Source organism: Haliotis asinina, chromosome 11, assembly GCF_037392515.1.
Source record: "Haliotis asinina isolate JCU_RB_2024 chromosome 11, JCU_Hal_asi_v2, whole genome shotgun sequence".
In the NCBI taxonomy this organism is placed as follows: Eukaryota; Metazoa; Mollusca; class Gastropoda; order Lepetellida; family Haliotidae; genus Haliotis; species Haliotis asinina.
In genome coordinates this window covers 9,195,873-9,267,961 of record NC_090290.1, presented here as the reverse complement: position 1 = coordinate 9,267,961, position 72,089 = coordinate 9,195,873, and the positions used below count along the sequence as shown (strand labels likewise).

The following is a 72,089-nucleotide window of genomic DNA, read 5'->3' as shown; positions in this document are numbered from 1 at the left end:
ACAGACCCACGGTGCAAAAATTGATATTGTTAAAACGTTATAAAACCTCATAATTAGTACATATATTAGACATGTGATCGTAGTAAAAGAATCAGTGGCCTGTATCTTGGTCGGTCAGATTTTAACCAAACCGCTAATTGTAAGTTTGCATGTGTAGCTAGTGAGACACCACCAGGTTAATAAGTAGAGACAAGGCTATCCTGTATGCCAAAATGACTACTCCATCAATGACGCTGAAATCCTTCAACTCAAGCAGTTTCATTAAGTCAAAAAACATTCTAACGCGTTCTGACACGTGGAAAAAAGAACATGAGGATTATACCTAAGAGTAATACATCTCTGTCGCCTTAGTAAAGTGCGGCTCTTACAAAATATTTACAAAACAATTTTCACCTTTAGCCGAGAAATCATTGACTTCATCTCCATGCTGGTGCAGCTTTTTCATGGCTGGCACCATCCAAGAACTAATGACCCGCTCTCATTACAAGACTGAAGCGCTATTCTCCGGCACTGATAACAACTCTATAACTCAATTACATGAATCCAACACGGAGTCTGGAACTCACTTTCAGAATTATGTAAGCTTTGATATTTGATTCCTACAAAATACGCTCGCAGAGAAGATGGAAGATTGAAGGTATTTTCAGTCTACATTGATAAACAAATAGGTTCTATCAGAGTCTGTGCGCCGCTGCCGAGGTATCTCCCTCAATCACGTCGCCAGTCTCAACAACGTCTAGCCTGAATAAGACTGGACATAGAACGTCGCCTTGCATTACGCGGGGAGCGTGCTAACGTATTGCCGGCTTTATTCCCCTATGTTCTTTATTAACATCTCTGCTTTATTCAGTATTTTAGGAGATAAAACTAATGTCTTCTGAAATGCGACGCAGTTCCACTGCAGAGAGGAGACTTTATTTATTTATTTTTATTATGTGGAACCGATCACGTTTTAGTGGCATTTCTGATACGTAGGTAGAAGGTATTTACATGTACGTTGAAGCTTTTAATATCTTGCTCTTCTTGAACACTTGGGATGGTAGGTCGCTGTCATAGAACGTTCAGGAAGAGGTCACAGGTTGCAGTGCCACAAATGTTACAAAGGTTTAATATTTTGAAAAAAATCCTGAATCTAAATGTCTCAAAATCCATAGTTTCAAAAGCAAAACAATAAAGCCGACTTTTCATGGCATCTCACAACTGCGTATTCTCACAGTTGGCACTCACAGAGTCTCCTTGTGGAAATGAGAACGCCATGTCACATTTTGGATATCAACTAGCACCCCCCCCCCCACCCCCACCCCCCCACCCCACCCCCCCCACCCCCCACCCTCAATGTAGAGGTTGTAGAAACAGTGGGTAAATGTTGTACGAAATCAATTCTAACACAAACGGTATTCATCAAACCTTTATTTCTGGAGACGGGACCATTGCATCTTCCGCAGTGTGGTGGAAACGGGCTATGAGATTCGTCATGTTTTTGATCTGTTCCATGGCATTCGACATCGGCTTGTGAATGTTATGTGACATTTGTGCCCTTGACTGTGGTATGTGTGTGACTTGCTCGACTATGCGTGTTGTGAAATTGATTTCACACACACGCACACGCGTACTCACATGCACACGCATGCGCACAGCGTTTGTGAGAAACACTGTTTTCTAAAGGAATTTCAGAACTGTTGATCAAATTGGTTTTGTTATGGGTACTTGTATTATCGCTTGTTTCATTGAATAAATTGTTAAAATCTCAATATTATCAACGTTATCATTTGTGGTTTGCAATATACACGCATGCGGTCATTTTACACAAAACAGTCGACAAAACCTATTTACTTTACATGAACAAAATGCGATATGGCTTATAGTATGTTGTGCCCCGCCCCACCTTGCTCTACTACGCTCCGCTCAACGCCTCTCCACTACGCTCTGCTCAACCCCGCCCCACCTTGCTCTACTACGCTCCGCTCAACGCCTCTCCACTACGCTCTGCTCAACCCCGCCCTACCTTTCTCTACTCCGCTCCGTTCAAGGCCTCTCCACTGCGGTCCGCTTAATCCCGCTTAACCTCGCTCTTCTCCACCACATATCGCAATACCCTGGATGAAACATTGTAATGTAATTCACGCGTAGGACAGGACATGTTTCCAAACACCCGGTGTCAGACCTGAGTGCTACATAGACGATTGGACAGGTTTCAAACCATCAGACAAGACAAAACTTGTGGAATGTCTCAAAGTTTTACAATCCGCTTTGAGCAAGGGTTGGTTTTCACAAGAGGTAATATATTTTCGGTGCAAAAGTACTAGCACGTATCGTTCCAAACTGGCCTAAAGGTGGACAAGATTAATTGGTAGACAAGATAGAATCGTAGACAAGATAGAATCGTAGACAAGATACAATGATACACAGGATGTAGCAGTAGATAATTAAGATATGATGGTAGGTGAAATATAATGTTTGACACGACATAATGATAGATATGATTTAATGTTTGACATGGCATAAAGGTAGACAAGATAATAATGGTAGTCAAAATATATACATACATATATAAGGTCTAACACCAGTTGTTAGGTAACATAACCTGTCCTACGTGGGGTTAAATTCAGATGTTTCATCGTGGATTTGGTAATCTGTTCTCGCTTACATAATTACAGCACTCAGGTCTGACACCGGGTGTTTGGACACTCGGCTTAACACCTGGTGTCCTGTCTTAGGTGATGAAGAAATGATCGACCATGCCGCAGCTCTGCTGAAAGCCAGAAATTCAGCTTCAATTCCAGCAACCATTCTTCGAGTCAATCCAAAAATGTATTTTCGTTTACACTTTGCTGATTTTCAGATTCAAAACGTTACACATCTAACATAACATGCCATTATGTAATGATTCACATTTTCAAGTGCAGCAGTATTTAGTAAAGCGGGGATTCGAACCGAGTTTGCGACATGACAAGTGAACGCTCAACCAGTGAGTAAAACCAGTCAAAAATGGTGCATCATGGTCTGTGTCCTTTGTGAGAAAACTGAACGTCTGTTTAATGGAACGAGTCTGAAAAGTTGTCATTCTGTGCATGTGGTTCTACAGTCTTCAACGTACATTAACGCAATCAGAGAATACAAACGCTCATAAATATCGATGCCAAATAGCTATGGAACCAAGGGGGGTAACTCTAGTAAGAGAGAATGCAAGCCTCCTTTGCCTGAAAAGCTCCAGAAAGTTAAGCACTTGAGATAAAACGAGAAAATATCTTTGATAAGCACTTTTCTATACTTATATGCGTATTTATAGAAGAACAATGGCTCCATTTACCATTTCAACAGTCAGTCTCAATGGAACCCTTGTTCTTTCGTTTTCTTTGAATCTAACCCTCACACATCATGACTCAGGTTTCAAGGGGTCGAGGCGCGTCAATACTACCCAGTCAGCTCGGGCTAAGGGTTCGTTAGATAGGCGCCTCGTTTCCATTCCGGAAGTGGTAACATACAAAGAGACGTTTGTAAAAGAAAATACGAAATCGGAGCGAACAGTTGTTTTTGTTAAAATATTAGTAAACTGAACTGTTGATAAGGTGTGTTTTGAAATTCGGTTAATTTAAGACGTAAATACAACGAAAGAGTAAAAAATAAAAAGGTTCGAAATCATGAAATTTTTGTCAAAAAATTGTGAAGGAGAAGAATATATGTTTTTGTTCATGAATTGAGTTAAAGGGTTTGTCCTCCCCGTCTAATTATTTCCCAACATCCGTCGTCGATCTGATTACGTTATTACGTCATATCTGTGTGACATATTAGATTTGTGTCGACTTACAAAGAAGCCTGCGAAATGTCAACAGTTACACCATTGTTGGCTAACATCAAGACTTCATTGCCTCTAATAATATGTGGACATAAGGCGGTCAGAACTTGTAGGTTTTATTGATATAAATCATGCGTGTTGTGACCATCGTCCATATCAACATTGCCAACTGCTACCAACTATGGACTGCCTGCGTCAAACGAGAGTATTTACTATTTCGTTGTCATTTGCCTGAAATATTTTGAAGGTGACATTATACAACACTGATTCACTCACGAGGTGTTATTGTCAAACTACACGAGAATAGAGTCTTACGCCAAATACCATGCAGACGAATGGAATACATATACTATGGTCTCATAATCGCCCTCTGATGTTTCAGATAAGTGAATTATCTTGCTCTAATCAAGATGGGTGTACCTTTTCTGTCTGTAACTATGAATTCGATGGCTGCTGTTTAGTATGGGTTCGATTCCCAGATTCAGCATTGGTTATGCCCATTGGTTTGTGACCGTAGTCTTCACAAAGCTGTAAACGTCTGAAGTGTGCATCAGTATGGGTTTGTTTACGTGAAATAACCCAACAAACCTGATCCACCCACTCACTCACTCATTGACTGGTCCATCCACACTGCCACCTACGTGCTCATTCCCTGATCCACCTATCCACGCTGTCAATCACCCACTCACTCCCTGGCCCACCACGCTTCCACCTATCCACTCATGCACTGGCCCACCCACCCATGTTGTCACCCACTCACTCACTCACACGAGGAGCCAGCGTGCCTCTCCCTCTAGCCAAGATGATAATACGACCCCAAAACAAGGTTTTTTTCTTACGATTCCCTCTACCATTTCCCTGCTTCTGTTATGTCCTCATCTGTCCTAGAAGTTCCTCCGCTTTCACTCTTGCTGATTATGCACTCTGCCCCATACACAAATGCATCCCGTAATACGAGGGGATCCTCAGTGAAATCCTCATAGGATCCACTCGGTAAACACAGCGACTCTTTATCTCAGGAAGTTCCCATCAAAAAGCAGTTAGAAGGATAGCGGTATCTGAGATGATAAGCGCAAACTTAGTCTAGGTAAACTAGTTACGCTCGGAGATACGTGAAATTGTAAGCACACTTAAAATTCCATTAGCTGAGCTGTACGTAAATGCGAAGGCTTATGACTCGGTCTACACGCGGTGGGAATGAACTTGCACTTGGTCTCGGAGGCAGAATATGTTTGCCGCTAGATCGATATGGTCATGGTCCGACTATGTGTGAATGTTGTTTTAAACCGCAGTAAGCAGTGAGTGAGTGAGTGCCGAAGAAGATCTGCAAATCCTACCACGACAAACGGAAGCAACTATGCACTGTGTGTGGATTTTGTTTTGCACCGTAGCAAGCACAGAGTAAGTGAGTGCCGAAGATCTGCAAATCCTACCACGACAAAGGGAGACAACTATGCACTATGTGTGGATTTTGTTTTGCACCGTAGCAAGCACAGAGTGAGTAAGTGAGTGCCGAAGAAGATCTGCAAATCCTACCACGACAAAGGGGGACAACTATGCACTATGCATAAATGTTATTATGCACCGCAGTAAGCAGTGAGTGAGTGAGTTAAATCAGAAGGTATGCTGAGGTTTCAGCACCTGGTGCTGCCACTATGTAAAGTCGATGTAAAGGCCATCGTATTGCGTACACATCGTTCGGGAAAGGGCGCAACGTCGTTGGTGATTTCAACATGGTCTGTCCTACAGCCTCTGTAATGAGACCCGTGAAGGTCCCGGGGTAGAATAGACCTTCAGCAACCCAAGCTTGCCACAAAAGGCGACTATGCTTGTCGTATCGTAAAAGGCGACTAACGGGATCGGGTGGTCAGGCTCGCTGACTTGGTTGACACATGTGATCGGTTCCCAATTGCGCAGATCGATGCTCATGTTGTTGATCTAAACTAAACTAACTCGCTCACTAACCCTGTAATGAAGATAACAATGAAGCCCATACATGCGTGGCAAGTTTAGGTTTCCACTGTTTCAGGAAATGAAGAAAGTCTTTGGGTTCCTTTTTGTTGTATTTCATTTTAATCATTTTAATGTAAAACCTTTGTTTCTGTAAGTTGTGTTCATTTCAGAGGCTAGCTGTTAAGGTAAGTTTTCCGTTACGGACAATGATGCCTCAGGTTATTTGACACTGCCCATGCTCAGTGAAGGGTCATGGGTCAACGAAGAATCCATGACCACCTGCTGCGTTTCCTATTGTGGTAACAGACACGTGACACGCTGATCTGAGGGGACGCACATAAAGTCTTTGAAATGCATGTGCAATAAACGATGCATTCAGTCGTCTGTTTGACCACCAAAGGGCGCGAGTGTGTGACGTAACGCCACGACAAGGTTCAAAGGTGTTGTTCTCACTCAGATTGCCTCGGCTGGGCTCGGCAGGGTCATACGACTTTGAAGTGCCAACAGCGACTTTAATGTCAACAGGATATGTCCGCGTTTAAGTATTCCAGTTTGCTTGGAGATCACAACAAGGTGTGAGGGAGGCTTTGAGGTTTCCTAACACCAATTATTTAATTAACAGTTTTGATTGTTAGCTGCATTGTAAATCGGACAGATGTGGGTTTATTTGTCGATATTTGATACCCATGAGAGTCCTTCAGGTGACGGACGGGAATATACTGAACAACAGAGTCTATAGCTGGACACTAGCGGCAGCCGATTGTATACAGACTACATACTGTTTGTCACCGGAAACCAACAGATAATCAACGGTAAAACAATATGCTGTATATTCGACATCCAACTACGTGATATCAATGTATTACCAGACAACTGTGTGATCATATTAATGATATATTAATACATGTAAATAAATAATATCATATGGGAATATAACTAATCCCTTTTGATTTGAGCATGATAAAAATGAATCACAAACTGATCGATGTTCGGACTATATACAACGACTGGACAACAGCTTCATTCTGTCACAAATTTAGATCCTAGTTTCGATTTTGAAAAGTTAATAGTCTCCCAACAAATAATGCCATGCATGTGCTTGAAAAAATCAAAAGATTTAGGTCCCTAAGGAATATATTGCAAGGTTAAACCACAGTGCTCAAAGACAAAGGGGATAAAAGGCGCATATTGAGAAATACAGTATTCCATATTGCAAGGTTAAACCACAGTGCTCAAAGACAAAGGGGATAAAAGGCGCATATTGAGAAATACAGTATTCCATATTGCAAGGTTAAACCACAGTGCTCAAAGACAAAGGGGATAAAAGGCGCATATTGAGAAATACAGTATTCCATATTGCAAGGTTAAACCACAGTGCTCAAAGACAAAGGGGATAAAAGGCGCATATTGAGAAATACAGTATTTCATAGAAGCACAACTGCAGTCCTATTCACAATTCTGATTAAGTACACTGGACAAAAATAGTTAGGGACATATGTAAATTTTACAGTTGTTAAGAATAAGCTATGTATTCTTTGACACACTGATAAAATATCAATCCCAAGAATACCAATATCCCTATCTTATTTTGTTCAGTATATATATACAGGGAAAGAAGAGAACTAAAGAAGGCGGTATCCTATCCTAATATCCTTGATGAAGTAAAAATATAAAAAAACAGGATATAATTGATATGCTTCATGATAGCTACATTACCTTGAGATATCTATCATTATCTCTGTTCAAGATATCTTACATTCATATCACGACATTGTCCATCAATTTAGCATATTTCTTTTTTTTTATTCAGAAAATTCCAGACATCTTTAAAACAATCCCTTATTAAATGTTAAAACAGCTTGCTGTACGATTGTTGTGAGGGTCAGTCTGGGATTAACCTTATCTAGACTTGCCTGTTTAAAGGAGAGAATTCTACACATCCATGTAGCCTCAGCATTCAGTACATGCCAATCAACTTATCTCACTGGCCCCTGCCATGAAACGCGATAAGCATAGCCCACTGGGATCTTCGAGATTAAAGGTAGCAATACCATATAACAAGAGTCATCAGAAGATGACATATCCCCCCGGCCCCCACATATTTGAAAGGACAAATCATCTGACAGTTACTTGATGTTTTCTTAGATTAAGTTTGAATCGTTTCCATAGAAGTCAAGGAAATATATAAATGCCATATATCTGTAAACAGCAAAAGGCACCACTTGAAGATCCGTCTCATATATCTGCCAAGATCTGTTGAAAGATATCAAATGGTTTTCGAGTTGTGCTCTGGAAACGAAGCCTATTCCTCCACTTTGAGACTAAGTCAGAATCGTTTCCATGGAAACCAGGAAAAATAAAAATGCCAAAACATTGTAAATAGCAAATGGCACCACTTTGTGGTCTGCTTCAAATATCTGCCACGTTTTGCTGTAAGATATTAAATAGTTTTCGAGTTGTGCTCCGGAAACAAAGCCCATCTCTCCATTTTGAGACTAAGTTAGGTGCGTTTCCATTGAAATTGTTAAAATGATAAATCACAAAATTCTGAAAATAGCAAAAGGCACCACATTACGGCCTCCCCTACATATCTGCTAAGTTTTGCAGAAAGATATTGTCCAAGAGCGGTCGTCGTGGTCACTCTCGGGTGGTAGTTTAGGATGGTGGACAAGAGACAGGGAGGACATGAGTCGGTGTTGGAGATGAAGACAGCAGCAACCATGTTTTATTACTGTTTGGTCGAAGGATGGTCAAAATGGTAAAATACAGTGGTAAACATGTGACAGAACGCACATCGGGACTGAATGGCCAATGATCCCGATGTGGAGACCCGCTCTGTCACTTACACACATATTAGAAGTCCGACGGCGATTCTTCATCGTCGACGTAGTAGTAGGTGGGGCGACGGCCTTGGCCGACACCCCGACTAGACGCACAATCCGTCCACTTCTGTCGATGATCTAGTCTCCATGGTTGGTCTTGCTGGTTGGTCTCGCTGGATGGTCCCGCCGGTTGGTCTGTTGGATGGTCTCCCACGGGTTTATGATAAGAGGGGATACACCGAATGTTTGCTGAATACATTACATAGACAAAGGGGATAGAATTTCGGTGCACCCTGGACTTACGTTGAAATAAATAGATCGTTTGAATAAATGAAGTCTTAAGGAAACTTGTAGAAATGATTTAGTCTATGACAATATTTAGAAGTTTTTGAGTTGTGCTCCGGACACGAAGTCCATCCCTCTATTGTGGGGCAAAGTCCGAATCGTTTCCATGGAAACCGAGAAACTAAGAAATCACAAAAACCTGTAAATAGTAAAATGCACCATTTTAACTTCTGGCTGGTATATCTACCAGGTTTTGCAGAAAATTATAGAAAGGATTTTTAGTTCTGCTCCCGAAACGAAGCCCATCACTGCATTTTGAGAAATAGTCCGAAAGGTTTCCATTGAAACCGTGAAAATGATAAATCACAAAAACCTGTAAATAGCAAAAGGCACCACTTTGGGGTCTGCCACACATATCTACCATGCTTTGCAGGAAAATATTGAACAGTCTTTAAGTTGTGCTCCGGAAACGAATCCCATCCCTCCATCCTGAGACAAAGCCCGAAACATTTCCATGAAAACGGCGAAAATAATAAATCCCAAAAACCTGTAAAAGCAAAAGGTACCACTTTGGGATCTGCCACACATATCTAACAACTTTTGCTGACAGACATTACAAAGGTTTTGAGATGTGCTCCAGAAACGAAACACACCCCTCACTTTTGAGACAAAGTCCGAAACGCTTCCATGGAAACCGAGAAAATAATAAATCCCCAAAACCTTTAAATAGCAAAAGGCACCACTTCAAACATGTCTTTGATATATCTACCAAGTTTTGCAGAAAAATATAGAACAGTTTTTGTGGTCTGCTCCGGAAACGAAACACACCTCTCACTTTTGAGACTAAGTCCGAAACGTTTCCATTGAAACCGTAAAAATAATAAATCCAAAAAAAAACTGTAAATAGCAAAAGGCACCACTTCGAATATATCTTTGATATATCTACCAAGTTTTGCAGAAAAAATATAGAACAGGCTTGATTTCCCGTCCGGAAACGAAACACACCTCTCACTTTTGAGACTATGTCCGGAACGTTTCCATGGAAACCGAGAACATACTAAATCACCAAAAACTTGCTCTGGTAACAAAATGATTACGGACGGGCGGACGGACGGACGGACAGACAGACGGACAGACGAGGCGTGGACTTCGACTATATCCTCCCCCAGAATCCATTGAATAAGGGCTACCTCCCTTACCGTTGTTTCTCTGATCTGTCAAGAGCTAACCCCTTGCACTAAGATGCAAGTATTACTCCCACCCTCAGTGCGATGTATTTCGGGGATTGTAATCTCCACCTACGTGAGACACTTCGCGTTGCACAACGTGTCTAATGTATCTTCCCACACCAAAGATCATTCTGCTGCAGTGACTGACTTACTGCGACCCATGAAGAGCCGGGTTAGAATTAGTCCTCAGCTTGTCGTAAGAAGCGGTTGATCACTGAATTATCTAAACCAGAGTTGATTGTGTACACAGTGCCGCCATATATATGGCACATAATTGAGTGCGGCGTTAAGCAACAACCAATCCAAAACAACCAACCTACTTGCGAGAGTGAGTGAATGTGACAGAGAGAGTGTAAGTGGGTGAGTGAGTGAGTGAGATTTCTTGTAGGTGAGTGGGTTAGTGGTTACGCGATACACTGACAGACTTACTGACGTAGTGACTGGTCGACTTACGTACTGACTGAATGACATATTGACGGAATGACGTACTGTCTGAGTGACGGGTTGTCTGAACGACTTACAGACGTACACTCCGAGGAGCTGAGCGACGTACTGATGTACCGTCTGAGTGACGGACTGACAGAGGGACGCACTGGCGTACTGTCTGAATGTCACTACGCCATTCAGACGGTACGTCAACACGTCACTCAGCCATTCAGACAGTACGTCAGTAAGTCACTTAGCCATTCAGACAGTACGTCAGTAAGTCACTCTGTCAATTCCTCATTCAGACAGTACGTCAGTAAGTCCATCTGTCAATCCGTCACTCATCGCTCAGCCATTCAGATGGATTGACACAGTGACGTACTGTCTGAATGGCTTAATGGCATGCCGTCTGAGGGACGGATTGGCAGAATGACTTACTGACGTACTGTCTGAATGGCTGATTGACGTTCTGAATGACTGAGTGAAGGACACCGAGTGACTCACTGACGCACTAACTGAATGACTGAGTGAAGGACGCCGAGTGACTCACTGACGCACTAACAGAATGACTTAGTGACTCGGTGACGTACTGAGTGACGTACTGACTAAGAGTGAGTACGTCAGATGTGGAGTAGCAGTTAACCAGTGGTGGATGGTGTGAGCACCATCTCACATAGCAAGATCACTCTCATGATCGGCATGATCTAATATCCAGACAACACGGCTACAGAAGTGACGTTTATTGCGCGACTAAAATTAAATGTCAAACGAGTTACCTCCCTTCCACTGAACACTACCCATAAACAAACTCTTCTTTATGACGTCAACAGATATAGTCACGTGATCACTACGGTCAAGTCTACAACTCAAATCAAACATGGCCGCGCAAGTGTTTGTTCACCGTCCGCCACTAAGCGGTTTTGAATTTGTAAAACATTTTCCGGCAAACATCAACATGTTTTCACAGAGACACAATGTTTTGCCAGGCCGGTAATACTAACAGATGCTATTGACACTAGGGCTACTATATTTCCTATGTTAACAATGATTTTTGGGGGTCGTGCACATCGTTGTTTGTTGAGCCAGCTACTGTAGTGTAACAGTGGTGTGCAGTCGGAACGTTGAGACCATGGCTTGAGAATCTTGGCAGCGGCGATACTGGCCGAATGGGACAGACGCGCTGGGACGGGAAGTGAAGTGGTTCGGTATTCAGAATGGCTGACAATTTTGTTATCTTCGGTAATAACGGCGTAAACCTTAATGCGTTTTGTTAGTAACACAGATTCAAACAACCATTTGAGCAGTAAAGAGTTCTACATAAATTATATTAAACACAAACGGAATTCGGTATGCATTGTGAAGTGTCGATCGTCCCGCAATATGCCTACGTAATACAACTACTTTAGAAATGTAAAATCATAATAAACGCAAATCTGTCACTTCTGATTAATGCCCTCAATGTCAGAAAAAGGGAGAAATGTTTATTTTAAAAGGCAGGACGTGAGGTATGGTACATTTGCGATGTACTTGAACGCTACATGAAATCCAGTGCAATAACTCGTATCGCTGTGAGCAGACAAAGTGCATGCATATGAGTGCCATATTAGCGAACCAATACTACTACTACAATCAGGAATAAGTAGGGCGGGTAGATTTTACTGGTGTCATCCACATAACTAAGGGTAGATATAGACTGATTACAGCAAGCAAGTGTAGGGTGTATCGATACCGGTGATTCTTACTTTAAGAAACATTTTAAATACACATTTTATATGCTTTTCACAAAATGGTACTTAATAATAGTAGCTGGTTTCTAAAAGATTACTTTCCATGGAGGGAAAACAAAAGAAATAAAATGAACACAAGAAGGTACTGCTCACCAGTGTTTTCACGTTTAAACCAGATAATCAAATTACTACAGACGTATGTTTTCCGAATTTAATCGATAATAAAACATACTGCGTACAATGACATCCACCTTCTCCCATGAAAGGGAATACCGTGTTACTCGTCTATTTCAGTTTGATGGACAACTTTGACAGACAGGTTACGTGAAAACCACTTATCTTCCTTGTCGCCCACCAGGGGGCAGTGATAACACGTCCTTTGATGCTAACCGCTAACGTATCACAATTGGTTGTGTTATCTAATCAAAATTATCTGAAACACATCACTTGACCGTCATAGTGGTGTAATATTGCATCGTCACACAGTAGGGGCCGTGTACAACGACGCGCCTATATTAGCGCCATTTCATTACTGTGGACAGTGACCTTTATGATGACGCAACGATGTGTTCTCTTTACTCAGGTGTCCGTAATGTTGAGATAATTGTTTTGGAGAGCATTGTCCGACTGGTAGATAGGAACACTGCCCTTTGTTGTGTTGATTGTGGTTTTATTGGAAGGATGTATCATGTAATCTGTTTCTGGTTCAACAGCAGCTCGTGGAGTCATGATGACGTTGTTGATTATTAGTATCATCAGTACAGGTGTTGATAGTGACAACATCGCTGCCGTTGTTCTTAATATTATCGTAATAGTGAAACTGACAACATGAGTAACTTCACTACAGAGGTAGCATTTTAATAATAATATCAGTATCGGTTTTGTCATCATCTTCGATAGTTTACACACGCAGATGCGATGAGAATTAGAATGTAACATGTGTTATGTTTGGGAGTACCCCGATGTGGCTGAGTGGGTTAGATCGTTGACTATGTATGTTAAAGTGTCTGAGTCCTAACAGGTATATTAGAATCAGTCCTTAACTGACATACGCTATGGCATCTGCGTACTAGAATGTGGACTGTACGGATATATCGTAATTCCAACTATACCACATGTTACATTTGACACTGGCGATGACGAAGACAGGTTTGCTGCCACTATTGTTCCTACACCTGCTGCTGCTACTGCTGCTGCTGCTGCTGCTGCTGCTGCTGATGATGATGATGATGATGATGATACACACTCATTCCGTGCACACGAGATTATCAATCCCAGCAAAGGACTGACATACAACGTTCAAGCAATACCCTGAATCTACGTCTACGTCCGTGCATATCACCACAGCAGACATGTCCACGTCCTTATATATCACCACAGCAGACATGTCCACGTCCTTATATATCACCACAGCAGACATGTCTACGTCCTTATATATCACCACAGTACACATGTCCACGTCCTTATATATCATCACAGTAGACAAGTCTACGTCCTCACATATCACCACAGTACACATGTGTATGTCCTTACATATCACCACAGTACACATGTCTACGTCCTTATGTATCACCACAGTACACATGTCTACGTCCTTATATATCACCACAGCACACATGTCTACGTCCGTAATATCACCACAGTACACATGTCTACGGCCGTAATATCACCACAGTACACATGTTTACGTCCGTAATATCACCACAGTACACATGTCTACGTCCTTATATATCACCACAGCACACATGTCTACGTCCGTAATATCACCACAGTACACATGTCTACGGCCGTAATATCACCACAGTACACATGTCTACGTCCTTATATATCACCACAGTACACATGTCTACGTCCGTAATATCACCACAGTACACATGTCTACGGCCGTAATATCACCACAGTACACATGTCTACGTCCTTATATATCACCACAGTACACATGTCTACGTCCGTAATATCACCACAGTACACATGTCTACGTCCTTATATATCACCACAGTACACATGTCTACGTCCTTATCTATCACCACAGTAGACAAGTCTACGTCCTTATATATCACCACAGCAGACATGTCTACGTCCTTATATATCACCACAGTACACATGTCTACGTCCTTATCTATCACCACAGTACACATGTCTACGTCCTTATATATCACCACAGTACACATGTCTACGTCCGTAATATCACCACAGTACACATGTCTACGTCCTTATATATCACCACAGTACACATGTCTACGTCCTTATATATCACCACAGTACACATGTCTACGTCCGTAATATCACCACAGTACACATGTCTACGTCCTTACATATCATCACAGTAGACATGTCTACGTCCTTATCTATCACCACAGCACACATGTCTACGTCCGTAATATCACCACAGTACACATGTCTACGTCCTCACATATCACCACAGTAGACAAGTCTACGTCCTTACATATCATCACAGTAGACATGTCTACGTCCTTACATATCACCACAGTACACATGTCTACGTCCTCACATATCACCACAGTACACATGTCTACGTCCTTATCTATCACCACAGTACACATGTCTACGTCCTTATCTATCACCACAGTACACATGTCTACGTCCTTATCTATCACCACAGTACACATGTCTACGTCCTTATCTATCACCACAGTACACATGTCTACGTCCTCACATATCACCACAGTAGACAAGTCTACGTCCTTACATATCATCACAGTAGACATGTCTACGTCCTTACATATCACCACAGTACACATGTCTACGTCCTCACATATCACCACAGTACACATGTCTACGTCCTTATCTATCACCACAGTACACATGTCTACGTCCTTACATGTCATCACAGTAGACATGTCTACGTCCTTATCTATCACCACAGTACACATGTCTACGTCCTTACATATCACCACAGTACACATGTCTACGTCCTTATCTATCACCAGAGTACACATGTCTACGTCCTTATATATCACCACAGTAGACAAGTCTATGTCCTTACATATCACCACAGTACACATGTCTACGTCCTCACATATCACCACAGTACACATGTCTACGTCCTTACATATCATCACAGTAGACATGTCTACGTCCTTATCTATCACCACAGCACACATGTCTACGTCCTCACATATCACCACAGTAGACAAGTTTATGTCCTTACATATCACCACAGTACACATGTCTACGTCCTTATATATCACCACAGTAAACATGTCTACGTCCTCACATATCACCATATTAGACATGTCCACGTCCGCACATATCACCATATTAGACATGTCCACGTCCGCACATATCACCATATTAGACATGTCTACGTCCTTATATATCACCACACTACACATGTCTACGTCCGTACATATCACCACACTACACATGTCTACGTCCTCACATATCACCACACTACACATGTGTATGTCCTTACATATCACCACAGTACACATGTCTACGTCCTTATGTATCACCACAGTACACATGTCTACGTCCTTATATATCACCACAGTAGACAAGTCTACGTCCTCACATATCACCGCAGTAGACACTTCTACGTCCTCACATATCACCAGAAGTTCATGTAGTAGATATTTCTGTGTGCGGCATTGATTTCCGCCCACAGTTTCATCCTACCTAGCACACTGACCACTTGAGGCGAACCTGTGCTCCATTCCAGCCTCAGGGTGTTATGACGATAATCGTATTTCTGTATTTATCTGCTAATTTCAAAGACATTTTGACAAAACTGTCCATTCACGATGCGTCTTCTCGACCAGAAATTCAGAAACATCTCCACCATGAGTGCTAGAATCAGTTCTATGAGCAGACAACGGCGACTTGAGACGCCGCGCAAGATACGATTACACGATCATTTTGTGCTTAGCGGCGCCAAGGGGAAAGAACAAGTCGAAGCCTCTTTGAAATAAGCATGGGCGTGATGGTGTTAACCATCCAGTTCTGGAGGCAGCAAAAGAACATCACACACCATCACTCGGAGCAGGAGGATCATCATGTCAAATTTTAAAACAGATTACTTTTTACATATTTACGTACAGCTGCCAGTTTTAACCATTTCTGTGTTTGGTTTTGACGGATTTGGTTCCTGTCGGTTCTGGTGGTTGTCAGATTAAGGGTTAATGGGAAATTTACGAATAACCATGTATAAAGATCCTCGTCGCCAATTCGTCTCGGGGCGAGCCGATTTGCTGGATTCAAAATGAGGTTTGATATACTGTGAAGTAGTAAATGAATAGTTAGCATTTTGTGAAATTACATAATGTATATCCACATGGGATAAAGTATATACGAGAACGCAGTCGGCGATGTTGGTGAGGTTGGAGGCGTGGGTCGTCGAGTCCACATTAGCTCCACGCCAGACGGTGGAAAGAGTGAGATTAATCTCGAGATAATTAATGACGATGAGATTTGGATTTCAATTAATCATGTCGACCAGACAATGAAAATTAGGTAATAAATGGCGAGTGTGTCCCCCTTTTCTGTGATAACCCAGACGCATATTTAGTCGCACATCATGTCCAGGAAATGTTGTTTAATATCGTAAGTAGCTCGGTCTCTCGTTTATATTAACATCGATTAAGGCATGACAAGACAGATGTGACACATATGCTTATCTCGAATACATTTTTATCTGTTTAGGATAAAATTCCCGTTATGAATGAACCCAAATGTATTGTAGACTGAGAGCTAAGCAGATTCTGTGTAGCATTTACATCATTTTGTTAAACACAGACCACGCGTCCCTTTCCTAGAGTTAGTGAGAATGTATGGTTTTAATACCGCCTTTGGTAATATACCAACAAAATCACTGCGTGCGATACCAGAAATGACCTTTACTCGTTTTACCGATAAAAGGTGAATGAGTGAGTTTAGCTTTAAGCCGCATCCAGCAATATTTAAGTTATATGGCTGCGGTCTGAAAATATTCGAGCCTGGACCAGACAATCCAGGGATCAACAACATGAGCATCGATCTGCGCAATTTGGAACCGATGACATGCGTCAACCAAGTCAGTGAGCCTAAACACCCGACCCCGTTAGTAGCCTCTTACGACACACACAGTCGCTTTTTATCGCAAGCGTGGGTTGCTAAAGGCCTATCCTGCTCCGGACATTCACGGGCCACCTATATAAGGCGAAGGAATGCTTTTTTTTACAAAGAGCTTTAAATAGCTGTCAAAATTTTGAAGTTCTGTCTTTTACTATGAACGCTGTCACTTCGATTTAAACGTTTTTTTTGCATGACTCGGATTTAAACATGTGTAAGGCAGGGTGGCTCCATCCTGCGAGGTACATCGAACCCTGTGTCTTCGTGCGTGTTGTCAGAACGAAGTATATATTCGCGGGGTGAGGGAGAGCTGTGTCGTCAAGCCTAAAAACATACACCCTCTCTCAACATAGTCTAGACATGGCAGACTAATGTCAAACACCAGTGTCAGTTATATTACGATTTGGTTTCCTGTATATACTTAATGGAGTGATAATTGTCCTGTGTTGAAACATGGTAGAGCATACACTCCAGACATTACGATATGGGCCAATTCAAGGGTCACGGCGTTAGACATGTTGGTCTGTTTGAGTGAACGCCACTTATGACAGATTACCGTTAGCCTATTAACTCGAATTGTCGTGTCTTCAATGAACGGTAAATGGCATTGTAGACATGTAGAGATAAAACCACTCCAGATACATTTGCTGGCAGAGACACTGTTACTTCTTTCACTCGACCTTGGATGTCCGATCAATGCGTATTGCGGACACTAATAATACGGATTCCAAGTATTTCATCCTGCGGTCCTCCATCTCAAATTCGGCACACATCAGAACGTACGTGTACAGTCCGGACACACATACGCCCACACGCACGCACGCACGCACGCACGCATGAACGCACTCACACAGAAACACACAGTCACGCCTCTGATGAGGAAATCCTTGTCTTGAAGACACCCTGCCTTCCACAGATCATGTAACGCCTGCCAAAGGCAATACAACCAGTCTATCGTAACTCCCGCAGGAAGCCCCTTTCTGGTGTCCCCGTGGTGATGTTGTTGGAATATTGTTAACAGTGGCGTAAAACAACATCCGGTTACTCTCCTAAATCCATCCTGGACGGTTTCTGTTGACCTGTTTGTTATTCGAAATAAGCGAAATTGAAATAAGTTGAAATTAGCATCCAGCAGAATTAACTTCACCAAAACTGTTTGCGGGGATGGTGATACTGCAGAGTGTGGAATGTTGGTGTCTTGTGAACCTATACATGCACGACGCCTGAGTAGATCGTCACTTCCTCCTGTTCCTGGTATCAATGTTCCGGACACCTCTGGAAGACACTTATTCCGGACACCTCTCTCTGTTTGGGGAACACATGTTCCGGCACCTATATCTGTGAAACACATATTCCTAAAATCTCTGTCTGGGACACATATTTCCAACACCACTGTTTGAGAGACACACATTTGTAACACCTCTGTCTGAAAGACACACATTGAGGAACATATACCTGGAAGACACATATTCCGAACACCTATACCCTACAGACACATTTTCCAACATATCTGTCTGGGAGACGCATATTCCGGACACATCTATCTAGGAGACACATATCCCGGAAACATTTACCTGAGAGACACATATTCACATGGATATACATGTACATTCCGAACAACTTCGTCACAGACACACATAACATAGGCACCTATCCCATGGAGACACACGTACCAAGCGCAGATATGTACACGATGTCAAATTGATTGCATCGTGTACTGTTACTGTGTCATGTATCACGCTGTGTCATGTATCACGATCTGGCGTATGTATTCTATTCGTAATGGCATGCGTCATTTATTTCACCGGGAAACGAGTATCGCTCAATCAACTATTTATGATAATTGTCTTTGCACTACATCCTTTAAATCACCTGATTAAACCAACACGGGCAACATAACAACGGGTTTAAAAATAATAAGAAATATTTTGTTACTGATCACTTGATGTCCTAAGCTTCATGATTTATGCACAGTATTAGGGCTTGATATAAACCATAATATTTTTGACAGGTGAAAACCGCACTTGTATGCATTAACGTGAAACTATCGCAATAAATTCTCTTCACATGTGGAATTCCCACAGAATTTTCATTATTATAAAGGTTAAAATAAGTTACTGTGGCATTAAGCCGCATTGATTAGTAATGATATTAAGTAAGATAAAAAGCCGCCGAAATGGGCGTTGTCAGCCAGTGAAATAAATCCAATTGTATTAGGCCATGGCAAACACCGAGCGCATTTAATTGCGCATTGCATAAACGTCAGCAAAGATCTTAAGTTTACAGACATGTGTACACAGATTAATTTTTTAGACCACCCATCATTTTTTCATCTCCTCACGAACAAACTCTCTCTACACAATCTCATAATTCACCTATTAACAGCACTTAGCGAAAATTCACGAAGCAGTAAACTTCAAGAGTCCACTCAACCGCCCTCCTTCTGTGATATCGCTACTGTGGTATACCGGGGCCTCCACAGTGAGAGGGACTCACCGGGTAGATGGAATATACTATCTACGGCGGCCATCTTGGATTAGAGAGGCGCTATATTGATCGCGTCCGCGTGACCGCTACACGACGTTGTCAATCTTACAAGACGAAAGGTATTGACTGTCACTTTTGCATACACAAGTCGGTACAACCCTCGACACATTGTCTTTGATAGCAGACATGCACAAAACCTTTCTCCTCGCGGGTTCTCACGGCGACGCTAGGTGGCGTTTTTACGTCGAGATTTGGCGAGACTTAATGGCGGGCCGCGAGACGGGAGAATTCGTTTGAGGCGAACGGGACCTGCGGTCTTCGTTAAGCAAGGGCCGCGAGCCGAAGACGAGGCCAGGCAATTGGAATTTTGTCTCTAGCTTCAGGGGTGTTCCCGTGACTGGGTTCTTGACAAACAGAGCATTAGCTACAGTGTGTTTACACGTAGACGTAGCCAAACTAAAAATCCAGTGTTGGTTCTCAGTCTAAGAGTTTTTGGGATCAACGTTTGTTTGTTAAAGTCTTGCTTACAAGAACGGTGAAAAAGTAGACGTTTGTCCAAGTACAACTGCAACACACTCGACAAATAAACAAAATTTCTTGGAATTTGCAAACTTGACCTAATCAATAGGAACATCTACGATTAAGAAAGCATCGGGATCAGTCACCTTTAATCATCACTAAAATATGTAGAAAACGCATCTGTTTGAACGTCATCGTCAATGACGGCACACTGCATGACATCAGCTCAGATTGAACATATATGTACACTGGATCAGAAAACGTCTCTAATCAATGCCCGGCTTGTTTAAACTGTGACATGCCAATGTACCATTACAATCACAGCTTATTGCATGGTAAACGATAGAAGCGGTCTTAAGATTATTTTGTATGTTGACATGTAAGTAATTATTTCAGATACATCTGTACTTCACTTTGGAAATAAGGCACTGTTACCTGATTAACCTTTCTCAGCTTACCCTGTTAACGACGAGTTGACAGGCTTAGGATCTCAAAAGATGAGCAGATATTCTAATTTGGCAAGGAAAAGAAAGTACAAACCGGTTTTGTTAAAATCTTTAAAGAGCTGCCTTAAAGTTAAACCTCTCAAAGTATATGCCTGCATTATGGTGAAAGTCCAACTCACGTTCTAATATTCAACGGAATTTCACTAAAACTCAAAGCTTTCGTTTTCTTCGGTTTTAAAAAAAAAGATAATTTGGCAAAGTTTGACAAGACGAGCTGTTGTCCTTTTGACTAATCTCGTCGTGTTACATGTGGTTGCAACATCACCATGCCTCTACGTCTGATAGCGAATGTTCTACACCAACTTTAATCCCAGTTTAGACAGACTTACCTTCGTCGGTGCGTGCACTGTTTCCATGAATTGTACCGCAAACAATGAAAAAACAGGATTCGATTTTCTATATCACATGTCACGTGGGCTGTCAATGAGGACTCGTTTTAAACGTAAATGTGTGCTTGGATTTTTTTTTCCGCTTTTTTTCAGATTTTCAGTCTACTTTGTACAGAGCCTAAAAATATAGACATTCTGCGGATTGAGTTTGGCTTAACATCCCCTTCTAGGCAGACCTACAAACTCTTCTGTCTGTTGCAGTGGTCTAATACGTGCATGGTAATCGCAAATTGAGCATAGTTACTATTCCTGTAAGTATATCCTTTGCATTATTACATTTTGCGATGCTGTTTAGTAGCGGCGGCTGTCCACATAAGTGAGTATTCTTTTACGCCAGTCTACCCATGTATGGAATCGATCCTGGATCTTGTGAGACAAATGTCTTGTGTTTTAAGTTTCTCGGTTAAAACCTTCTCTTGTCGTGTATGAAGGCATACCTGTAGTCAGTGAGTTTAGTTAAAACTAAACCCTCAGCAATATTCCAGCTATATGGCTGCGGTCTGTAAATAATCGAGTCTGGACCAGCCAGTCCAGTGACCAACAACATGAGCATCGACCTGCGCAATTGGGAACCGATGACATGTGTCAACCAAGTCAGCGAAGTTGACGAACCGATCCCGTTAGTCGCCCTGTAGTCAGTAATACAGGAATCTTTATAAAATACAAACAATAACTATCAACTATACTTATTAAATCAGCTGCCTGTGTTCATACTCAACTCTCAGTCGACATCACAATAACATTACCAGCGTCTCCAGTCGCGGATGATTGGCTTGTCTGTCACAGACCTTGAAGGAAATATATATCCAAGAAGGCCTAATTGAGTCTAGAAAATATGGCAAGTCTAGACTGCCCCAGCTTCAGGAAAATGAAGAAACTCTCAGGGATCCTTGTCATTATATTGCTTCTTTTTACTATGAGCTTTTATTCTGTAAAACATGTTGATTTCTGAGACTACAGCTGTTAGTCTAATGGTTACCGTTATATAGCGGATCATTCCAAGCGTGCAGATGTTGTGGAATCGACCAAGTTCAGGTCGAAACAACTGGTCTCAGAGACATAGAGCTGGATTTGTTATTGACACTAATTACGTGGTATTATTCTCTACAACACAGCGCCTTACATAGCGTTGAATGGTCGATGGGAATAGTGTTTTGGTTTGAGAAGGCCTGGAAAATCCTGGAACAAATTATGAGTGAGTGAGTGAGTGAGTGAGTGTAGCTACTATGCGCGCCTCAGACCACGGACATTGAAGCTAAAATGCCCCTACATACTTTGGAATGTCTGAATATCTTCAAGGGTAATCTTTATCTTATCTTTAAGGGTACTTTTCTAACATAAGACTTTATAGGCGGGTAGCTTGTCAGATGATCTTAATTTAAACAATATCCAGTTATATCCAGTAGCCAGATGTGTATGTTTTGTTGCTGCTGCTATGTCAGTTCAAACATGATATGTTTGATAAGTTGCCATCCATCGCTCATTGGTCATTATTATGCGACCCATGCTACGGAACAGCTACTTTGTCAGTATGACATTTAACCTCTCGGATATCACAGCCCAACTCCAGGACCTTGCGGACCGGACGATTGTTATCGACTACAGTGGTCACCACGCCTCTCTGAACAGCCGATCATTATTGACGATAGTGTTTGCCACGCCTCACACTACAGACGTTTGAAATTAACAATAGAAACCTTCACGCATTCCGGACAGGCACTTGTTGTCGACTCCAGTGGCTTACTGGCTGCTGAGCGGGTTGGAGGCCAGATTCTCCATTCTGGTGCAACTGAGGATTCAGTGTCCACAATGTCCGCTGCGAGTCGAGAGCGATTAGTCGCTCCAATTCCCCCACGTTGTGGCAGAGGTGATATTTCTACGGCCTTCGTGAAAGTCTTGAACGTTTGGCGACCTCACTTGGGGACCGGAATCAAGACAAAGTGAGAAAATCCCAAGTGGACACACGTCTCTTCTCCAGACAACGCTATCAGCTTTAGTTGGGCTTCCCCGTGTGTTATCTGGGGCAGACCTGATCTCATCACCGTATAGCTGGAATAATGCCGATCTGACGTACGATTCAACTCAGCTCATGTGGGGCAAACAATTGCCCCAGTAAGCCACCTGTAATGTCATCGGCCTCAGCTGGGGATTGGCTGACCACAATGGTGATTCGAATTTGCGGGGGACAGCCCGAAAGAAAGCGCAGTACCTAAAGTGATATAGTGGGAGAGAAAAAGCATTGATTTATAAACAAAACATTAAACTGTTATCAGTTTGATACAAAGATGAAAAGACTTATTCAAACAATGCAGAATTAAGGTGTAGATCGCATCTATGACATGTGTATCAGACAAATACCGCCCATGACCCAGGCCAGTTATTTCTGGGTTGTGTATTTTTAATTCAGCTTCCGTCAATGGGTGCATTCTCTCTTTCGGCCAGTAGTTTATATTCACAGTACCATAAATTGAGATGTACACACCACTTTAGTTTGTTTCATGCTGAACTCACGCTACTTGAAAATAATCAAGTCTGGATCACATAATCCAATGACTGATTTCATGACGTTCGACTTGTGTAGTTGAGGAAGAGAGATGAGGTTATCAATCAAAAGGAGCGGTTAAAAAGGTCCAACTAAGCCTGTTTCAACGGAATGTATTCACACACAGAACAGGATTGCGCATAAACCGACACAAACACTCCTAAACCTGATATATTATTTGGCACACCATGCTCAGCCGTGGAGATCGGGATTACAATTGGTCTTCATTAAGCCATGCTTGTCGTAAGAGGCGAATAACCGGACCGGATGGTCAGGCTCGATAAACTGGCGTATCCCAGTCGCGTAGATCGGTGTTTATGCTGTTGATCACCGTATATCTGGTCCAGACTCGAACATTTACAGACTGACGGTCTACAGCTGGAATAGTGCTTAGAGCGACGTTAAACAACAAACCAATGCATGTTTCTCTGGTTACCTTGGTAACTAACATTTCCGTATATGGTAATTAATGTATATAACAGATATGCGACATTGAATGTGAATATTATCAAGAGTGATGTTATTTCAGTTTATTGTAAAACCTGAACTGTTTGAGAGACATTTTAGACGTCGTAAGAAGTAGGAGTGATAGGTGTTTATGGATGATCAACTTCGCTACTGTGAAATAGCGACGTTTCTGGATGACGATGACGATGACGATGACGATGACGATGACGATGACGATATATTTAACATACCCTTTCGCACACGGTGTATTTGTAAGAATATGTATCCATATACACAGATGCGGTTATATCCCGGAAGGTCCATTTTGCTTGTAATACCTTTTCAATGAGTCCATTAGTTCCGCAACAAGCCTTCCCAGCCATTGTTCTGCACTGGCTGACCAGGGTCCATCTCAGCTTTTACATCAACATGCGTCTGGAGGCTGAGTGGTGTTATATCTGATCTGATTTGATCACAAACACCCTTGGGACGCCGTCAGAGCCGGCTGGAGCCTGGTCAACGCTAATCCGCTGACCAGACAGTCAGACTGCCCACTTAATTAGACCCAGAGTAAGACCTTAATCGGTTTAGGGGATTAGTGGCAATTCATCTATCTGGTCCAGCGTCTGTCAACGGCGGTAATCCTCGCGGCGGAGTGGCTGAGGAGGGTTAATTAGACAGACTTCCGATTCTTGGAGGGTTAATCCTGTATCGAGAGAAGCTGCGGATACTGGGGTTAATCCTATCAGCTCTGCTGAACTGGATGAGGGTAAACTTATCAGCGTTGGCCATTTGAATTGTGGACAAATAGATAATCTAAAGGATATTTGAAATCTTGCAGTGATGGGGTTAATGGAGTTCCGTTCAACTTCTGCCTAATGGCGGAGTAGCTGGGAAAGGGTTAATCCCATACCCGGCGCTGGCTTGTCGGGGACTTGTCCTCATAACAGTTAATCCGTTTCTGGCAATAAAACAGAAACTGAGATGACACACATACGGAAAATGGACAATAATGCAATTATTTGTTTATGTGTACTTATTTGTAACGGTAACTGAACAGAGATCTGCCATGGCAAACTCCTGGATGCAGGCACAAACATTCTGGTCCTGAATATGATATTTTTATTGCGTGTCTGTGCGTGTCAGCGCGTGTGTTGCTTTTTCCATTTGACAATTAAAATACGGAATACTCCGCGCTCCTGTTTTCGAGGTGTTGAGAAAACGCCCCAACCTACATGTTCAGATTCTGGCTGTTGGTCATGTACTATCATAATATTCTGATATATTTCATGTATATCGGTTAGTCAGCAGTCACCCATGGCAAGGAAAGACCCAGAAATATTCTGTATATACAATACAGAAGAAACTCACATCCATAGTTTTGGTCTTAAACTAAGATCAAACTGGGGGAGAAAAGTTCTTTGAAGCCATAGATTATTCACGATGGCCAATTCGCTTGCACAATACCTCTTGTTGTCTCAGTTTGATGATAAAACATTCTCGCCAGCAAATACTTATATTTCAATCCTATCTATGTACCTGAAAATCACAAACTCAAAAAGGGCAAAATGACAATGTTTTTTTTATTTCCAAAATCGTATGAATAAAGGTTTAGTTCTTTGAAAAACACCTGTTTACACATATTGTTATACTTTCCCGAAACAGAGTAAAACTGAAACTTACTCAATTTAAAGAGAGAACACTTTTTGATAGCATTGATTTCATTCTTTTCCTGTGAGCAAAATATTTGTCTGAACGCAAACTCCTTATATATATGTCAACAAAACTCGTTTATCTTAGGTGTATTTCATGGGATAAATATTAGAATTTGATGAGAGATATTTATATAGACTTTGTCTGTTTGTCAATCCCTTTTCACTGTGTTTTAGCGGAAATAAATAGTGTTTGAAAAAGCCAAATTGATGGAATCATACCAAATTTACAAATAAAGACGTCTATATAGAATGTGGAATATCTACCAACCATTTTATTAAACTCCGCATTGTCTCGTGATATTTATCTACAGCTCTTCAAATTTAGCCACAAAATTCAAACAAACCGATCGATCTTACAAAAAAAGGTTAAAGATATGTAAACATTAAGTCTAATCTTTTACCAAATACGTTCAAAGATTTTTGACCTGGTATATTTGCACGAGGACGGGTTCCCATCGTGTGTACTTTTTCACATTGGCGCAAATTGCGAAACGTGATCCCATAGGCAATTCTAACTTTATCTGTTTGAATATGCATGCTTTAGGAGGAATAATGGTCTTGAAATTCGAATTCCTCGAACAGTTTTGATATCGAATACAATGCTCTCATACATTTGTTGACATTTGGTTCTATAGCTTCACGGGAATCTCAAACAGTCAGATATATTAATATCAGAGTTGGTGATGATGAGAACGCGTCTCACAAACGTTAAATACGTGTCTGTCAGGTGTACATCAATACACATTCGTCCACAGTGAGGATCAGGTGGTCAAAATGGCGGTTCAGTGTGTACACGGTCATTGAGGAACGGCGCTCAGTGTGGCGGGTGTCCGACTTGGACACGCCGTGTTTCTTAAGCAGAATATTCCTGTAAGAACAACAAAGCCTGTGTATACATTTGTCACATTGTTACCTCAAGACGTTCTCACACTCTATTATTGTACCAGAGCCTGTATGTGTGTGCATTTCCAATGATTAATATCGTGAGCAACGTCATGTTGCACACACGTTCACAGGTCAAGTACCGTGTCAAGGGTTCGTAGGCACAAGTAAACACCCTGTTCAGAGACAGTTGCGGGTAAAAGATAGGATACGGGCATATGTATGTGAATAGGTGATCACAGAAGCAGATGAAAACTGCCAGGGTAGCTAAGCTCTGACTGAAGATCCGGGTTCGAGACCGAACAGTCGGTCACATTTACACTCTGTGAGAATTTAGACATTGTGGGAGGCAAGGGCGTTACGATGGTTACAGACAAACATTTAACAATCCCATAGCGATTACTAACCATCTAGTAGGCAAGTCCCGAGGTTGTCTCCCTCCCTCTGTATAATGTGGCATTTACTTTGTCTATTACACACATGGTGTTTTGCCATGGTCTTACCGCCCAATGGACGGTGTATTGCCCTGGAAGTGGGACGCCATTATGCAATCACGAGACATAGCCGAGACTAAGGGATAATTAGCGACTCGGATAAACACATATTACCGTTCCAGATGATGTGTCATACACACGCAACGTGAGCGTTATCGTCGGTGTGGCTGTATACACAGTAGCATTAAAAACGCACCATTGTTTCAGAATCTGCTGGACCACAGATTTAGCTTCTTGTAAGTGAGTGAAGTTCGGACAATACTGCAGCAATATCTTGGCGGGGTAAATAAGAAATGGACTTGACACATTTTGCCCATGTGGGGAATCAAACCGGGTCTTCGGCGTGACTAGCAAACGCTTTAATCGTTATGCCACCCCACCGCCCTTAGATTCTTGTGAGCGGCAGACGGTGTCTGTATCTATATACTCAACATCATTTAAAACGCACCACATTTATAGATCCCTGTGACTTGACAGGTGTTGAGATTGTACATACAATACCATAACAAACGCACCATAGTTAATGTTCTAAGTGGCAAGGTGAGATGAGACGATTCAGCATTGCAGTGTGTATAACCGATCTAAATCTTTAGCCGCAACTAACGTCTTATCTTTTGTGTGTGAGTGCATTGTAATCACCTTTTTTAGGGTTATGATGCACCATGTAGGTAAATATACTCTGTTTATTCAATGCCATATTTTATATACATATATTTTACTTTACGCTTGGTCTTACCGATATGTGTGTCTCATATGCTATATATAAGCCTGACATTGTAAAATGCGTGACACATAAATAAATAAATACTTCATTCTTCTTTCTCTCTGCTTTTTCTTTTTCTGTATGAACACGTGTATTGATGCTTGAATTAGTAAATGAGATATATCCTAGTGTTTAAGGCGTTTTTGCTTGTCACACCGAAGTCGTGGGTTCAAATCCCCACATATGGGTGCAATGTGTGAAATCCATTTCTAGTGTTTCATATCGTTATTTTGCTGGGAAATTGCCAAATGTAACATAAAACCATCTTGACTAAATATAGGTTCTATAATGCATAAACAAAATTATAAATCAAGCAGTCTGCCTAACAGTAGCTGAACCACACATTTTCCTTACAACGTAGCCTCCTAGTCTGCACTTCATGGACACTACATTTATAGACAAACAACAGCATCATTAGATTCAGTTGCGCTCCATGGTTTAGTTACGTCTGCCTGCATGGTCGTCCTTCATATGAAACTTCATTAAAGACACACAGAGAGTTGTTTCGCGTTTATACCAGGCTTTTCCTGCTTACTCCTTTCAGTTTTTCGACTAACTAAATATTCCAGATATATGACCGGGATCTGTAAATATTCGAGTCTGGCCAAGATAGTCAAGTGAATAAAATCACGACCATCGATTTGGATACGATGCTTAGCGTGAACCAAACCTTCTAGTCCACCAGCCGATCCTGTTAATCGCTTCTCACGCAAAGCATTGGTTTGGTGAAGACCAGTTCGTACTATGATATTCAGAGTAGCTCAGTGCCATCGCTTTCAAGAGCAAGAAAAATTCATAGGACCATACTCCACTCGCAAGAACAACGCGGACTTCAAAGGCTAATACTCGCAGTAAGGTCACCCCGAAGACTTAAAAATGACGCAACGCCAGGCACGAGCCAACGCAAATAAAAAATAACAGTACTAAAATGAAATAGCATTTTAAAAGGTTTTCGACACCAAGGAAAAAGAAGCAATGTATTGCTGACCAAAAAATGGTTAAGGGAACTAGATGGCAACGAGCGTGAAATATGGTTGATCATCAGTTTAAATTACTGCAGCAAATGTAGCGATTAGGTTTGAAAAGAAAATAGAAATTCAAACTTAAGACAAAAAAATCCATTAAAGATAAACGGCTCACAGGTATTTTCAGCTTTACTTTTTCTAAACCGAAGCAAGTCTATGTTTACTGCAACCACGTGACGACGCAAAACGGTTGCCCGGCTCGGACATGCGCAGTGAGTGTCGCATCGTGAGTCGGTCAGTCATTATTTTAAGGATGGGAACAGACCCTCTCTGCGGGACATTATCTGATTTGCCGCAGGCTCGTTGCTTTGTCAATTAAATGACCAAATGGACACTAAACGTGTCAGAGTCTATGAAATAGACTCAGTTTGACTCACAAATGGGCATGATAAATTATTGGACATTAAAAATTAAAGCAATATAAATTTTCTGATAATATTCGGAGAAACGGTTTAGAAATTTAGGTGTGACAACAAACAACTCTCAATAACGCAAAATAGCATTACTTCACATGGAACATACAACAATCGAGATGAACTAATATGTGAAAAAAATGAAACTCGGATTGACAAATTCCTCCATTTCCTGTTCGAGTTATGTCTATGAACCTTAATGGCCGTAGAAAATTCAAACTGTTTCTTGTAGGAAATATGCTGCATTAATTAAACCTATCTTTCCCAACGCTACAAATTCCATTTCAGAATAATGTAGCATCGTTCCTAATTATTTATATTTAACTTTGACATTTTAATTATGTTCACAATCAATTATAATTTCATTAAAAATCAAACATATACGAGTAGGACAAATGAACAAGTAAGTTCTTGCGTATAATTATGTCATGTATGCTAACATCTGTCCATAAAATTCAATGGGACCTTTTCCCGAGTTTATTTTCAGAGTTCATCAAAGGCATAAAGCGCTTATGACTGACATAATATGAGAGGTAAGCTCTCTCCTTAAACAGGGAGAGACAGTGTAATCGGTTTGCGATCGGTATATCAACAGAGCAGCCCAAAATCAACAGACCATTTGGTCTGACGGTACTCTACGTTGTATCAGTCGACTGCCGACTAAATGGCGCCTGGCTGCACACAAACTGCTAATAAGCATTACTCTCCTTGCCCCGCCTTTCAAGCTCCGCCCCTTCGCTTGAAACATCCAATCAGAACGCCGCACTGGTTTACGACCGTCAGACAGTGGGCCGAACTACAGGCCAGTACGGCATGGCTGCTTTATGTTATCAGCCGTGTTTTGGGCTGAGGAGAATTAGTGAATGCATGTTTTGATGGTGATTACTCGTGTTTTTGAAACAGTCTCACGTGGGTTACCATCATGGAGAGGTAGATATACTCTTAGACACAACATCGCCTGATGCTGTGCCGGAGTGTTCACTTGGGACTTTGGAAAGTTTGTGAACTACAAGCCGACTTCTTCTCGTGTGCTCTATCGTTACCGTCGAGACCTTGTGTGTGTTTGTGAACTGTTGACAGTGATTTCACGAGCTCGGGTCGGGCTGTTGTGACTCCTGTGGCAAGTTCTGACTCTTTAGACTTGGCCATATATGTTTGGAGGACCTACGGGTTAGATCGCTATCCATCTGAAAAGCGAACCAGGATTACTAGCAGAACATCCTCGCCTGGTGGAGCCTCGATGGATTCAACACTAACGCTTCTCTTGTTATTTCTCGGCTATTGTTTTGCTGTAATTGAAGGTGAGTTCATTCATTTTTTATATCTTCAAACTAAGAACCCTGCTTTACAAATAAATCCCAGTCACTGATAACGACTGTCTTTTGAGAATAATCCACACACGGCGCCAGTCTGGAAGTCGTCTGCCTACTCACACGCGTCGTCTGCTATATTCCCACGAAGTTCCTCTCAACTCTGTGTCTTGCCGTAAATCAATACCGAAATACACGATCAGCTGAGAAGGCCAGATTTCGTTGGAAAGCATCAATCCTTTGAAATTCCCACCAATATTCGCCCCAGCTATCGTTACGCCACTCAACGTTCAATATCGTGTAGCCCACCAGCCAAACATGGCCGTGTATCTCTGGTACCAGTGACCATTAGGTGGACTGGCATCCCAGTGAATTCAGCTACGTGCACGGGATACTACCGACCTCTCATCTCCTCCAGAACACCTGTTCACCGATGTATATATCTCGTATGTTGTCGTCTGCTCTGCCACGCGGAATCTACGCTAGCAGACGACAGACGAACAAGCCTAGCAACTCTCAAACTTGGGACAACGAACCAAACGTTTCCGATTAGAACTGCACATATTTACATGTTAGACAGTCAAACAAGCAAGGCAAGTTCATCTTAAAGGAATTAATACGCCAAGACGTGTCTTTTTGCAGCCATACAGAATAGGCCTATTAAGTGAATGGACCGAAAAAGGCCAACTTCAAGCTGTAAGTGGAGTTTCCTCCGGGCTGTCATGCCTTGTATTTCATTATTTAGTGATCCCAATCTTACGAAAATGATCTCCTTTCAACAAAGCTCTTTTATGAAGCCCCCGTGCGGCACAATGCTTATGAATCTTCGTGAAGTGAGGTGGAAGGAAGGTAGATACTCCTCAACTTTTCTCACTAGGGGAGCCATAAGAGTCTAAGGAAGCTGTGTAGCAACTTCACATGCATGCATGGTCTCTGCTCTATTTAAACCACGACAACGTCAGGCGAACGGCATATTTCTGTGATTTTATCTGTTCATTGGACTATATCGAAGCTTGCAAAAGCAGTTTCTCCATGGCAACATTTCAAGTGAAAAGCTTGCCTAAGGTTATCGATCAGCCCTAGCTTATGGAGGAGACAAGCGGACTGTAGTGTGTCGCTCGCACATTATAATGTAACGTCTCAAAACACTAGTGTCCATTTTATCCATCAAAATATGACGTCTTATTCCTAGAAAGAAGAACTGATCTCATAAAATAAACGCACCGAGATAATTACAGAGAAAGGTACATCGAAAGTTTAGAAAGAATATTTAAGTGATATTAAGTTGGACCAGCGGTAGTGGGGAGAACTGAACAAGACGAACACATTCTTTCAATAGCAAAATAAATATCTGTTATAGAGAATGGAACGCAAATATACTAGACAGTTTAAACTTTTACCGAGTGCTAAGCGACTCATTCTGGGCTGTTTCTTGGTTGTATCCTCCGCTTCCACAAAGCCTACGACTTGAACGATGACAACCATTTCTACTTTCCCCATGTTTAAACACCGACTGTCATGCTCAAATACAGCAAGTCTTGTCACGGATGCCATGTTGGTTTTTACTATCGAATTGTTCACAAAGACCCGGGATGTTTTGCCAGCAAATATTGGATATAAATGCCCTTGCTGCGATATAAACAGCAAGGTTTCACGAAAATCACAAAATAGTTTGAGTGTCAATTTGGTTGAAATGCTACAAAATGGTTCACACGAGACTTATGTTTTATTCAAGGGCGTACTGGACTGGACGTAGATGTTGTAGAGAGTGTATGCAATACTGTTGTAAAGAGTATTCAAAGCTGGCTATAAGTATAGAATGAGTATTTCTAATTGGGTAAGATGTGGCTATTAAGAGTGTAAAAGAACCCAGGAACCTCCGTCAATTTAGCAAATCTAAAGATCGTTGGAGGACGGCGGCACAATCAAATGGTCCTTGGAATACCAACGCAGTTACAATGACATTTTAGAACATCAGGTAAGGCTCACTCCACCGTTTGAAGACAAGTTGCTTGACAGAGATCGCTTTGCTGATGTGGGGGGATTGCAAGGCGCGTTTTTGACGACAGGTCGAAATCATGCCGCAAGTTTTATCACCACGTGTTATGTTTCTGTGTGTATTGTTTAGAAATGAATAAAATGAATTGTGTATATATTCATAGTGATAACTTTTAATGTCATTGAGAGACGTTTCATCAAAAGTTGTGTCTCCCGAAAATATTATAACTTTGTCTACGAGTACAAAACTAACGTCAAATTATTACACGTGTGTATATTACGTTGGGTGAGCAGCTAAGAATACGTGAGGTTAGATTACTGGACTGTCGAAAGGTTTGTAGTTAAACGTTTATGTGAAAATATGTTTAAGTTGTGGAGTAACTGGCTAAGTAATTTATCTCTTGGTTTGTTTGAGGGTCGGTGGGGTCGCTCTGTGTAAACGCTGGTTTTCTCTACTGATACGAGGCAAGCATACAGACGGCTTTGATAGCTCTAGCTACAGCCCTGCCCTTGTAAGATAGACTCGTAGATACGACAATCCCACATTTGGCCCGGCCATCCGGCACTGGTCAGACAGCCAGCCACTAAGTAGGAGAATCGCCAAGGAGAGTGGATAGGGTCGAAATATAGTTAGGTCTCGTTTATCGATAATTTTAAAATGCTTTTAAGTCGGTTTTGTTTACTTTAGCGTCGAGGCTACCCGGGGTATGTTCTAAGTGGAAGTGTGACTGTGTGTGTAGAGAGATGCGGGTGTTTTGTAGCACGTGCGGGGGGAAAAGACTGGCACAGAGTAGAGCACAATCAGTCAAACATGCGACGAAAGTGGATTTTTCAAATATTAAATCGAGATATTATTTCTGAAATACATCTTTGCCATGTGACCTTCTCAGTGACACATCCCGTCTTGATCTCTCAAGACTTAACGTTAAATGCTTCACGCCCAGTCCTTCCATCAGATTACAAGAGAAATAGTGTGAATGAAAATATTTTGATGCTCGTGTCAAATGAAGGCGTGTGTATTGAAACTGACCATTAATAGCAACCTCTAATTTGAAGCTTACACTCATTCACCAGACCTTTTTCAAATTTACGCCCCAAACAGCGTGAAGTATGAACGTAAATGTCGTCCGACTGTACGCCATTATATAATCAATACGGTATGAAACAGACACTTGGGTAAGCAACAGGTTGGCCGTTTCACAATATTGACAACTTGCTGATTTCAACCCAGACATCGACAACGCTCACATACGCCGTTAAAGCCGTGAGCCCTTAGTCAGCTGTAGGAGTGTGAGTGTGAATATAGTTTTACACCGCTCTTAGGAAAATGCCAGTAGCGGGGAACACCAGAAATGAGCTTCACACATTGTATCCACGTGGGGAATCGAACCTGCGTCTTCAACGTGACGAGCGAACGCTATAACAACTAAGCTGCCCCACCGCCGCTTCCGTTGTATGATAGGACAATGGGTTGTGCGTTGGGTATAGGTTGTGCGTTCCTTGTTAATTAGTCTGAATTGTTACCCGTTAGCAATCAATCAGTCAATCAATCGGTCGTACTGTTATCATTTCGCGAAACAAGTCTGTGTGATGCAAAGGCTTGATGATAATACTTGCACCAAGGCTACCACAAGGCGTCAGCTCTATCCGTCAATGGTGTAACGTAAAACTGTAAAACATTTATGTGAGTCACAGTGATCGAGCGTTTCCGAAAGACGACGATGCCTCGTAAAAAATTAATAATTAAAAATCCGATCCCCTTTCCAGCCAACTTAGGATTACGTAATCACTAGCACGTTGGCGCCATATCCATTTATGCCAGCGTCTCCTCGTCGACGACAACTTCGACATTTTTTGCTGATGATTCTGAGAATATACAACGAATGAGGTTGTTAAATTATACTGAACTGGTCGATTGTGGTTGTGACGGGTTGTTCCTTGTACAAACACATGCCGGTTGACATGATGCTAAATGGCTTTTTTAGGCCATGTCCCACGTAACAAAAGCCAAAAAAATGATTTTTTCTGACATCCTCATCAATTATATGTAGTGATGCTGATCCTTATCAGTGTACGCCATACAATGCGTCTAGACCTATGTGAATCGCATAGAAATTGTCATTGAAATTTTAATTATATATTTAAATAATTGAAGAAACGTGAATTAGGAATGTTAGAATTTTAATTTTCTTTGTGCATTATGTAGTGTTTATACGTTGCAGCGAGATTAATGTTGCATGAGACAAGGTTATCCATTGAATGTTAATGGCATAGGGCGCTAGTATTGGCGACTGGGAGGCGGCCGGAGTAGATATCTCAGTAGTACTTGTCGGAAATATTCATTAAGCGGAAACATCTGGACGCGACATACAATGCGTCTAATTATGTCTAGTGGGAAACTGATGATGGTACGACGGCCGTCTAGCGCTAGTAACACCTGGAACGCTAATTTGCTTGACCAAGTTTGGAGTCGGACAAGGTGCGATTTTTCTTCCAAATGTATTATGTGTTAATTCATAAAACATTTTTCTTTAATTTGAGGATGACAGGCATAATCAGGATCGTCTTGTTTTAACCTGAAACTAACAAGTAGGTGATAATGTATTCCCCGTCGACGTTCAAGCTCGTCATTGTCATGCTTTCATTCCGCAGATGGTAACGAAGGGACGTGGGCGGGCTGTTATTTCAAATTATAACTTTTCTAAATTTCAACCCACTTATTTATTTTCCCGATAACTTTAAAACCAGCATTTAAAGGCTAGACCAGGACTGGGGCTGTGGGGAGACTGGTCCCCAGGAACAATTCCTCTTCGACTAGACTGTCCGGGGTGTATTATCGAAGTGGAATCTACACTCCACAACGACAGGGTCGCCTCGCGCAGGGGACGGGGTCTCGCTTCGCTTGTTCGGAATAAAGACCCGACATAGCTGAAAATAAGCAGTACATTATTCGTCTGTTAGCATACCCCCTCCCGAATACATCACTGACAAACTATGAATAGTAGAACCACAATGGATGTAATTCGATTACATGCAGCGTGGAGGGATGGATATTTAACAGTGGTGAAAATAAGCCCGACATGGCAATTTTCAGTTATTTGAGACTTCCAAAAAGCGTCATCTGCTAACTTGAATCACACACAGCACTGTTGGGAAAGCCTCCTACTAGTGAACGAAGCCGTGATATTGGAATTCAGAGACAATTATTAACGTCAATTTTCGCCAAGGGGAGGGAAACAGTGACGACGGGAATGCTTGAGCTGAATATAGACTTTGAGTAAGGGCTGGGGCAGCAACCGATCTCGGGTATATGGCGCTTGTTACGTTGACATTCTGGATCATTTTTGCGAAGCAAATGACTCGTAAACAAGTCAAGTGAGGCGCAATTGTCCGCCAGGGTTTTCAAATTGGTGCTTGAAGGTTCGACCCCGGGGAAAGGTAGACTTAGGCCCTCGTGCGGGTTCCCTCTGTTATCACCTTCAAGGTAGTTGGACACGCCATAAACCTCTCAGTGACTACACCGCCACCTTGTATCGGGATTAACAAGACATTTAGACTGTGTTAGGAGAACGCATAGTCTTAATTCAATCATCACTTACTTTTTCGAATAATTAAGGCCGGTCATAATTAGTAGACACTGACGATAAGATGTGGCCTACATACACACTCAATTCAAAAGTACATTTTAATATTCTACATTATGAAAAATACGTTTATTAATGTAATATGGCATGCAGTTGTGTATTTCTTGTAGAACACTTCTTGATCACACTAGGCCATTGTTATAAACATTATATCGTATCTGGTTTCTTGTGTCTCACTATGTACCTGACATATGTAGCATATACCTTCTAACTGGTATGATAAGGATCATTTATGTATGTATATATAACGTTGTACCTGTTTATATTTGTAGTGTATAGAATATTGCCACTGATCCTTAATGGAACGTCATGCAATAAAATATCTTATCTTAACTACCTCTTTTGCCGGATGTGAATGTCATAGAATTTTACACTTCAATTTTATACATCATAATAATTAGAAATGCGAGTGTAGTCCTACAAGCCACGCTGTATATGTTTTAGTGGAATAATTGCAGCATTGGAACAGTGTAAGAAGTACCAGTGAATGACGACGTTTCCTAGTTAATGTCGAGATGGTCCTCTCCAGCCCAAGGTAGTCTAGCCTGGTAGTGAAGTCTCTACTATACGGCGTGTTTCGAGAGCGGCCGAGCTAGTAATGGAGTCACGCTCAACTCGGCGGGGCTCAACTCAAGTATCATAAATTCCCCAGCCCTTCACTTAAGATACATTAAGGACATATGTTTCACCGGTCCTCGACATTCACTGTCTCGGAGCTATTATAACTCTATTTGCTTCTTTCTTATCTCCTAGTAACATTTTGTGCAAACTGACAGCGACACTGACGACGTTTCAAACAGACCCAAACTGTGCTGAGATTATTAAATGTGTGTACACTGGCTTCCTATATGACCTATGTAACCCTGTGATCTGAAATCATCGCCTTCTCAAACAAGTTATATGTTACAACGACGTCAAATAGTTCGTGTATCTACATTGAGATAATGCTTAACGCTCTAGTTCACAACTGGTTATGTAAAAACACAGCGCTACACCTATGCGTGTATTGTTTTATTGCCAAATAGCTTTAGATCCTAAATCCTTCAACCATATGCAAAACAGACAAGCGTCTCATGGACCGCTATATTATGCATGGTTTAACGGCTGTTACACCTCTATGTCTATTTCGTACGGCAATAACCCAAAGGGGTGTATTCGACTGGTCGGACGATGATATGCAAGTATTCAACTTGAATAATAATTTTGCGCTCGTATCCCTCTATGGCGACCCCGAATCTTCTCACATCTGGGTATTGACAGCAAATTCAGACGGTTAGAAACTTTCCAGTTGACTTCTCGGTGGAGTTCAGTCTTATACTCGTGTATATACATGAAATATGGGGCTAGCAGCTTCAAGAACTGTGTGTTCTCTGAGAGCGGAGTCATGTGATTTCTCACGGGACGTGTTTTCAATTTACAACCATTTTCGTTTCACCTAGGATTCTTCCGATTGTCAGGCATATCTACAAGTTTCTGTATCATAATGATCGTTGCTGATAGCTCATCTCGGCACTTGACATCCGATTGTCCCCGCCACGCACCGTGAACTTAATTACTTATACCAGATAAATTGGGCTATATATCATCCGTGGAATCGCTAAAATATCTCCCCCGTGGCTTGGTGTGACTCGTAATGTATCGGTTTATACCCCACGGGCCTGATTGTGACACCAACACACCCACGGGGTGCGAACAGCAAATGAAAATGGCGTCTTAGGGCGTATTGCCCCCTGGCGGCAAAACGCTGAGTCTCAGGGGATGTAACCTTGTCACTTCTAAGACGTGCGCGTCGACACAGAGGAACCGCAAGACAAGACCGAGTGTTACATTTTCTAACTCAACAAGATGTCATCCATACACATTTGACTGACGACTTCGTGTCATTTATTATCGTATACGAAAGTACGACCTATTCTTTCACATTAGTTATGTTACCATGACCTGAGTAATTCGTGTTTTCGTGATTCATTTGAATCATAATGTCCCTGCGTTCACTTGCACGTGCTGAATTTAACTGGGTATGTCACTTTATAAGGTTCTGAATGTAACCTGTAATATTTCTCAGAAGCCTTGACTCCGTAACATTTGGGACTTACCTTATCAAATCTGAACTGCTTCTGTTAGAAGTGTGTCAAATATCTTTTGTGAAATATGTATTTTAAGATGGGCTTTGCAGAGGACGATGAGCACTTCAGCACTTCTTCCATTTTATTCAGAAGGCTTCTACGTTGGTTTGCGTTCTGTCTGAGAAATGAGCAAGTTCCGTCACTTACATATACTGCGCATAAGTAACCCTTTGAACTTTTGTGCTTTTAAAATGTTAATACAACTTCCATAAGTCTTTCATTAAAGTCACGTGGACGGAAGAGCTCATTTTCTCTGTACAACGACCCCTGGTGAGAGGGTGCTCATTTAAACCCCATTTCGTACATCGATTCTGTGAAGAAACAAGACGCACTGCTGTCGAATCGGCTGGTACATTAACACGAGAGCATAGAGCGGTGGAGATTATATCTACAATTACGGGGTCTTTTAGGCCCGTGTTCGTTAATTGTCAATCAGTTCTCTTGGGTCTATTAAAGATATGAGTTTCGGGACTAAATGAAAAGCGTTTAGGAGACTTTCTGGATCTTATTTAAGTCCACCATGAGTCTCAGCATCGTTTGAACATGTACATTCATCTTTGTGTTATTCAATTTAAGTTTAGTTTCGCGTTAAGTTTAGTTTCTCGATAACCCAACAGTATTTAGTAAACACAAAACGTAAACATGCTAGATTAGCTTCGTTGTATACGAATAAGAAGTGTTTTTTGTTTCTATTTATTTGAAAGAAAGAACAAAATATAAATATGTTGAAATAGAAATCGATTGACAGAGAGAGTGGCTCGTGAAAAGTAGGTTTGTTGCAGTTCATGCAACCCTTCGGATTCGTTACCCGGGGTATCAGCGTATCTTCCTGGGTCCCATAGCGGCCCTCAGCGTGGGAAATGATGGGACAACAAGCTTTGTCTTCATCCACTGTTTACGCGCCCGGGGATATGCCATTATGCAACGTCAATAATCGGATGATGTGTCGAATTTTGTAATAAGGAAGAAATTAGTCGGTCGAGATTTTTCAATCGGCGTCACAGTTTATCAAATTTGGCGTTTTAAGGCCCGTTGTGTGAAATTAGATTGCAGTGTGGCGATAATTCTCTCCACTATCGCTGCCCGGCCTAGACACAAATCCTGCTCGGAGGGATGCACGTTACGCTGTGGCGTCCCAGGTGGATTCAATTGAATGTGGTTTTGTCAGTCTCAGACGGCGTCAGCCAAAAAATCACGCACTTTATTACTAAACTGCACAAATGGAAATTTACATTCATGTGATATGTACGTAATTTGTCTTCTGCAACAATTGAGAAATTGTATTTCTCTTATCGTTCTTCAATACTTAAACGTTCCTGGCAGTGCTACATATCATGAAGAAAATCTAAACCGCGTGTGTCGGATCCGCTCAAGACTGGGTGCAGTCGTAGTTGGGTTAAGGTAATGATGTAACTTGTGATAATATAAACAAAACCACCCAAATAGTAACTATAATGATATATCTGCTTTTAAAAACAGGTTCAAACAGACAACTATAAACATCTGTTGCCTCTGCTACTACAATTGATACGGGGGGCGGTGGGGTAGCCTAATGGTTAAAGCGTTCGCTCGTCACGCCGAAGACCCGGGTTCGAGTCCCCACATGGGTACAATGTGTGAAGCCCATTTTCTGGTGTCCCACGCCGTGATATTGCTGGAATATTGCTGAAACGCGGCGTAAAACTAAACTCACTCACTCACTACAATTGATACGATACAGTTAGTAATATTATAATTAAATACATAATGATATGAATGAGGGATTTTTGGTTCAATATATCAGGATGAAGTATTGAAATGATGATGATGATGATGATGATGATGATAATGATACCCATTAAATCTTCGGTTTCTATATTTCTATGACGTCAGTTTTAAGGCGCCACTGAAGTCGACTGCCGCCTCCTGATCTGGCCTAAGTGGGCAGTGATTGAAACGTAAATAGCCCATACCGTTTACGAAAGCCACCCTCTCAATTTGAGTGTCGCTTGTCCCCGACGATCCACTGCGTGTATCCTATTCGCCGCCAGGCCGGGGTTTGATAAACTCGGTAGTCCACTGTTTACTTAGAACCGTGGCATAGTTATCCGTCTTGCTTAGTTGGGACCGTCCGTTCTATCTTAACCTGTAAGTGGAAGCAGAATGAATGAGCTCACTAACTCACTAACGATCATGCAAGATCGCTTTCAGACGGGTAGAGGCTGCACACACGGACATGATAAACCGTAGCTGGTGGACTGAACAACTCCCCACCCCAGCCCACCCAAACGCTCCCCACCCCTATCCCCTGACTCGATTCGCTCGAGCTGCTCCACAGGAGTGAAGCTATGTATGAAGTGAAGCTATGTGTGAAGTTGGATTTAAGTTGTAATGCCATCTTAATTTTCAGCCGACTGATTTGATCGTAACAGTTGACCGTTTTTGTTGAATCGTTTGATCAGAATAATGATTCGTTTGATCATCATTGTAAATCATTTGATCGAAATATAAGCAGATATATTTCGGTGTCTCTTTGACTTTAGCCCAAGGTTTTGGGTTGCTTGACCCTATTACACTGTCCAGGACATCGATGCTGCACATGTCAATCTCTACACAATTGATTCTAAAACGGCAGATACTCAATATTATTTCCGTCCCCGCTCAGAGGCGCAATTAGAGGACGGACTGATAGCAGAATAATGGCGGGATAACGAAGACGGTAACAAATTATACTTGCTCATTTTGGGGGGCTTTAGGACAGCGATACGGTACCATTCGAGTCATTTCCCTCAAAGGTAACCACAAGTGGGTGCTTACCTATCGCAAATATGACACCCTCACACCTACCATTACTTCGTCAAACGGCTGTCGGATCTGATCGGGTGTGCAGATCGAGTGTTCCTAATCATATTGTGTTTACAAGCAGGCGGCTTTATTTCTATGGAACATCACCAATACGCTCCAGTCAGTACCCGCTAACTATGTCGACCGGCTTTATCTCTGGCCATCTATCCCGAGGTCCATTTTCTTTCAAAGGAAGACAGCGACGTCGGAGTCTAACATAGCTGTTCCTGTATGTCCCAGACAAGATGTCGTCTGCTCGCCAATTATTTCACGAGGCGATGTTTGACGACGGTTGGAAATACACAAGTGACGGATATTAATCATAAGTACACCTAACCCGACATAGGGTCCAATTCGAGTGAAACTTGCGGAGTTGTAAGCAATAGTGCTTACCTTAAACATTACATCAGACGCTATCGTACGGTTGTCTAGTATGTGACAATCACTGGTTACCTACTGGATACGTCCATGAAAGTGGACGGTGTTCGGACGTTATCAAGAGTTGACCAAATGATATGATTAACGACATATTACCCCGTAAGTTTTCATCTTACTGGGTACGAGATTTAAGTCTGCTTACAAAGAATGGCGTCATCTTGTACCTCAGCTGCGACTGTCCATGCGAGCGCTTCATGCTGGTAACGGCGTGAAACGAGGTACATGTACTTGTCAGTACTTTCTCAATGCTACCGTAACGCAGAGGTGGTCGTTACCCCAATTACATATTACTGTTGCAGCGCTAATACCTCTTCGTGGAAGAAGGTCTTGGTGCTCGGCATCGCGGCAATAGAGGTGCATGTGTTGTTTGACAAACGTCAGTATAGTGACACTGTCAACGCAAGTGAGGACGAAAAATGGCACACCCATACTAACGCGAGCGCACACACGCGCCCTCTTACACAAAAAAAAGCTGACTAATGTCGAACGCTGAACCCATTTCACGGCCTTTGGCCTCTGGCAAGACACATTTTGGCACAGACTCACCTGTCAATCAAAGTTTTAATAAAACTGTGCCTACCGGCCGTGCTCTGAACGTCGAGGGCAGGACTCGCTCACCGTGATGAGAAATTTTGGGTGCCCAAGGCGAGTCTGTCATTTAGGACGACTTGTCAAACGTCATGCAGAATGGAGTTACACGCTCCATATTCACGTCGGCACCAGTTATCCCCCCTCGCTAACTCGAAACGGGTTTTGTGCCTTAGTCTGTATGCACTGAGATGTCGTTCTGAACACCAGTGCTGCATGTTAGATCCCCTGTATTGAAATATGTACTATTTCTATCAACTACGCATACTACCACGCTCAGATCTTCCCATCATCCCCTCCCATTTCCGCCGAGAAACCGGAAGTGCACTACATGAGACCCATCTATGATGTCGGCCGGCAAATACCCGAGTCTTCCATGGCAATGCTTGCGTGTTCCTCACCCTATCACGTCGTTGTTCTCGGCAGACTATGGACGCATCGTCGTATTTAATGTATACCATTTCCTTATGAATTTTACTCCTTCAACTCATAGGACTATTTGGCAAAAGTGTCCTTCCGCTCGTGTTTTCATTGAAATACTAAACTTATGTGTTGTTTTAGCGAATTGTGTATGTAGTCACATTGGAATACACACACACAACGTTTCTAGCCGAAGGCCGTTTGAAATGAACTTTGCATCTAAACTAGCAGTCATTGCGTGACGCCATTGATGACTGGTGTACACGGCGTGTTTCAGATCAGGATTACAGTGGCTAAATAAGCTTGCTGCTTTCACCTTCATCCATATTAAAAGTTCTTGAAGTGCAAGTCTTAAACTTTTAAAAGCCTCGGCCAATAGTGATGATGGAATCATGAACTCAAACGCTTGTCTCTTTGGAGATAAAGCTCCATCAACATCATCGTTCTCCGCCATCGCCGCTCCCCCTTGCCAGTCTTAGATAACGGTCTATCACTCCCATAAAACTTATCGGATTTTCTCAGGGTCAAAGGTCAGCCATCAATGTCAGATAGACATGCAGGAAATCACCTTTAGGTTGATTGATAAATAGCCCAACTTAACTGACATCTGATTTGGAGTGGCTTTGGATCGAGAGTTTTTAACTCTCTAACGACGCGGATATCCTTGTTTTAAACATTTCGGCATCACTGAGATCTCATGCTTCTGTAGTATACAATTGGCAGGGCTGTGTTCTTGGGGCCTGATCTAAGTAGCCCCCAACCGCGATGCTAAGGCCATTAAGCGTATCCATTTCACTGCGGAGTGGAGTCTTCCTACGGTGGTCGCGGTAATGGCGCTCATTGGTATGGCGTCTAGGAGGCCTTTCGTAGGTCGAGAGGTAGGAATGAAGCTATTATCCGAGTGTGCCTGGTGTTTGTTTAGGTAGTTAAACGATTATTAATGGTGAAAGGAGGACCTCTTATCACGTGACCTCCGCCATCGGCCACCATTTTGCCTGCGAGGCCGCCATTTTGTTTCGTGTTACGGGATCGTGAGATAAAGCAGACGTCATTTCAAGTGGCGTTTTGAACGCAACGTAGTGAATTGTTTTGTTTTCCATTCGGACAGATGTGGGCCTCTCTCAACCAACTACTTTCAAACATCTCCTTTTTATACCTCTCGGAAACGAACCTGGTCGCCCCCCATAGACTATCATTGAGTCGTGTTCAGCTTGAATTCTAGACACTTAGGAATTATCGTGAGACATCCTCATAAAATTGTAAATTCGCTATATTCCTTGAACGTGAGGTGATGTAATTTTGGTGACTGAATGCCATATTAACGATTTAATATTTACGTCATCTATTTTATGTTACAGGCGAACTTCGGTGCTATTGTAACGAGTCTGGGTGCGTGAGTACTGGCTACATGTGCAAGTCCAACATCGGCAAATGCTATACAGCCATGGAGACCGAAGGGGAGGTAACTCGCACACGGCATGGTTGCTATGACAACTTACCTGAGTCAATGAGGACAATGTGTGGAGAAGGGGAGGAGCTTGTTGAACCACGTGACTCCCAGTCAACAGTGACTGTTATATTCAAATGTTGCAAAGACGATATGTGTAATTACAAAGAGAAAATAATAGACATTCCTATTGTACAAGCGTCAAATTCTAACGGGAGTTCTCAGAAAGGTATGTACACTGTTTCTTCCTCGTCTGCCATTTGTTATGGATAGAATTTTGGACGCCCGTAGCCCATGCTTGTCGTAAGAGGCGACTAACGGGATCGGGTGGTCAGGCTCACTAAACTTGGTTGACACATGGCATCGGTTCCCAATTGCGCAGATCGATCCTCACGCTGTTGATCACTGGATTGTCTGATCCAGACTCGATCTTTTTTATAGACCGCTACCACATAACTGGAATATTGCGAAATGCGGCGTAAAACAAAAGTCACTCACTCTCTATGGATAATCAAGTGAACTAAAGGTCGAGCTGGCTCATGACATGGTCAGTTTCAGAGAGTTTGGCTTTAAAACATGTGGTCATGTACAGCATACAAACTCCACACACTGACAAAAATAAGAATAACTATGGTATTCTTGGGTGACGACAATTGAAGACCTGAAGGGAGGAATGAAATACTAAGACTCAGAACGCGTTTACTGATTGCGAACAAGAAATCTCGCACGACGTATTGTACCTTTGCGATATTTTGGAATCCCGATAATTGATTTCATACTCCAAGGACGTGCTGTAAGCAGCCGTCTCTGGTAGGTCCTGTGGGGGAAGGCCAAGTATGATCGTTATTATATCAGACTGCCAAACAAATGGCGAACAGAAAACAACGTCTTCAGAAATAACAAATAACATTTCCGAGAAATTTATGGAAGCAACGTCAATTACAACATCTCCCAAACGTGCTTGATCGCAAAACAGGCGTCGCTCGGCTCTAGGTTTAATTCTTCACAAATGTGAATACGGCTCTTTAACCTTTATGAATTATTTAATTCTTTTTAACGCAAGCGGCGAGTATTGTCTCCTACAGTGGCGCTTATACGACATGTGCGGGGTCTGAGTGCAAGATAAAAAATTAGTATCCGTAACCGACCAGGGCGCGACTATATTATTTTTATCAGCATTGCTGTCTCGGCTTTTCCACTCCCCGCCCCCCCCCTCCAAGAAACTGACAACGATGCAAAATATGACTAGATGCTCTCTCGTCTTTATTGCCCGGATTTACTCTCCCCAGTAGGAGTTGTCTACCTTTGAACTTCTCACAGATGGCAGTATTCGTGCAGATACTACATCTTCCCAGTCTCGACTTAACGTTTGGCTCGTATGTTTGGGTGTTTGCACGGTGGAACGTATTCGGTGGCGTTGGGAGCATGGACCACAATGCAGATCGTTGGCTTAGATTCTCTCGGTTATCGTAGAAGCATCTTTTTCGGAACTGGATAATTTTCCTGGGCTCCTAACACACTCTCAACGTGTCAGGAGATTAAATCTAAGCCCGAGATTTTAAAATGGCGTCTCACTCGCTCAGTATTTTATTACCGAAATATTTCTGGCTCTGTAGAGTTATGTAAGTGTTATGAAGTGTATAAATATGTTCTACAACAGGGTTTGTTTATTTCTAACGTTCGTGCCATTTACTTAAAATACACTTAATAATCGGGTGAGAGTAAACACATTATAGAATGTAAACATTGGTGCACATTTAAAGTTTATCGGCATATGAATAAAGATCATATCTAACAACGCAAACACATGTACGACGCATACAAACACGAGTTACAATCGGCATGCAATCGTTTCATGTTCATATTCAACAATAGCAAAACGTGTGGGTTCAAATGAAGATTTGTCGATAGTTCACGTATCTCGCCAGCTCGGGACTTTCTCGCAGTCTGTTCGACGCAATGGGTTAGTCAAGGCTGCGAGTCCTATCATCTTTCATAGTTAAGATCTGTATCTCAAAGCTCGACTTGCTCCACGAGAAAGATCGTATCTTCAAAGATTTCTAAGTACAGATCTTTTGACTGGGTTGTCGAAAAGGGTTTAAGTCTAGTATAGTCGCCAGTGTATGTGAGATGGCGGGCAGCATCCAAGAACCAGCCGGACTGTAGGCTGGGAACTTTTGTTATACTGTCGTGGCTTGTCTTTCCCTGCATCTTAATGTCGCTAGTCAGGTATTCTCAGAGTAATCATTCATATCCACTGACCTATAAAAGTTACGAACAATAAACATTTGCAGAATGTTTCCATAAACGTGTGTGCATATACTGACCTATAACGGATACGAACAGTAAACATTCGGGAATATTGCCATGAACCTGTGTCTTCACTAAACAAAGGTATTAGAAAATATCATGTTCCCAGCCTTTTAGTTCAGAACTTTAAAAGCGAGGAAGTGCTGATCGAAAGTTGTGATGCAGTTTATTTTGGGTTCATTATAGTCATGGAGACATTGGAATCAAGTGTAAATAAGAAATTTCGAAAAAGTGGATGTTTGAGTCTGACCACACGACCCCACTTACAAACTGTGTATACTACTTTAGCTTCTTCTACTGGCATTTTAGAAATACAGGATTGTGCAAGTATATATATCACACGAAACAAAGAAGTTATTAACCATAAAGTTTGTCTATCTAATATCAACCTTAGACAGCATCAAGTGATCCATTTTTCTGTTCTTTGGGTTTGCAACATACGACGTTGTCCTGCCCCGATTCCCGTACCTGGTGAGGAATAGTGTGATTCAATATATCCCGACGCCTTCATTTGCGAACGACGTTCTAACAGCACATTAAGGTCTAAATGTACACCAGCGAGGTCATCACTAGCGGTATATTGGCAATCTCAGGACATGCTTACTGTGTAAAAAACGTGATTCACGCTACGGAATCACCGCCGCCATTGTTTCCGAGCTAACCCCTGTCTCGCAAACACCCGCCGCCTTTCTGTTAACACATGGAGAAGTGGTTTCAGTATGTCTTGTCATGCAACCACGCTATTCGTCACTGTTCACAGCCTGGTCCTCAACTGTCGACTACAGCTGGGATTGTATTACTGTCTAAGGCCTGCACTGACCTCAGACGAATGACGTTGCTTCACGCTGCCGGTAGATGGCGCTGATCCCGTGACGTCGCACTTGTCTCTATTGGTCGAATTGGTGTTGACGGACATCCTTGATTATCGGCTTTATTTTAGCCTGATTTGAACGAAACCATGCCCGTATTCAAATTGCCCGTTTGATGTTCGGTGCCATGGCCAGTGTTACAATAGGATCACAGTGACTTTAAATGTTTTAGTCTGGATCAGACAATTCAGTGATGGATGTCAATCAAGTCAGCGTACTTGGACATGCGATTTCATGAGTCAACCAGTTGAGGACAATTCTAAACGTGATCTCCACAGATCAACCGTTTATAGTAATAATGGTCAGCCCCGAATCTCTTGAAGCAAGTGACCGGTGGTTTGAATATTACTATCAACCGAAAACATGGGGGATTGGTTCCTTATAAATCTGACATACGGAGGTGTGTCTAGGAGAGTGTTCAGTTAACTCGCTCATTCAGAACTGAAGGTCTTGGAAGGTGTACCTTGTAGAGATCACTAACCTAAACCGTACTCCATGCAACTCCTTGTTTGCTGGAGACTCGCGTTGGTACTAAACGGTGGAAATTCAATGTTTATATTTCAATGACAGGCATTGGCGACTTTTTGTTACGACTGTCTTATACTTACTATTGGCAACAGCGGTGCTGTGTGGGTCACTGCCAAATGGCGGGTTAAGAGTGTTTGTTGAAGAGTGCCTCTCCGCCTTACCTCTCCTTCAAGCAATACCGACACGCTGGGCTTTTGTGCCTGGCTTGTTACGGAAGAGCGGACTCAAGAGGCAAGGGTGGAACTGTCGGGGAGGTATTATACTACTAATTATCGCCCTTTCTTCATGCCCCACGGGCGACTGCCTTTTTCAATGCGAGGAAAAAATTATGAAGTTCCTTTGCAAATTACTCGACGTGGGAATTGTAACCCACAATTGTCGAGCGCTCTCGATATTTGTTTGGGTTTTGTCGAGTTATTATGAACCTCTCTGAGTGCGTTTTGCGCAGCGATGGTACAAGTTCAGAAGTCACGCATACAACACCATGAAGTACCCGTTTATAGCGGGTTACGTCACAGAGTGACTGTTTAAAATGTAGAAGGATCATCTATACTGTCATTTTTGTCTTTAAGCAAAAGGGGCAAGTGGTTCAAGTGGGTAGGCTAGTAAGTAAAGAGTTAACTTGTCAAGCCGAAGACCTGGTTCCATTCCCCACTTGGGTTCAATGTAAGATGGCCATTTGGGGTGTTCGCCACTGCGATATTCCTTGAATATTGCTAGAAGCGGCGTAAAGCCATACTCACTCCCTCTTTTAGCGAGGGGCTACTCTGAGCAGAGGTGCTTCCCTTGGAAAGTCAGAAACCTATCACTGTGGGTTCGAATCCTGATTCATTCCGATTAGGCTTCAAGGTTTGTGAGTTTCACCAATGTGGTTTTCACCCGAGACATGCTTCATTTAGGAATTTTCTGATACGCTCTGACATAACGGGAATGAGGTTCAAAGTCAACCCATCTCACACAACATCACAACTGCAATATTTGTCCAAATTTAACAAATCAGATTGACGTGATGGCCTGGTGCTGAAAATAACACAAGATCTAGACCATTCATTTAGTGATGACATAGCCCCCAAGCTTGCACGAGTGGATATCACGATATTTTGAGGAAGACGAAAGAAGATCTGCCAGCCGGCAGACTTTGTCTCTGTCATTCTCTGACGAAGGGTTCATCAATCGTGCGCCCAGTAGCGCAGAAGGTGAAACGGGTTGTTTCTTTGCCAACCTACTCCCATTGTCGAGGCTGCGTTTTTCTGATGCCCAGATAACTCTGCTTTATTCGGCTGTCCCGAATTCACCGTTGCGACTACGCATGCCTGGACGCCGGAGATCCGTTTCCTGAAATACAGACCGACAATCCACGCATTCTTCTTCGTCAGGAGATACCGATACGGTCACGTGACCTCGCTTCACATCACCACAATCTCCCGAGTTGTCTTTTGCCTCTTTTTTCACAAAATGGCGGTCCTGGATCTTAACCCGACGTCGCGCTTTTCGCTTGTCAAGTTCGTCTACATCGTCAATTCTTCACTTCGGGGGCGTCCGGTACTCCTCGTGGCTGAACGTCCTGTCGTGTTATCAACATACGGGGGATGGGTAAATAGAGCCTGACACCCTTTCACGTGCAATCAGCTGATAGGACGCAGATAACGTGATTAGCTTGATTCTCAAGAACTTAAAAGATGTCTTTCGGAAGGCATGTGTACCCACATAAACTGTAGAGCCCCTCACAGCCAAAGTGCAATTTTTTTCGTAAACTAAAATGACTAAGCTGCGATTTATGAACTCGTGAAGCATTAAGTAAGAAGAGCTCATGATATCCTCATGCCTAGACACGACTGATATGTATTAATATATGTAGTATCGTTCTGACTTATATAATAAGTGATAATATTCTATAAACTACATAAACGAGATATGCTTCAACATGAAACATTTGCGCACTAACAGATCTTGTATTTATATCCAAAATCGACAGAGGGAATGTCAATGAAAACTAAGCATAGTTTATAAATTTAACAAGTCTTAAATTTTCATCTGGCTTTTGGCAGAAGTAAAAGTATTTTGCTGTATGGATATTGATATTCATGTATATTTTATGCTTAATGTAATTTATGATATCATGTACTTTTGTAATCATGTTGTGTAATGCAAGTCGCATAAATGTTATATTGCCCGGAAAGGCATTAATATAAGCTTTTGGCTTGTTTTCCGATCGAGTTTTTGAACAGCATATCAAAAATAAATATGTTTACACCAAATTTTAATATTGCAAACAAATGCACACTCATGCATGCATCTTAAATCTTGTGACGTTGTAGATAGACTATAGCCCTTGAACAACGGATCACGCTTTAGTGGCTAATGCTAATTACCAAGGCATAGTGGATTGAGGAGGGGGTGTTTCTTGACAAATGACACAGGGAAAGAGGGGCATTCAGCACCGATTGAACATGAATCAATATTGGGCGGTATTCCGTTTATTGGATTGAAGAAATCGAAATAAATAAATAAATAAATTATTTATAAATAAATAAATTATTTATTTATAAATAAATAAATAAATAAATAAATAAATAAATATCCAGTGAAATGTAATACAGTCTTGGGCAATTCCAACGTCCGTCTAAATGATAAATTTCCTGTTCCTTTGATATGTACCCTCGTTTGCCACACTTTGGCAATTGTACCAACTGGAACCGAAGGCGGGCTGGGCAGACTGTGGAGAACGTAAGCATGCTGCAAAGTCTCGTCAGATAACATCACGGGGCAATAAAAAGATCTCTTAACTCACATTCACAACTGTTACGGTATATCGCTAAATACCGAGGGGTCTCCCCGCCTCGATATACCACGCTGTCCCCGGCCCACAGTGCACGTAAAGAACGTGCGAAGCGCCTTCGCGTCTTCGAACATGAACCATTTAATCTACTTGCACATTGTAACCTACCACTTGAATTTCATTTACGAGGACTGTGAAAATTGAAATCGATAAAATTTGCCAGAACAAATATCAGATATATCAGCTTTGGAAACTTTACAACAGCGGCAAGTCGCCCTGTGTCAGTATTATTCTAAAGATCATAACTCAGGTTTTCAAGTTTTAGCAACGCGGAGCCTTATGTTGCGTTAGTTTTTTCTCAGAAAGAAGGAGATTACAAACCAGAGGGGTCCTCTTTCCTTAGGGTGAAGGAAAATAGCCGCCGAGAAACAGACTGTGCAGCGCATCTCATTCAAGTCTCAGTCTGTTTATTTTAGCCTCTTAAAGACGTTTCATGGACTGCGGTAGGTACTATCCTACCATTGCTGTGGAACAAACATTTGTATAAAAATCCTTTTTGTTGGTTTATCCGAGCCGAAAAGCCTTGGTGGGCATAAATTCAGTTAATGCTCAGAAGCAAGTAGAGTCACCGGGACATGCGGAGTTCATTTTTATCTGTTTCCAACGTCTTTGTTCGTAACGTTGAGAGGTAAGAAGCGACTGGCGGGATCGTGTAGTCAGGTTCGTTCACTTGGTTGTCAACATGTCATCGGTTCATAATTCCGCAGACCGATGCTCATGCTCTTAATCTCTGGATTGTCTGGTCCAGACTCTATTATTTACAGACCACCGCCACATAGCTGGAATATTCATGAGTGAGACGTAAAACTAAACTCGCTCACTCGTTGCGCTGAGAGGTCAGCACTGAACATTGGCAAGTCAAAGTTGGTCTTGCTAAATTACGCTCAAACGTTTGATCGTACGTCACATGAAGACACGGGAATATTCATAAGAGCCATGTCTTAGATGGTAACACAGGATCCCCGCTGTTTCAACCGGCGTCCGGGTCAGCAGCGACTCCATCAAAGATTTGCTGTTTCTGAACATGAATCAAAAAGCAGAAATAATGATTGCTTTTGTACAAGGATGTACAGACGTTCGAAGATTATCTGGTGCCATATGTTTGGAAAAACCAGTCGAGTCTCCGTGGTAACAACTGTTCTCTGATAACATCGGGCAGACGATAGGGTCTCATTACTTTCTCTCATCAAGTAAAATGGCGGAAATCGTTGGTAATGAGATTTGTTGTCACAGTGTGGCGACGGGGGGACGATATTTAAAGAAATAAACCTATTACCCTGGCTTGTTATTCCATGTTAATCAATCCAGTCTCTCCTCACTCGCCACAAGCTCTATCATTTACAAGCCAGTCGTCATTGACTGGTGATTCCGCGCCTCTTCGACAGACATGTTGTGGCTCGTATTTAGTTCACTTTGAGTAATGTTGGTCCAAACGGGTCGTATTCGGCTCCAGTAGGTTACAATTATCCCTAAAGAAGCAGGCTTGACATATATGCATTCATACGAGCGATCCCATCCATTTTATCTTCGGCTCTAAGAAGTTAGATATATGTCGTCTGCTTTGCGTTAGCCGTCATCGCGGAATCGGAAACTGCACTGAGACAATGGATGACAAGAGAGCATGGCACCTGCCGAGTCTACTGGATCCAGAGGATGAGCTCAATAGCTAATTAAAACCTCTAATGACATCAACGAGGCTACAAGCCTTTCAGACATCGGCAGAGCTATGGTTACTGTCGCCAGCGGTTCTGATTTCCGAGATGCGAGTCGCCGCGATGTCGCGACGGAAACTGCCGAGAGCAGACGGAAGAAGAGGGAAGCGTGATTCGGCTTGTATGTTGTTCTCGATGGCAGTAGTATGATTGTAAACATTGTAACAGGCTTCGACCAAGATCGTCAATATTTATACGACACAGCTTCCTCTCTATACGACATCCGATGGTAGAGGCCACGCAAGGCTAGCTTAGTCGAACTGGTGTGCTTGAAATCCTGTTGTACGAATTGTGGCTTGTGTTATTGAAACAGATATTTTCTTATACTGATAATATTTAGATGTGCTTATTAAAAAGGGATTTGAACGTAATCAATCTATTCTTGCTGGCTGTCAATTCTTAGCTGTCGAAAACCCATGTACTTGCTGTAAAATCAAATCTGAATATTAGTTCGGCAATAATACCGAAAGTGAAACTGGATATTTAAAAGAAATATACTTGTTTCACACCAGTGTTCGTTCTATAACCCCAGTACAATTTATCCCAATGTGCCGCTACATTTTAAATGTATTTTCTTCACCCTTATCGAGTGTACTTTCGCTCTTGCGTAAAATTAAACCCGATTTGATATTATTCAAACTGCTACTGTAGATGTCGTAAGAGAATCCCGCCTCAATTCACAAAAGATGTAGTTTTGAAACTTTATAACCCCCTTCCCTCAAGGCCTGTTTAGAGCGTGGCCGAGTCAACAGTGTGTTAAGATGTATTGGTTACTGTATAACGAAACAAGGGTAAATATTGTAACATCGCTGTTCAAAGCGGACAAATATTGCAGAACCAGGGTTAGCAGCCTGGGCCTAGCGTTTACTGGCGTTGATGTGCTGAATTTATGCATGAAGTGCAGGCTGCACTTAGAAATGTGCTGCGAAAGTTTAAAAAAGTGATTGGATATAAAAAAAATGGAACCTCGACCAGAGGGAAAGCTTGAGGTCGAAAAAGGTTGAAATGCGGTTAGAATGTCGCTTGAGGTTGACAGTAAACACGGGGTATTATAACTATTCGTTAAAAGACAAAACCGTGTTCGGGAGTTTCATCAAATGTGCGATGAAACGTGGGGTTTTAAACACGAAAACAGATGGAGTGTAAAGTCCCACACACGCGCCTCCTCAATACAGCTTTTAGGCATCTGCTATCAGAAGGAATACGTGTACATAAATATTTTATCCTTAGCTCTCCCTCGATGTATTGTTAACGAACTAGCGTACATAGTGTATTATCAGATATATATTGTACATTCAGCTGAGTGCGAATACTATTGACATGGGTGTGTAAAAACACACTGTTTCATAAAGTCACGTGATAAGAATCAACTGTCATTAAAATATTTAATTTCCTACCACAAAGAGTTCCTGTATGTTCTATGACATCAGAGCAGCTTATAATTCTAATTTGCACGTTTAACCTTATGAAAATTTCGTCCCGGCGCCAATGTTGGTGCAAAAAAGGACTTTGCGCCCATGATATACGTATTGGATATCAACTAAAGGGAGGGGGTAAACATGAGGCAATAAACGTCATTTGACTGTATTTCTGTCTAGAACAAGCCCTTTTTTTATTTTTAAGATGGACAAAATATCAAATGAAACATTGTTCTGTTGTGTCGCCGTGCTGGCTTCCAGTCACCATGGGAGCCAGCCGGCAGCGTCACCTATGTCGCCGGTGACGTTTCTGCGACGCAGCGCTGGGTGTTATGGGAAGGTTTATGACGTCACCTGCTGTTTTATGCGGACACGCGCCCTGAGGTGCCGACGACACGGAACGATCGTGACATTACTGCCGACAGAATGTGGAGGCCCTGTTAGGGTGCTTTTATTGTGCACAGTCTGTTACTGTCATGAAGTGATTCACATGTCAGAACCCTTTAGGGATTTCTTACTGATACAAGTGTGATATACGATCGCGGATCTACCTAACTTGACGGCGTCAAGCTATGATCACAGACCTTACCTCAGACCCAGTCGTGTTTGATCTGATTACGGATATGACACGGAATATAATTAAATCTTGAACATGAATCATTAACGGTATAGGGTAATATGCTAAACATGAGGACCAAGTTGATCGTAGCTTTAACAGTGGAAGTTGTTGACCTCATTTCGGTTTTATCGTAGACGTACGATGTGCCTTTTAACACCACCCACGACGTCACGTGGGCAATATCATGTCACGTGACCCCACGAAACACGCTGTGATACGTGCCACAAAAGTAAATATTAAACAGATCTCTGCTGACTCTTGTGACAAAAAACATTGTTCCGTCATTTCCGCTTAAACAACATCAGTAATGGCGATTTATATCAAAGTTATGTAGTTGTAAAATCATTTTCGTATTTTACATTGTATTAACATAACTATTTTTTGTTTGGTTACAGGACACACAAAGTCAAATCCGGTCGGAAATCACGTCTACTATTCTCGACGAGACCCTGAACGAGACTTGTGGTTCAAGGCCGCCGTGATTGCTGTGCCCATTGCTGGAGGATTCATTCTTATTCTTCTGGTGCTTCTCGCAGTGCGCATGCTCAGAACAGACTCCAGACGCCATAGACGTCTAATTCAGGTGCGCCGAGAGCGTAGTCTTACCAAAGCTCAACTTTACGTCACAGATCATTTCAGCGACAAGTCCGAGAACTCATGCACACTTTTTCCGGACAAAAGCAAACCAAGCATATGTCGAGACATCAACATCAAAGTCGATAAAGACGGCAGAATTTATGAAAAAGTCGGTGATAAAAAAATACACAGACACTCTCATCCATCATCAGTAATTATGTGGGGGAAACCCTCCAAAAACGATCTGCCAACCGTTGTGTGATAAGCACGTGCATTGTGGCACACGTGTAAACTGACAATGTTGCTACAGGTGTAAATGGTTGACGAGTGGGTGAGTGAGTGAGTGAGACGTGTGCATGTATTTGGCCATGAAATGGTCGGTAGGATCCCTCCTCCAGGCTGTATCAGGACAGGTAGAGGATCAGAGAGGATCCCGTCCCTCTGCTCGTGGAGCTGTGTGGTGTCACACTAGTCCATGATAGGGAGCGAAAATGTGCGGAGATACCAATGTCGGACTTTCATCAAATGTCATTATTTTATTTTATACAAAAGGCTTATTTATTGATGTAAAATAAACACTGGACGGAAGATCCCCGTGAAATGTTCACGTTGTTGTGTTTTGGTTTCAAATAGAGAAGCGAACTCCAAAAACAGCTATGTATTAATTATTATCGATTAATATTCGGAAACACGAAACTTTTTAGGTAGTGTTGTCAAGTCAAAACATTGATTACACAACTGTGTCGTTTCCTTCTGACTGGGTTTCTCAATCCAGAACTTTGCGACCAACTCGTTCAACTGACTATGCAGACATTAATCATACATGTGATACATCTAATCACATGTATAGTGCAACACTAGCTCCTTCTAGTCCCTACAAAGCGTGCTCTGACTAACGGAAATCTGGAAATCGTAAAACGAACCTCGGCCGCTAGAAAAGAAATAATAATAAGCGCCAAAAGAAGAGTAAATAAAAAGGCTTAACCAGTGAGTCAGATGAAGTGAGAATCATTGTACGACCCCTTCTAACTGGGCAAGTCTGTGATGCCTTTGTTAACGACATGCTGCCTAAACCTCGACATGAAACCTCGACTGTAGAGATACAATAAACTTTAGAATTAAGACTAATTGCTAAATACCATTTTCGTATGAAGTAAGGAATTCGATTTCAGTGTAACCATAGTTGGTAAAAGTGTCCCTGTTCACTTCCACACGAGAAAATTCGGATCGGCTGAAAAGTATATTGTCGGAATTGATTAATGTTTAGGTTTGTTTTGACGTAATACTGCAACTGTTGCCTGCGTGGAGAAAAGATCCATAACTGAATCGGAAAAGTGTCATATGGGATCAACCAGGACTACACTCGAAAGTTTTATATTGAATAATAAATGAAACATGTCTTTTCAAGATGAACAATATCTCCGTGAAATTAAAAGGTAATGCGACACAAATAGTAACTAATAAAAAGATTTAAAGGATATATATATATAGGGACGATGCTTAAAGTGAACATATATCAGTTAAAACAGGGAGAACCTCATAATACTGCCAGAGAAGAACTCTACTGATCGAACTACATACTGCCCACCGACACATTTGAAACGATATAGCACGTCATATGACGAAAACATGGGACATTAGACAGGGTCAAAGCATAACTGTACTTTGCTGACCACTTAATCTGAAAACTCCGCTCAATCGAAGCATCTCGGGATCAATATTTTTCGACAATACAGTCAAATACTCACACAAATACACACCCAAAGAGTTTACAGTTCTCTATCCTTTTGAATATAATCAAAACAGCATGAACAGCCACGCTGTCACGAAGTAGTTATCTTAATGTCATGGGACGCACAGCTAAAGTACCATATTGGTGCCGTTAATGTCATCTGAACAAGGCATGCTATCAAATAATCATAATATTGACATCGGCATGAATGTGTCAGAGCAAGACACACAACCAAATATCACAATATCGATATCTTAGTGACTGTAATCAGAACAAGACACACAACCAAATATCACAATATCGATATCTTAGTGACTGTAATCAGAACAAGACACACAACCAAATATCACAATATCGATATCTTAGTGACTGTAATCAGAACAAGACACACAACCAAATATCACAATATCGATATCTTAGTGACTGTAATCAGAACAAGACACACAACCAAATATCACAATATCGATATCTTAGTGACTGTAATCAGAACAAGACACACAACCAAATATCAGTACCGACATCGTCAACACAAAGTATCACAACATCGACATCGTCAACACAAAGTATCACAACATCGACATCGTCAACAATGTAATCAGACTCACAACCAACAAATGTAAATATCGCCAGTGTTATCAGAAGACGCACAGCCTAAATATCACGATATCGATATTGTCGTCAATAACGTAATCAAAACACAAGGGAGAATGGTTTCCTAATACTATCAAAATATACACTGACGAAATGTTCTAAATGTCATTTAGTTAATGACAGAATGTACCAAATGGACTTCTAAGGCCACATAGTTTCGCTGACAGAACCCACAAAGAAGTAGCATACAGTACCCCCGTTGTACCATGTTGATGTCTGGTGGACGCACTGCACTACATAGAAATAAGCATCACAGAGTGAACGAATAAAAATATAACAGAACGTAGACTCAAAGAAAGGCCGCATGAAGGGGTTAACGTAGACTCAAAGAAAGGCCGCATGAGGGGTTAACGAAGACTCAAAGAAAGGCCGCATGGAGGGGTTGACGAAGACTCAAAGAAAGGCCGCATGAAGGCGTTCACGACGAACCTGTGCAGCAGACAGGAGTGAATGCTGTTTTACGCCTCTTCTGTCAACACTCCACCGAAAACACGATGAGTGACACCCAAAATGGGCTTCCCACACTGTATCCATGTGTGGCAACGCTGTATCTCACAGTGGTGTCTTTGCATGTGACAATGGTGTTTGTGTGTGTGGCAGTGTTATTTTTGTGTGGTACAATGCGTATAGTGTTCATGACCCTGATGGATGTGACAAAGGTATGTGCTCATGCTTTTGATCACTGGACTGTCTCTGATCCAGACACAATTATTCACAAACCGCCGCCATACAGCTGCACCGAATATTGCTGAGCACGGCGTTAATAAACAACAAACAAACAGTGATATATATATATTTGACAATGCCGCATGTGACAATGTTCTTTGCACAAGTACACGCTACGGTCTTATATACGACAACGCTGTATGCATATCTGCACGCTGACTGTAACTTCCATAATCACAAGTGCCACTTCCCACATACATCAACCCATCACATAATAGAAGTGTAATAGTTTCAGTCAGTTCTTAACCTCTAACACAATAAAATGTATTTATATCTCTTTGTGTTGGAAGGCGGGTCATACAAGAGCAAACAGACTGTACTTATCTCTAGGATCTTCACAGTTGATGACAATTGACTTGAAAGATTCAGCCACGACTGTATGTGTCATATAGATGGGATAGTTAACACACAGCTACAGTTGGCACATCTTGTTGCTCTGTGAGCTGGATGAACACCAATGAAGTACTCCCATTATAAATTCCCAGGCAGTATAATGTTATGGGCGTGTGTTATACGGTTGCATATTAACCATTTTATTGCTGTCGTATCTAATCATGTACATATGCCCTGACAGTATGTGTGAATGCTGTCAACAACCGGGGTGTCGGTGAATACTGGTGACAATCAGGGTCTGTGTGAATGCTGTTGACAATCAGTATCTGTGTGAATACTGCTGACAATCAGTGTCTGTGTGAATACTAGTGACAGTATCTGTGTGAATACTGGTGACAGTCAGTGTCTCTGTGAAGAATGTCGACAGTCAGGGTCTGTGTGAATACTTTGTCCATCAGTGTCTGTGTGAATACTAGTGACAATCAGTGTCTGTGTCAATACTGGTGACATTCTGCTTCTGTGTGAATACTGTCGACAATTGGCGTCGGTGGGAACAGTGCTTATAACCCAAGTCTACTCAGGTCTGTCGGAATAGTGCCAGTAATTCGGATCTGTGTGAATAGACCGACATATGCCCTGACAGTATGTGTGAATACTGTCAACAACTAGGGTGTCGGTGAATACTGGTGACAATCAGGGCCTGTGTGAATACTAGTGACAGTATCTGTGTGAATACTGGTGACACTCAGTGTCTCTGTGAAGAATGTCGACAAACAGGGTCTGTGATAATACTAGCGGTTCTTCTAGTCTGTGTGAATACCCCACACACAGCCCCATGCCGTAGCGACAGAGGCGTTCTGAAACAGGGACAACATCGTAAAACAGAAGAACGGAAGATATATGCTTCAGTATCTTACTCATCCCTAAACATTTCGGTGTACAGTAGGATCGCAATCCTTGTGTCCTCGAGACGCCATGAGCGCGTCACATGTTGTGCGATATCATTGATGTGACGTCATATCGCCAATAAGATCTGTATTATACACATCACCATTGAGTAACCATTTGCTGTTTCACTTCTAATCACCAGCAAACATGGGCGGTACTTTCTTTTGCCCGACAGGCTACCCTTACCATTAAGTCAACGTGGAACTTGCTCAAATATAAACACGCATAATCTCAACGTGGCCTAACATCTGCCTCTGGTACAGATCTTTCACATGCAAACCCCCCTTTAAACCGGTTAGTACATCCTTTTAAAGAAGTCAGGATTTACTTAGTATATTCACTGTTGGATGTTGTCTTACGAATAACATTGTTTACTATTCATTCAAAGTCATTGCTGGTGTTCATGTCTTGAATGTTGTTTTCTTAATATATGTTTTTAACCTTGATGGACACAAAATCCCTTTTCGGACAACAAAGAATTGTCTGTCTTATCTTACTTAATGTTTCTGCAATGGTCAGTGTATACTCTACAGTAACACATGTCAAACACAATACAAAATATAATCTGAAAGACAGACAAACTGTTGCGTAAGAAACTCTGAAGATTCCTGAGGGTGATTTTACAACTGCTTCATCTTTCATTGCGGATGCCCCGGGACCTGTCAAACACACTTACTGCTGTACCACTGTCGCAGCAATCGAGTTGATCGGGTCTGTTACACAGAGTGTTTTGTCTTGCCATTGTAATGAAGTGTAAACCCGATTCTAAAACTCAAACAATATGTCTGTGTATCTACGGTAAACAGGACGTGAATTCAATGTACCTCAGGTGGTGCCCCGTGTTGGAAAAAAAACAACTTGAATCAAACGTACGTGGAATCGCAGTTAACCTTATCATACAAAACTGAGGGCACAGTGGACATGGTCTGCGACGAAGGTTCAAAACGTAACAAATCCAAACATACCTGTTTGTCAGGATTCCAAACGTTAGTGTCCTGATAAGGCACCTGGCGAGTTGTGTATGTAACGTCACGTCAAATGGCACAGTCTGCATGAACGGCCTGTTGTATATTTGAAGAGTATTCGGGTCAAATGTCCATCTCTAGCTGGTTAGCAGCTGCATATACCGGACATGTAACTCAGCATGGTTTTATACCGCTTTCAGTAATATTCAGGCAATATCAGACCCTGGCACATATATATACATATACCTCCTCACACGGAGCCCTCAAGAGGAATATAAACAACGGGTTGATGTGAAGCCCGCATTTGGATCACCACACTACCAAATATTACATTGGCCTGTTCATTGGTTTGGTCACATGCTGTCTTGCTCTTTTGACTTTGGCTGGTTTTCTTTTTAAACTTTTTGACCTTCTGGTCCTCACTTTCTGCCAGTATTGTCTCACGCGTTGATTTCTTCTGTTGTTCCTTTGCTAGGTCGTTTTGGTGTCGCCTGCCGTTATAGTCCTGGAATATTGCTAAAAGCTGCAATAATGCTTACTATGCTAGGCTATAACATAACAGCGACGTACGTTTAAAGGGGGATTGATGTGACTGGATATACGTCCTCCACAATTCACGTATACACCTTGTATCTGTTTTACAAATGTCAGTTTACATACTCTGTTTTGATGTGTAACATCATATAATACAAATGAGTATTACAAATAGCATCGGGTGCCCGCTACATGCATGTGCATTACGGACGGGATAAAACACAGCTAATACCAGAAAACAGAATCTTCAAAGGATAAATTGGTTTGGGTTTTTCACATATTTATTTCACACGTGACCGATGATAATATCTGAAAATAATAGAATGAAAGATTATTGCTTTTAGAGATTTTCGACATGTGATTGCCCAACACCTAAACGGGACGTTAGTATGGAAATATGCTTTTCTGAAGGCGCTGGTTGTAGTTGTCAGTAGGTCATTAGGAGTGACTGGGTTCGTTGTCATGCCTTTTATAACAACATTCCAGTTACATCACAGCGGCCCGCTTGGTGTACAAGGAAGCCATGGAGTGAAGAAACCAGTCTGAGAAATAGCCACTGACCCACTGACACGTGGCTAGTAACATTCCAGACGGGCAAGTGAATCTTGACACTCACTGTCTGGAATGTGTAGTGAATTTTCATGAGTTCTGCAATGTTTTTTCTTACTTGTTTTTATTATGCTATTTTGTCTTTTGTAATATTAGGTTTAGTTTCCACCTTCAAATTTCAGACTAATGGGCTAGTAACATTTAGGCATATCTTTCCCGACTGGCTAGCAACATTTAGAAACAAATTCGCATACTGGATGAAACCCACACGGAGGGGGATAATCGTGGTGGACAGGGATTCTAACACACAATGCCAACTTCCTGTCTTTCCCAAGGGAAGCAACTTATAGTGCAGGCCACTTTGCTCTGTCTGTCCTGACGTTATGAGTCTGTATATAATTTAGTAAAACAAGATGAAACTTAAATATGAAGTGAAGCCCGTCGACGGTGTTCCTGCCATGATATTGCTGGATACTGATAAACCAGCGGAACACTAAAATCACCTACTCATTATACCATTACAAGGTATTTTTTAAGAAAACAAAAGATGGGTTATTCCAATGAATGAATGGTGTTGCTAAATTCGGTTGAGTCGAGTTTGCTTTACGTCACATCGGCGTTATTCCAACCTTACAGTGACGAGATCAGGTTTGTATTTTTTACCGTTCGAAGTCTGTTGTTTCAAAAACATATATTTTCATTTCACTCCTATTTCTATTAACAGAAAACGTCATAGCATCAAACACAAAAGCAAGCAATTCGTTATTCTCTTTACAAAACTACAATTTATGATACAAGTCAACTTCCTGCTTAATTCGGAGCTGGCACAGTTGTTGGAGAAGGGTGCCTTTTTTGCTGTTGACGTTTCCCATATCGTTGTGGATGGTTTGTGAGACAGCCAGTCCAGTGATGTTGGTGTTGGGGTATCACGACACAAGATGGACTCTCTACACATGCTATGTATGTACAAAACAATTCATCCCCAAGAGTATCGTCGTGAATGTTTTCTGTAAGTCATCCAATCTGTCGATGCAGTCGTCTCCGCTACCCTTGACGCTCTAACACAACCGAATGAAACATACAACTGGAATTCAGACAAACTACTTTTAAACTTTTATAATTCATAAACTGAGTTAGTGATCATTAACCAAGTTTACGTCGGCAGATGCAACTGCAATGTGTGCAACTGACCATGAATGCGAATCAAGTCAAAGTCTGACTCCATGTGAACGAGAGGACCAGAATGGACACAACGTGGACTGAATAAGGACACAACATAAGACAAACACAACATGAACAGAAGGACTCTAAAGGGACAAAACAGACACAGCATGAACACGTGAACATCTACACAATGTGGGTACTACAATGACACAACATAGGCACTACAATTACAGAACATGGACACAACAAGGACACAATGTCACTAAATGGACACAAGAACACAAAATGGACATTACATGGACACAAAATGGACACTACAAGGGCACAACATGGACACTACATGGGCAGTACATGGACACATCATGGACACAAAATGGACACTATGTGGACACAAAATGGACACAACAATGGGACTACATGGGCAATACATGGACACATCATGGACTCTACATGGACACAACATGGACACTACATGGACGCAAGAAGGACACTAAATGGACACAAGAACACAAAATGGACACTCTATGGACACAACATGGACATTATAACAACAATACATAGACACAAGTTTGACACTACAAGGGCACTACATGGACACAACATCTACACAACGTGGGCGCTACAAGGGTACAACATGGATACTACATGGACACAACATGGAGACAAGGACACAACATAAACACCACCACATGGACACAAGGAGACTAGATGACACAAGGACACAACGTGGATGCTACATGAACACAACAAGGACACAACATGAATACTACATGGACACACAAGGACACTAAAACAACAAAACATGGAGACAACATGGGGACAAGGGCACAGTGATACTACATGAACACAAGAACACAAAATGGACACTATGTGGACACAACATGGATACTACAAGGGCACAACATCGTCACAACAAGGACACTACATGGACACAACAATGCCTCAGCTGGCCACAATCAACCTAGAAATATCCATGATTGAGGAAGCGAAACAAAACCAATAGAATTATTCGTGTACATATCTATTTATAACTTCATCAAAACATTCGTGTGGTCAGCTGCCCAAGTCTGTCTCCAGTACTGTCGGGTAATGGGTACTAAACCAATCAGTGACAGCAATTTTCATCTGATCAACATCGATAACAGCCAGCCCTGTCACATATTTAGTATAGACGGTGCTTTGCGTGTTTCAGTCAAGGCAGATAACATCATGTGTTACTATTGTATTTAAACCATGCTTCATATTATGGAATTCTTCCCATTCCTCGGGGAGGAGGCTGTCGATCGTATACTTCACGTAACTGTGCGAAAATGTCCACTAATGCATTCACACACGCACTAATGGCTGTACGGGGAGGTCGCACATATAGGTCAGTGATTTGAGGCATCAGGTGCTGAAATACGAGTTGCTTCCCTTTGTCGTGAAAGGATCAGGTGTTTTATTAAAGACTTCCACACTCAGTCACTGTGACACCATTCTGGTGAGTTTCATGAAAACATCTAGGGCTTGCCACAATTTGTACTCTCAACAAATATCTAACACAAACATGTGTCACGTTTCCCAATAGCAGAAGGCGATCTATAATGCCTCCAGGTCTCCATATATCTATGTTATGTTTTCCCATCACAAATTGAGAACATCATGATCCTCTATCAGGTTTTCTCAACAAATATTGATCTGTTGACGTTTTCTCATCAGATATATCGATCGTTGGTAAATATGAAGTTTCCTCACATATGCACTTATCTCAACTGTGTAACGTTTTCAAAAAATAAACGTTGAACAATTACACGAAAAGAGGTATCGAAAGTTTGTCTCATAGTCCCTGAATCACTTTATTTTACCTAAAGTCTAGCATTCCCCACAATGCTAAAGCCCTAAATGAAGCTAGACTAGATTTCCCCTGAATCTTCCAACTCTCTGGGGCTCCTTTCCAATTTAAATGAGATTATGTGTTACTATCAAAATCATTTTCAGGGACTAAGCGATTATGAAGATTCAGCAATTACACTTTTCAATGAATTATTTCGCAAAATAGTGTGGCTAGTTATAGCTTTTCTCGAAACGTTCGTAACCCTACAAACTTCTTAAAACATTGGCTGCGATCAAAGTTAAAAATTCTTAGGGCTTCGAGAATAAGGGCCTAGCACTGCTAGGACTAATCGTCCAAAATATTTCATTTCCCATGAGAAATGTGACGTAGCGCTGTCCCATTGTGGCGTCACATAGCTCATCTGTCATGTCAAGTGTGTTGCACTCAGTGGCCGTCAGTCGCTACATGTACGGGGACGTCAGTCAAGGCAACGCTATGATGAACATCGAGGAGTGTTCCGAGTATTCCAGCGTCTTTTGTTTCAGCGTCAAGTATTGAACGCATGTTGGGGTTTACAGTAAACGACAAACTCACATCTGCGATCAAAAGCAGCTAACAGTAAGTGCCCCGCACTCCAGAGATAAAAGATGCGTATATTGTAAACAGTTATTTTTCAATTAACGACCAGACTTCTAAATAATAGTTGCAAGCTATCTGAACGCCGAAGTAGGAAGCATGACGCGCGTGATTCCTGATAAACGAACGCTGTGGCGAAAACGGGTACACAGTATTGTTATCCTTGTTCGGGGCGGTTGCTACTGTTTCACGTATCATATTTAAAAGTCGGGCGCCAAGGCGAGTGGGCTCATACGCGTTCAGGGCCAAGTCGTTATTGTCACAAGCCCGCATCATGTAAACGCTTGTTTAACTTTGTCACGTCTGCATTCTCAAACGGCGAGTGAATATAATATTCATGGTAAGGGTTATGAATTGTATATCACTGGCCCTGTCCGCGCCATGCACGTGGTTTCTTTTGTGATGGCGGGATAATTGTTGAAAATTGCCACGTAAACTACGGATATTTAGATGTCTCCCACAGATAAAACATAGTTATATTTGCCCGTGTTATCTTTAGATTTACGACTTCAAACCCTGCCATTGCTACTGTATCTTGTCTGTGTTGATATTTATGAATATTTATGATTTACTAAAAACTTCTATTGTGTGTGGTCTTATATTAGCTTTTCTTTCCACCGTGGCTCCAAGCCAAGGAAATGCGCTAAAGAACAACTTTATTTCAATATTTTCTCGTGTGAAATTTTCAGAAAGTAAACTTTTAGACAAACAGGCTGTTTGAAAAAAGTCCATTTTTAAATATTGAACATGTCAATTCACTTACTGATATATGAATTTTCTCAGTGTGTGTAACAGATTTAAACATATATGCCATGTTTTATTTCTCGTCTTACTGTGGGAGAGGACAGTTTGTCTGCCTGCAAGAAATGAGCACTTGAAAAGGCACTAAAAAACCTAGGAACGGGTTTCACTGCTCATCCTTCCCCCAGCTAAACATAGCGAGAACTATATGCTCTTTGGTAAAGAATGGAGTATCTTGTGGGCGACACACCCTGAATACTGAAACGTTCTTCAAGAAAATAGTTGGAAACGGGTCTAAGAAAGGTCAAAGTTCGAGGTCAGTCCATAAAACTGGATTGTAATGGTTTGACAGTGTAAGAACAACTCTTTAGAACATCGCTACAGTTTAATTAACCTTCGTAACCAGCGGCAAATGTTTCGCTAACTACCGTTGCAGTATATTCGGATTGTTTCTTTGTTGCTTAACGCCCCACGCCACACGCCACACGCCACAAGCCACACGCCACAAGCTATATGTCAGTGATCTGTAAATAATCGAATCTGGACCAGACAATATATTCGGCTGCGTTACGACATGACATGACATTGGATCAACCAAGTATCTACAGGAGTTGTTGAAGGTCAGTCAATTAGGTATCCACCATCCTTCTGCAGGCTTTTTATTTTAACCGTTATCGTTATGACCAGTGCCATGACAGTCCCTAGCGCACTGGACTGGTTCTGCAGTTCAGCGACAATCCTCACATGCAACATTAAAATTGTTAAGAACGGAAATGTCAACAGACGCTCCAATTTTGGAATGGAAGTTCCCGTCGTTATCACAAGATAAAATCTTACAGTCAGTATTACTCGATAACCAGTCGTAGACACTGTTTTATATGTTGGTGCGAGCTCAGCCTTTCGGGGATCGGGATTGCTTGCTGGGATCGGCAGTGGCTGAGTTTCAGAGGTGGGGAACCCTTGTTACCCCAGTCGAAACAGTTACTGAGGAATAACCCTGTCAAAGGTCTGGGCAAAGGGTAGACCGCACAGCAGGCCCTTGTTTAATTGTATAATGGCCGTTGTGAGTGAGTAAGTATTGTTTTACGCAGCTTTTAGCAACGTTTCTACCAAATATCACTTCGGGGACACCAAAAATGGGCTTCACACATTGTAACCATATGGGGAATCGAAACCAGGTCTTCGTCATTACGAGCGAACGCTACCTCACTGTCATTGATAGAAACATTGTGTGAGATACTGATGTCAAATGAGTCATGTGACAGTCTGACGTCACGTAGTAGCGTGTAAGTAGTCCAACATGGAAGCCTGATGTCGAATTCAATACAGATCTGATTGTGGGCACCTTGTCAATACATTCATCATCTTGTCGTAGAGATGGTATAGGCTGATTGTTGTAAACGTTTTGATAAATTTCACTTTAAACAAAATAGTAAATCGAATTAATTGAAATTAAGATTACGATTCCTCACAATTTTACCTTGCCAACTGAACATCGACATCACAGAATTTTATTCAACTTTGGGTAAAAGTTGTTTTCTAAATGGTCATAGTTTGCACAACAAATGAAACACCGAGAACATATAGGGTTGGCCTAAGTTAACGCTCATCGCACACCACACGTGCATTTGTTTCACTGTTCCAACTGCTGCGCTTACCCCCTTGTAATACAAACCAATGCTGGCAATTTGAATCTATGGGCTTTGAACAGTGTCCCCACGCTGGGACTCAAACCCGGGTCTTCAGCGTGACGATCGAACGATTTAGTAGATACCCCATCAAACTACATCAAACTCACCAACTGTATAAACTTAATCTCTAATCACAACCAGTCACTCTGTACATCAACCTACTGTGCTCAAGACACTAATTAGATATCAAGTGTTCATCAACCTTGTCAAGCATATACATTCAAAACATGACTATCCAGACACCCTGGTTTTCCGTCGTCTTCTCAACTTCTAAAATGCCCCTGTGGACAACGGTCAACCTACTGAATATTTCGGCTGAGTATTTTGCAGCTTCTTTCATTTACCTTTTCGAAATGGTCCCACCAACTCAAATTAAGGTTTAGAAATAACGTGGACTGCACAATAAACATCATTGTATGAGTGCCCCTTTGCAGCGGCCATTGTGACCCAGCGATACACATGTCATAGTGTGTTGCAAACATATAGAATTAAATTGCCGAAAAATCCATAGTTTGAAATGTGTAGCGCGTTATGTGCAAAAATATCTACACGTGTTATTGTAGGATGCTACGTGATAGACATCCACACGTCTTACGGTCACAAGTTGTTTCGTGAAGATCCGGGCAAGAATAATATTGATCTTCAGTAAACCATGTTTGTCGTAGGAGGCTACTAGGGACGCCAGGCTGCTGACTTGTCATATTGGTACTGTGTATACTTTGCGGTGACCAAAGTTATAACAAATCCCCTCAGAACCAGCAAAACATAACACTGAGAAGTCTGAAATTTCCAATAATGTTTTTATTAAGCAAAAACAAAGGCAAGATACAATACATTCACAATAGAGGTTTCATGTACAATGCAAATTAATCAAATCTAAAGTAATGGGTCACAAATGCAATATCAGCTCGCCAAAGTCTTGTTTTGAGAGTGAGAAACAGTGATGCTGACAGTAGCACAACAGCGGTTGTGTAGGTCAAGCGTTGAGTAAGGCAGGCAGTTTAATGTACACCAGTTAATCTGTGTGTTCCGTCGTCAACACGACAATCAGCCTTTATATACAAAGTCACCGATTCTTGAATGTTCGAGCACAATGCGACCAGCTTCTAGTAGTCTCCCGGAAGTACACACAACTAATCAAAACACTTAGTTAAGAGGAGGTAACTGTGAAGCGCCACCTTAAAGCCTGTTGCTAAAGTATGAAAGGTGCTGAACATTTATGATACGAAATGTGATCCATAATCACTCGAACTCAATTATTACTTAATCAATAATACAATTTACAGAAAATACACTCTCGTAACAATGTAAAGACATGTCAATAGTTAAATGTCCATGCTGTTGATCACTGAATTGTAGGGTCCAGACTCGATTATTTACAGACCGCCGCCATACAGCTTGAATATTGCCGAGTGCAGCGTTAAACCAAACTCACTCACCCTCACAAGCTACGTGTGAGATATCCACCAATGTTATCGTCCCAAATTACGGGTAAGGCACCCACACATGTTTCGTCCCTAGTTATGTGTAATACCTCAACACGTGTATCGTCCCAAAATAGTGTAAGACGTCCACATGTGTATCGTCCCAAGTATTGTGTAAACCGTAGACACGTGTTTTATCGTCCCAAAATACGTTTAAGACGTCCACACGTGTTATCGTCACAAGTTACCGGTATGCCGGCCACACGTGATATTTTTTAGACCGTGAATTCACGTGTGTTAGTGTAGTCATGCACTTACGATGAACATACACCTGCTATTTTACTACTGTTCTGTACTTTTAAGAAATCTACCCACCTTTTACTGTAGCGGATGTAAGGTACTACACGCATTTTACTGCAGTAAAATTAAGTATGCGCAAACCGTAAAAATGAGTAAAATACTACCGGAATAATTAAGAATTCGAAAAACGCGATTAATCATATGAAGCGGCGTTCTGAGTTTCTTTCAAGCTGTAATGAACAAGCTTTTGTCATGTAGCGTTGTAATGAATCGGCGGCTGTAACCAGAGAGCTATTCATCAATCTTGACCATTTTCACCATCCTCCCGGCAATTAGTTTAGCAAAATGATTTGAGCATGGATTAGTCATACATAACCGCCGGAAACAGACAATGGCCTGATACCTCAGTACTGCATTCATCACTGGTTTTCTGGTATATTTGATCGATTCCACAACATCCTGTCGGCCCAGATGTATGATACCTCAGGTAACATTTGAACGACAAGTCCAGCAGTGGGCAGGGTACCGAAGCGCATGGTTGAGATAAGATCAAGGGCCTATATTTTCGAAGCTCTCTCAGCGCTAAGACTATCTTAGCGCTAAGAGGCCTGCGAAAATCTAGGCGCAGGTATACGTGATTGACGTTTAAAATTAGTGGTCTATGGTTTCACAGGACAGAGGTGGTGTGGCAGCTCAGTGGTTAAAGCGTTTGCTCGTTCGATTTCCAGAAGGGGTAAAATATGTGAAACCCAATTTTTTATGTCCTCCAGCGTGATATTACTGAAATATTGCTAGAAGACACTTGCACTCATATTCACGTACTCACTCACTTTATCAAGGATTGTCATCTACATGTGGAAGCGAGCGGTGGGGTAGCAGCATGGTTAAACTTACGCTCGTCACACCGAAGACCCCCGTTTGATTTCCCACAAGCCTACACTGCGTGGAGCCCATTTTTTGGTGTGTTCGTCGTGATACTGCTTGAATGTTGGGGAAAAAGCGGCTTAAAACTCAACTCACTCACTCATCTGAAAGGTGATACAGGCGTCGGATGTTTACCACTTGTATGTGAGTGAGTGAGCGAGTGATCGATATTCCAGCTATATGGTGGCGATCACTAAATAATCGAGTCTAAACCAGACAATCAGTGAAACCAAGAGCACAGGTATGGCGTTTTCGAAACTTGAACAACAATGGCGACATGAAATTCAAAGCCACAATTTGAGTTTTCTGATGTGCCTACGGGACGAAACCTTCTGATAAATTAACTGACCACACTGTTCGTGAGAACAACGTACTGTGTATAATACAGGTGTATTAGTTAACTTTACATTAGTTGCAACGACTTGAATGATATGCAAAGATTTACTTTATATGAGAACAAACAATAAAACGTGTAAGGCATCATGACTATGTATTGTCCGTATAGTCAGAAATATTTTTACTGTTACGACTTGTGTATCGATGATCAATAACAATGCGGAGGACTTTTTTATGGCATCAAACTCGGAATACACATGTGAGAGGAGGCGGTGGATAGCCCAGTGATTAAAGCGATCGCCCGTCATGGCGAAGACGCGGGTTCGATTCCCCACATGTGTTCAATGTGTGAACCCCATTGCTGGTGTCCCCCGCTATGATATTGCTGGAAGCTTTCTAAAAGGGGCATAAAAAGCTAAATTCACTCAATCGCCACCTGGAAGATGCAATCCACCACCCACTAGGCTGTCCGAACGCCCTGGTGTTCACACACAACCACCACACACCCTCTGGATCCGCCTCAGACTTAAATTGGTCTTAGGTCTTCATCTTAACCACAAAAAGTGAAGGTTTTGCGTTTTAACAAAATGAAGAAAAATAATTCGTGTGCCGGAGGTGAGTGTCAGGTTTTTGTCAGGTTGCAGAGGAAGTGATCAGAATGATCTCTTCTTATTACGAAAAAAATAAAGTCATTATGATTTGTCACACTTCGCTTTCTTTTTGGAAAACTAGTCTGCCTGTGGTATTGTGTAACTGAAATACTTGCATTTTATCTCGTTTGGAGTCATATGTCCTCGCGATATTTGCCATATGACTAATCTCATATCGTGAGACCATGACTCTAATATCAGACCGTGCGTTGTAATTCATCAAAAAAGGTTCGTTTCTTCAGCCTTTACTGCATTTATACGTCTGACGCAGACTGTTTAGAGTCAAGTTTCTATGCCTAATACGACACATCCATCAATATTAATGCATTTCTACCTGAATCTTGATTAGTCGTCGTCTAGAAAACAGCTTGCAGCCATTTTCTAACTTGAGGAGACGAATCGTCTATGGATTGGCGCCTTGGTCCGCATGTTCACGATTGCACGTGACAACTGCGGAGAAAAATCACAAATCATTTCCCTTGTGCAAATTTATTTTCATTCTGGTCCTCTTTAAGTTTCTACTAATTCGTCAGATTTGCAAAATAATGGTTGCGCGTGTTAGCGACGAGAGGGGGAGCTATGAAGCCCTAACAGGCTGGAAATCACCAATGGTTTGATAAATGATACTCTTGCATGGCAGTGATTTGAGAACGAGAGAAATAGCCATCTCCACCCAGTCGCTAAGTCTGCATGTTGGCGGAATAACGCCACAATTAACTAGCCATGCTTCCATATCACATTTCTCTTCAATAAAATCCGGAACAATAATGACGACATACTCCACACCGTCGTCTACAACCGTGCACGCGGTAACCTA

At 41.9% G+C, this 72,089-nt stretch overlaps 1 protein-coding gene across 1 annotated transcript; it reads left to right on the top strand.

The window, feature by feature from the left end:
* The first annotated feature begins 30,268 nt into the window (after nucleotides 1-30,268).
* On the top strand, nucleotides 30,269-55,760 carry LOC137255682 (BMP and activin membrane-bound inhibitor homolog). Its single transcript, XM_067793167.1, has 3 exons — nucleotides 30,269-30,791; nucleotides 44,196-44,513; nucleotides 54,975-55,760. Exons 1-3 carry the CDS (start codon nucleotides 30,731-30,733, stop codon nucleotides 55,415-55,417), a joined length of 822 nt encoding a protein of 273 aa, XP_067649268.1. The 5' UTR covers nucleotides 30,269-30,730; the 3' UTR covers nucleotides 55,418-55,760.
* The last annotated feature ends 16,329 nt before the right edge of the window (nucleotides 55,761-72,089 follow it).

Bases quoted from the DNA above. Each gene is read 5' to 3' on its own strand.
- LOC137255682 (XM_067793167.1), top strand. From the start codon at position 30,731: ATGGATTCAACACTAACGCTTCTCTTGTTATTTCTCGGCTATTGTTTT. The intron at 30,792-44,195 runs GTGAGTTCATTC...TTTATGTTACAG, and splicing joins TTGTTTTGCTGTAATTGAAG to GCGAACTTCGGTGCTATTGT. The intron at 44,514-54,974 runs GTATGTACACTG...GTTTGGTTACAG, and splicing joins TAACGGGAGTTCTCAGAAAG to GACACACAAAGTCAAATCCG.